Here is a 71,119-nt window from a genome sequence, read left to right as displayed (position 1 = left end):
CTGCCCTGGACCCTTAGCTTTCTATAGCTGTTACTTTGCTATTGGTGACCCCTGCTAAGACACTTCCTTTGAACCCATAATCTTCCAGATATGCTCATCTGTACCTCCCCCAGACACTGGGGGCCTGCTCTGAGACTTTCTCTGCAGTGGCTGATTTCCACACAACTCTCAGCACCAGCCTTTCTGGCCACTACAGTGACACTTACTGGGGCCCTGGACTTGGCTGTGGGTGAAAGTGCCCCTCCCTGAGATGGCATCTGCTCTCCTGATGACCCCTAAAACCAACTTCCTCCTGTCATCGTTTCTTCCCGGTCCAGACCCTGCCATTTCTTCTTTGGTATATGAAGGTCTTAGGGATGCTGTGCTTTCTATTTTTGGTACATGCTGACTTTCTAAGTTGACATTTATAAGAGTCCCCCTAAAGACACATGCATGCACACATGCGCACATACACATGCATGCAAATGCATACACATAGGTGTACACGCATGTACACTGTTGGAAACCTGGGGAGCTGGGACGTGAAAACAAGCCTCTGGTGAGAGCTTTTGCTTTTGTTTATTTGCTTAGGGCCTTGTGTGGCATAATCTGCTCTCAGTTCAGGCCTGCAGTCTGGTTTTTCAAGACAGACATCCAATCAGCTGGAGAGAGGGATGCACATAACAGCTCAGGGGTAGTGGTAAAAACCCGCTAGTCAATTTTTTTCAGTCACTAATTAGCAAAGTTCATGCCAGTGCCTGCAGTCCCTTCCAGCAGGAGCTGCACACACAGCATATAGCAGGGCAGGATCTTGAAGGAGTATGCTGTTTTCAGTTGGCTCTATGGTATCATTTCTTACTGACATGTCTGTGGCTAAAATAGCTAAATGCCAGCATGTGTTGAGTCTGGGTTGAGACATGGTTGCCTACATTTTAATCTCGATTTTTCTAAGCTGAGAGTTTTTATACGATCATATAAAAATGAATAACTGCTCCTGGGATGTAGCTCACTTAGTTTGATCCCCAGCCCTACATAAATCAGGCATGCTGGTGAATCCTGTAATCTCTCTTGGGAGCAGAGGCCTCTGGGTGGGAATGGGCTGGCAGGGCCTTGGGGGCCAGCCCATACCCGGGCATAGCAGTGGGCAAGAGGCAGATACAGCACCATGGGAGCCAATGTCACTCCAGGGCATGTGTCATAGGGCACCGTAAGCTGCAGGTCCCAGCTGGGCACTGAGATTCCTGACAGTGGGGTGTTGGCTCTTAAATTGTGAATGTGCTCATTCCCAGGGAGGGAAGCTCCCAGGGCTACTGGCATGTTGGCGGGGGTGTGGGGTGGAGTGGTTCACTGATGGCTTCGTTCTGATGCTGCAGTGAGCTGCAGCTCCTTTCAGAGTGCTGCTGGACAGTGAGGCATGGGAGAACTGCAGTGAGGCAGGCTCCAGTCAGCTAAGATGGAGGGATGTGTCTGGTGGCGGGCCTGGACAGGGAAACTGAGGGTGAGGTCATCATGGCATAAGCTCAGGTTACTGTGGAGACCAAATGCCCCCCCATATGAGATTCATATGCACCCTGACTTTCTGAACCCCAATACCCTACCATAGACAGTGAATACCCCTCCCCCGCCCATGTCTTTCAGAGGGTGGAGACAGGAAAAGCGAGGGTGGGTCAGTTAGCACCAGATAAGAAGCTGAGGGACCCTTCCCCTCCTTGGGTGAGGCTTCAGCTCACAGAGGTGAATGGTCACCGGAGGCCATGACTAGGAAAGACTGTGAGTGGAGCATGGTTTTCCAAGTGCAACTGAGATTCTAAAAGGGTCCACTCTAGGCTTGGGTATAGGTTTCCCCAGTCAGAAGGGTTGACTCTTATTTCTGGAAAGGCTGTCTCCAGGCTGAGGGGGAGCTGCTCAGCTCCTTGGCCATTCTGGGCCCTGTGACGTGACCTGGGGTGACTGGGTTACAAAGTATGGGTTAGAAATGGGTTAGCTATGGGCAGAGCTGCGGCTGTTGCTCCAATGGGACATGATGGTTCAGTCAGGGCAGGCTCTCAGGGCCTGACACTTGCCAAAGCAGGGTTTGGCAGACAGAGAGGGCATGCTGGGGTCTTCAGGCAGGACTGGGGCAATCCAACTCTTCTACCATCCCATGTCTCCACTAAGCAGAGGCAGGAAGTCACAGGAATAAAACCCACATGCCAATGTTCTCTAATTCATTTTCATTATAAAAGTCACAGATATTTGTTCTCTAATAAACAGGTGAGCTGAAACTTATCCAGGTGTAATGGCCACCAACCGTCACTGTATGCTTCAGTGATTATAGATAGTCTGTGTTTCCTCTGTGTTTCACAAAGCTGAGGTAACTAGGGTCCATGAACCAAAGGAAGCCTCTCACTCACTGCTGAGCTGTACCTGTGTGTGCACTGCAGCCTTGTGGACATGCCCTCAGGGGCTGCTTTCCCTCAGCTCACACATCACCCCACTGGGCCATCAGTCACCCAGGCAGGATCTGGGTGATCTGTGAGAAAGAAAGCCACATCCACCCCAGAATTCATCTCTGGTTTCCCATCCAAAACCTTGGCATCTGAGGGGCCAGCTTGGTGTGTGTCACGGGAATGTCTCTATCTCCCACACATGTGGGCCCCATCTGGGGCCTGCCGGAGTTATCCCGTGAGTGTCCCAGGAGGCAAAGTTGTTGGAAGGCATACTGGGCACATGTTGCAGGAGGCATGTGACGGTTAGTGCTCACGGTCAACTTGACAGAATCTGCAATCCCTTGAGAGACAGGCCTCTGGGCCTGTGAGATTATCTTGATTGCATTAACTGAGCTGAGAAGCGCACCCCACCCCAATCATTGGTAACACCACTCTCTGGGCGGCAGACCCCGGGCAGTGGAAGTGGAGGGCAGAGCTGAGCATCAGCGTGCAGACACCATTCTCTCTCCCTGAGGGTGGGCGTGACAGGACTGATGCTTTGGCACCTGCCGCCATGACTCCCCTGTTATGATGGACTGTAACCTGAACTGTGAATCAGAACAAACTCTCTCCCACCCCCTGTTTTGCTTGTTTTTTGAGACAGGGTTTCTCTGTGTAGAGCCTTAGCTGACCTGGAACTAGCTTGTAGACCAGGCTGGCCACGAACTCACAGAGATCACACTGCCTCTGCCTCCTGAGTGCTGGGATTAAAGACGGGTGGCACCACCATCCCGCCTCTTTTTCCTTTTAACTCCTTTCGTCAGAGTGTTTTATCACAGTGATAGGAAAAGATACTGAGGAAGGTAGATAGTGTCCTAGCTTTCCATCAATGTGATAAACGCCATGACCAAAAGCAACTTGGGAGGATAGCATTGATTTCAGCTTATGCTTCTAGTCCATCATCCAGGAAAGTCAGAACTCAAGGCAGGAACTGATGCAGAGGTTGTGAAGGAACACTATTTACCAGCTTGCTCCCCATGGCTTGCTCAGCCTGCTTTCTTATAGCACCCAGGACCACCCAGCCCAGGGATGGCACTGCCCACAGTGAACTGGGCCCTCCCCCATCAATCAGGAAGATGTACCACAAATGTGCCCACATGACAAATTGGAAGGGGTGTTTTCTTAATTGAGGTTCCCTCTTCTAAAATGACTCCAGCTTACATCGAGTTGACATAAAACTGGCCAGCACAGGCAGTGACCAAGAGGTGTTTCCAGGGTGGTTTCTGGCATAGGAATCTGGAGATGGTACTCTGTGCCCTGGGCAGGGCAAGAACATCGACTAACTTTCAAGAGAGCAGCTGGCTAACATGGGAGGTTGGGTCAAGTTCATTTCAACTTCACACTTGAGGGGGTGATGGTATCTGGAAGGTGAAAAATCTCTCTAGGGTCCTGAGGATGATTCTAACATCTTAAAAACCTAGATGGACATAAAATAAGTCAGATGTAGCAAGTGTCTAATGTATTCCTCCTCCTCTTCTTCTTGAGACATTGTCTCAAAGTAGCCCAGGCTAGTCTTGAACTTGCTATATAGCATTGAACTTCTGATCTTCCTGCCTCCACCCCGGAAACCTTTACTAAAGGGAAGAGATGTTTCTATTTTTACCAGGATGCTATGACTAGAAATCAGGGCTGACTCCGAATGACCACCTCAGGCCCCAGACACCTAGAGCACACATAGGAAGCACCCTGTCACCTGACAGACAGAAACAAACACAAAAACAAGGTCCAGACAGGCCAGAACCAAGCTCATTGCAAGAGTCACTTTTAGGGCTCTGATTCTATTCACCACAGTTCACCGAAGGCCTAGTTTCCAAGCAGTGAGAGCAGAGCTCTCCTAGGACACTGTGGCCCAAGCCCACACTTTCCAGGGCCTAGCCCAGCCGGCTCGGCCATAGAACCTACTTCTGAGGTTTATAGCTTTTTGGAGTCTTGACTGGTAATATACAAGACTTAAGCAGAATCAGACGTGGGGTTGTCAGAGAGGCAACAGTACCAGCCTGCCATTTACTCATGAAGATTTATGGGTGATGATTGAAGGCCAGGCTGTAGATTGTAATGAGTAAATGTACTTCCTCTCCGCCCAGCACCCACACTTCACACATTTATTTTTATAAGCTGCAGGTAGGAATTGCTAAGGGTGAGAGAATCGGCTCCTGACTCCTCAAGGCAATAATCTCCAGACACAGGGAGAAACCTAACATTTGAAAATGGCTGACACACACACTCCCAGTGATCTCATCATGGTGAAAGGCAGAACTTCTCCAGGGGAAAGGGTGTACATCTTTTATGAACACAGAGTGGGGTGGGAGGCATGAGCAGCCGGCCATAAGCTGGTCATCCCTGGAGGCAGCAGCGGTGTGGAGGAGCTGGCTGACAGCTTATTACATCTGCATTTACTTTGCAGAGAAAGAATGAATTCCTGTGTTTCTCACCCTTCCCTTGGAAGGGCAGTGGTGATATGCCCCACTTTCCATGGAAGAGGCAAAACAATCAAACAAACAAAGAAAACCAAACAAAAACCAAAACAAACCAGTTAATCTCTCTGTCAAACTACAAGCTGAAAGAAACATTTCTCTATATAAAGTTCACCTTGTTAGGTATGCTGTCACAGCAAGGAATGAAGTAACTGGACACCCAGATGGCCTCCTCAGGATCCCCTTCCTCCTCCCCGCTCCTGGCTTAGGATGTCTCACACAGCAGGAAAAGGCTTTTGAGTCTTCCTGGTCTAGATTCACCTATCCACTTACTGAGCTCCCACTGTGCCCCAAAGCAGATAGACAGAGAGACAGAGGGTGGTGAGGTGTGTGCAGCAAAGCTGACAGTTGGCAGCAGCCCAGGGAGTTTTTGGACCACAGAGAAGGGAATAGAAATTTTCATGGAGCAAAAGACCAGCTAGACAAAGGTTGAGCATGCTGGGCAAAAGAGGAGGAAGAAGAGAAAAAGGAAGGAGACCCCAGAGAGTTTCCAGTTTTGTTAAGTTGTTTGTTTTCACAACAGTTAATATGGAGGCCCCACCAGTGAGAGCATCGTTATAGCACGCTTGAGAGTGAGTGTACTAGATAGATAGAGATCTGGGAAGGAATCAGATCACAGCACAGGAAGCCAAGGCTCACAGCCCTTTCTAGGTCATTTCTGTAGCATCTGCTTCTCCCTTGTTTGTAAATTCCGGGCTTTCCCACACGAGAGCTGTTACGCAGGGCACAGGGGAGGAGCATTTCAAGCCTGTGCCAACCAGATTCATCCATGTGTTAATGTTATGCTGCCTTCTCTGGTTCCTGTCTTCCTGCCAGGGTCCTTTATAAGGTGGGCATGTCCCTTGGTGGCAAGTTGGGAAACTCATTAATAACTCGTGCGTCAAAGAATGTAAGAGGAACACTAGAAAATATCTTGAACTGATGAGAAAATACAATTTATAATATAAACATCTCTATTAGAAAAAAAAAAACAAATAAATCAAATCACTGATCTCAGCTTCCACCCTGAGAAACTAGAAAATAGCAGTAAGTCAACCCAACGCAAACAGAGTAAATAGAAAAGATCAGAAATCGGTAAAACAAAACATAAATATTAGAGATTAATGGAACCATGGGAGGTTCTCTCAGAACAAAATTAATAAACTCCCCCACCAGACAGACCAAGCAAACAACCAGTCACATATGAAAGAACATGAATCACCTTTCACAGGAAGGCGGGGTCACTTTGGATGCTGAGGAAATTAATGTCCCCAACAAGTCAATGTCAACAATTCAGCTGTCAGACAGAAGAAACGAACTACTTAAAGTGCATCACGCCCAGACACACAGGTGGAAACATAAGCTGTGACCAGGTGTCCACCTAAAGGAGAGGGCAAAGGCAAGTGTCAAAACCCCTTCCCACAAGGCAGCCTTCAGGGCTATGTGCCTCCATCAGCAGATTAACACAGTGTGAGAAGGTGAAATAACCCTTGAAAACGGGGAGGAAAGTGGGGAGGAAGCTCTCCCACTTATTCAGGGAGGCATCGTGAACCCACAAGCAACCGAAAGATCATTTCACGTGCTCAGTTTCCTCATGAAGCAAAAAATACCCAGCAAAATTGTAGCAAATATACCTAGCTATATCTTGTCTATTTATATTTGCATATGTATAGAAAGCACACGAGGAGTACTTACAATTTACATATTAAGTATATAATATATAAGTGTATACAACATTTACTATAATATATGGATAAATCTGCAAGACAATTATCTATGAATTCACCCAGGTGTCTTGCTGCACGTGCACAGCCAGTCCGCATATTACTGACCCTGAGTGAACCACTCGCTAATGCAAAAGTGAAATGTCTCCAAGGAGAGATTGCACACAGTGGCTTTGCTTTGAAATGGAACACCCTACTATCAACACTACCTCAAAGACGAGCTGTCTCTAACTTGCCTTTTATCAGAGATGGGAAATATATTTTGGCTTTTGAAAAGAATACCAATTCAGACACTTAGGAAATTCTTCCCCTTAAGAGTAGATTTTCCAGTACATCTTTAGATATGTTTCCAGCTTAATTCATGGCCTTCAGTTTGATATCTCTATTTTTTTTAATTTTTCAAGAATTTTTAATTTTTCAGAGTTTCTCCGTGTAATGGTCCTGCCTGTCTTGGCACTCACTCTGAAGACCAGGCTGGCCTTGAACTCACAGAGATCTGCCTGCCTCTGCCTCCTGAGTGCTGGGATTAAAGGCATGCGACACCACCGCCTGGCTTGGTAGTTCTGTTTTTAAGTGTAAGATTTATAGACTATGCCCAAAATATCTAGGTTAAATTTATACAAAATTATGAACATTATACATTCATATGTGTAGTATTTACATATAAATAAAATATGCTTATAGTTTATCTTGTACATAAAAGAATATATACAATATTGTCATATAGATAGAAATGTACATTTGAAAAGCAGCCTGCAAATATCAGCAAGTCCTCCACAGATATAACATATATATATATATGCATATGTGAACACACAGCTCTTACATGTGTTTCATTTGTGTGTATAACACAATGATCAAGTTCAACAGTAGAAATCAATCAACTCTACTTCAGAATAAACCAAATGTCTCAGTAGCTGTTGAGAGAACACTTTAGGGGCTAGGGAGATGTTGTTGAAGTGTCCCGTGCATGTGTGAGGTCCAGAGCCTGAACCCTCAGCTTCTGCATAAAAGTCAAACATAGTGATGCTCACTCACCTGCAATCTCAGCCCTGGGGAGGCACAGAGACAACACAGGTACCTGGGGCTTACTGCCATGTGTATGCCCATACAAGCACACCACACACACACACACACACACACACACACACACACACACACACACACATCATATATTTTAAAGGGGAAAACGTTTCATGTTTTAGTTCAGTTTAGCTGTCCTAGGGCACACGTTACCCACAGGCAGGATAGACAAACCTAGAATATACAAAGAAGCTTAGGAGCATTGCTGTAGGGTTGGGTGTAGAGCTCAATACTACAGCACTTGATTAGCTGAGTGAAGCCATGTGTTCAATTCCCAGTGTGCTTTGCACATACCCCCCACCCCCAATACAGACAATTACTATAAAGAGGGAGTCATTGTGAGAGTGACATAGTCAGGGTTCCTATCGCTACAATAAAACACCATGACCAAAAGCAACTTGGGGAAGAAAGGGTTTATTCAGCTTATACTTCTAGTATTAACAGTTCCCTACTGAGGGAAGTCAGAGCAGGAACTCAAGCAGGACAGGGACCTGGAGGCAGGAACTGAAGCAAAACGGCCCACTCCTCTTAGATAGCTCAGTTTGCTTTCTTATACACCCCAGGACCACCTGATCATGGGGCGGGCACCCACAATGGGCTGGGCCTCCCTGCATCAATAATCAATCAAGAAAATGCCCCACAGCGGTGCCCACCAGCCAGCCTGGTTGGGGCATTAGGGCATTTTCTCAATTAAGATGTCCTCTTTCAAATGACTAGCTTGAGTCAAACTGACATAAAACTAGTCAGTGTAGAGTAATATTAACACAAGAATGAATGAAACACATGGCTGGACAGGATGAAAACCCAGAAATTGTGTCTACATTTTGTGGGCACTTGGTTTTGACAGATCAAGACGGAAATTTGACAGAGAAATCTGCTGGACAAACAGTGATGGGATAAGTCATGGGAGAAGTGTAACAGATCAGAGCCTTGGTCAGGCAAACTCAGGCCTGACCAGGGGTTTGGCTCATAGCTATGTGACTATCTGGGCTACAGGTGTAAGGGGCAGAGAGTATTTAGTCAATTAATCCAGAGAGACCTGGCCCTCAATGGCCTGGCTGGATGGGGTGACTGACACTGACTATTTAGGACAGGACTGTGAGCTCTTGGTAAAGGCCTAGCTCATTAGGATTTTAGCCTTTGAGGAAGGGGGTACAGTATCCCTGCTGTTGGTTCTCAAATGTCTCTGTAGTCCGCAAGTGTCCTGGACAGTGTGGGTGTGAGTGGGCCTGTCTGTCTTGATGATTTCAGCTCACAGGAAGCAGTGGGCCATATGGACCCCGTGGCATCATTTTGGGAGGTGGATTGGGCTGGCTGTGGTGGGAGAAACTCTCTCTACGGTGACTCAGCCAGCAGGTAGCTCCTCATGTTTCCCATCTGACTGCTAGCCGCCCATCTTGTTCTAGAACAGCTGGAGATTCAAGTCAGCCCTGTGAGGTCCTCCAAGTCCCTGCTGAGGGCATGCCACTCTGGCATAACTATACGCTGTTGGGCTTTGTGGAGGGACCCTGCCTGCAGAGGCAGAGGAGTTAGCTGTGTCATACAGAGTACAAAGACAAGCCGTGTCCCATCCCTTCCCATCTCTTTCTGCTTAGTCATCAGCAAAGCTTCCAGGAAAACAATCACAGTTGTGCTGGAGGCTGGGGCGCAGACAGACACAGCTGTTACTTACTCAGTGCTGTGTGGGTAGGCCAGGGCAGTGACGGGTGCCAGCCTGTCAGGGATGCTTCAGGCAGAGGCAGGTGCACAATCTTCTCGGAGTCAGTCCTGAGCCCATCTTACGCGGCCAGGCAGATAACCGGTCTGGAGCTGGAACTAGCCCCTTCTCAGGCTGGGAGAACCAGTACGCACAATCTTTAGCTCCTCTTTTGAGGCCTGGCTGGAGCCTACCTAAGCAAAGACAAAGAGAAGTGGTCAGAGAGAAAGACAACCCAGCAGGACCAGGGCCATATTGTCCAAAGCCCAGATGTCTGCTGTGTTAATAGAGGGCCCAGCATCCTTGGGGGGGTAGCCTTGACCATCTCAGAGTCCTTGTATGATACAATTGCAACAGCCATTTGCCATCTGAGGCCTGGAGTCTTTGATACGAAGCGAGGATGAGGCTGCAACCTGGCCAGGAGACGTCACTATACTATACTTCCTCAAGGGCTCTTATTCCTCTCCAGAGCAGTGGAACCACTTATGAGCTGAGGAGGAGAAATGGGCTCAGCTTGAGGGTCACCAAGCCCTGGTTCTGGGCTGTCTGCTTCTCGAATTCCTTATGAAGGTGGGTGCTGCTTCGTTAGGAATTCCTTAGTAAGGTGCTGCTGAAGCACCTAGATTGGAGGCATGGAAGAAAACCCAGAAAGATGATTTACCACAAGGGGTAGAAAGGCTGTGCCAAGGCCAAGACAAGGGTGTCAGCAGGTCCCTGGCTAAGGCTGCAGATTCCTGGGGTACAGCAGCAGACAGGGGGGCCTCCTCTGTCATGAAATTTAAGTTCTTCTGTGGGACACAGGTACATGATCAGGGAAGCAAACATTCCCCAGAGTCACAGTGCATTAGACGCGCACGGATGAACTCCAGGCTCTTGCCATAAGTCTGCGAGTTTTCTAATGGTCTCCTTTGCTGAGAGTGTCCCTTAATGTGGGAATTACCAATACGGAGTCAGGTAAAAATACAAGGGTATTTATTACTTACAGAGCGACCTAGCCAGCTGGCAGGGCAGGAGTAAGTACAGCAAGCCCAGGATGAAAAGGAAGGAGAGACCTTCCACTCTTAACCCTTCCCCACGTCACACTGACCACGCCCTCGCAGGCGTGGTCAGGCATACCTGTAGCCAGCCCCCAGCAGGCATGGTTACCGTGTCTCCTACAGTCCCTCCCCCATCCTGGAGACCATGCATCTACTCTGTCAATCACCAGGAGCTGAGTACCCTTGCCAGTGGGGACTTCACTGAGGGCTCGGACTGCCTACTTGCTGAATGAACACATTCTACCAAGGCTAGGGTTGGAGGTTGGGTTGCCCAGTTGGCACTGACTTGGGGGATAAATTCCCTTCCTGGACTTGGCACATGTCCATCTCCCAGTTTCCTGAACTTGATGGAACTCGGAGACTCAGACCGCCTCACCACAGGGCAGAATAGGTCTCTGCCTGATGGGGGTGAAGATGCAGCTAGTGGGGTTGTCACAGGCCCAGGGGCACTTGTGGGGGAAGGTCCGTGGGGGATGCACAAGGCTCTGGCAGAATGAGGTCAGTGGGCAGGACTTGTCTACCACATGCAAATCAAGTTGCACCCCAAATGAATGGCAGGAAGAATGGAGTGTGACTATAGGGCTGGGGAGTGGTGGTGGCCTGCTCATGTCCTGCCAGGACAGTAAAATCAAAGGACAGAGGGACAAGGGAGATGCATCCTGACCAATGGCTTAAATTAGGGAACAAATTTTATGATGCCTTTTCTCCCAACTCAGTGGGTTTCTGTTGATCAAAACTTGTCCTACATTTTGGGGAAGGCGTTTGCTCAATGAGCTTCCCAACCCTGCAGCCATGAGAACTACTGTGGAGTAGAAGATACAAGCTTCTTCTTGGCACTCAGGCCAGACTGGAGGCCAGGATGAAGCTGAGGGCTGGGACTGTGGGCTGTCAGAGGTCCCGGGTGGAAAACATAGGTTCTATCTCATGCTACAGACACCGCTGGCCAAGTTGAGTACAGTGGCGAATGCAGAACACGGCAGCCTACCCAAAGACCTTGCAGGTGACCACAACAACCTTGCTGGGTACCCTGCCAGGTTGCACCTAGTCTCCCAGCACTTTCCCAGAGACAGGGAAGGGGCCATCCTTCCTGAGAGGAGGGAACAGGAATCTCACTGGAACCCGGATAGCACGCGGCAGTCTCTGCCAGCCATTACCATTCGTAAGGTCGTGTCCATGGGAGATGGTTGACGGAGCTGGCCTCTGCCCAGGAGATCCAGTGGAGTGTGGCAGCTGCCCACGTGGTAGGGGTGGGATAGTTGGTTGTCAGTCTCTGTTGTTGTTCGGGGAAGCCTCCTGTAATCTTGTATTGTCAGGGAGTAAATTCAGATGAAAAGCAGCCACATTCAGAGTGTGATGGTTCCGCCTTGGGGAGGACAGCGGCAAGATGATGGATCTGAGTTTCAGTGGTTGCATGCTAATGAGCTCCAGCCTGAGTGGTGCTTATGGGCAGCAGCTGCAGGTGTCCCCCACCCTGCCAGAGCTGGCCTCACCCACTGCTGTCTCCAGCTTCCATCTATCCTTCACATTCCGGTTAGGCTAGTGAAGGCACAGGGTCCATCGACGTCTCTGGGCTGAGGGGACATGCAGCTTCTGGAGGATTCTGAATGGAAATGCCCAGGCAGAAACTATTTTTAGATAGTGATGCTGGGGCCCAAGGGGACTCACAGCTGCAGCCCCTTTGCTGGAAATGGGGTAACTTGGGGGGCACAAGATACCTGTGGAGCACTCACCCAGCTGGGATCCAGGGACAAGAACTCATTTGGGGCTCAAGGCAGCACTCTGTGAAATAACTGCTTTAGAGCCAAGAAGAGGCCGGGAAATTGATTACCTATCTAAACTGTGCCTGAAATTGGTCACAGATCAAACTGTTCCTGCTTCCCTTACAGGAGTGAGGTTTTGGATTCCCGTTGGGCAATCCTATATACAAGTTCTCCACTTTCTCCCAGCTGGTGATGACGTGGAGAGCTCAGGTCTGGGGGTGGGGGCTCAGGAGAAGCCTGCTCAGGCAGGGTGATATTCCTAGGGGCAATTATGCATTGTGGGATACATTTGGAGGTCAGAAGTGAAAAGGTCTTTGAAGAACGGAATGGGGCCTCTCTGCTCTTAGTGGGCAAGCACTGTGCCATGAGCCATGTGGGGCCCAGTGAAGGCAGGACCAGAAAGACAGGGGTATCATGGCACCAGACCCGGAATACATATCTGAGGGTACCAGGGACTGGTGGACCCCCACACCATCTCCTTCTTCCTCTGGGCTCAGAAGGGCTTGGACCTAGGGTTTGAAGCCTAGCAGGAATGGCTATCTCCTGCTTGTTCAGATGAAACAGTAAGAAGATGTATCACTCTCACCTTGGATGGATGCTCTTCACAATGAAGCCTTGAAGATGGTGCAGAGACCATTCTGGACTGACTTCAGAATGAGGGGAGAGCACCCCCATCCTCCTTGAGAGAGTGATGCCCTGCCCAGTGGCAGTGATCCCTGGGAGTGTAACCCACAGCACTCTGAGGGAGCCTGGGGTCTCTCAGGAAGGAAGGCAGATTTTAGCATGGGGGCTGGGGTGGGGAACAATCGGTATAATAGCATGTGCTGCCTCCCTTGAACACTCGGGCTGTTGAGACCTGAGATACACAAGGGACAAGCTCACATGCATGCTTATAAATTATAGATGTAAATTACATCTTGTGTTATGTATCAATTGTTTGTGAACTATACATACATAATTTATTCATAAATTATGCATCATATTTATATAAATACATAAAATACTTTATTCATATTTATGTCTCATGTATTTAGATATTAATATGCTCCTGCCTCTCTGCTTTCTATTTTCATTTAATAATTAATGTTGAAATTCTTCCCATGCAGGATACACAGGTCTATCTAACTGTTTCAGATGGCTGCATAACAGGCCATCCTGGGTCCTGTCTCTCACTAATTCATCCACTCCATCCACTTTGATGTGTGTTTGGTTCACGGACAGCTTTCAATTGGCTGTAACAAGCGCTGCAATGTATTCATCGTTTCCTCCTTTATCCTTTAATATAGGGATTTCGTAGATTTCTTAACATTGAACCATCCTTGCATTCTCCCTGTGAGTAATTCAGGACTTAGTTTTTCAAACATACTGGTAAATCTCAGCAACTAATGCTCCCTTTAAGACACAGTCATCAAAAGCCTGTGGTTCTTTTTTTCTTTCCTAGAAGTTGCTTGATAGATTTAAGTAGAAAGTTAAACTTATCTCAGCTGCAGAAAGAAGTCTGTCTGTATTTGAGGGAGGCATGTGTGTTTAGCAGGTGTGCAGATGGGAAGGGTCAAAACTCACAAACCAGTGCTGTTGTCACAGCTACAGTGGGCATGCTCTGTTCCACATCCGTGTCGTATTCTGATTAATAATTTATAGATAGATCAGTAGATATCCATATACCAGGCCTCAAGAAAGCGTTGAGGCCCCACTTACTTGGCATGTGGTCTGTATTTGTAAATATTTCCTCGATGTGTACTGAATATACTTTTTGAACACAAGATGCACACCTAAATGATAATGAATTTTAAAATGCCCATAGACTGAATTCTGAATTGCTCTTAAATCTACTTGCTCCATGAAGGACTGAGGAACACCTTCCACTCTATTGGGATTGTATTGGGTTTTCTGTGGATAGCTTCTAGATGTTCACGGAGATGAACACAGGAACCTGTTACCTCCCAGGGGGCTGGAGAAACCTCAGCGCAGGTGAACTTGTTGAAGGAAGTGGGGGTACACATGGGGTCCAAGCCCAGAGCCACTGAGAAGGAGCTTACTTAGGAAAGCAGAGGGAGGGGGCAAGCGCAGAGGCACGGAGGAAGGAGCTTTCCAGTGGACTGGCTGTGAGCCAGGATCCAGACATCACCCCAGAGCCCAGTCAGAAGGCATACTGAGTCTTGGGCAGGATAGGGCCTGACCACACCTACATTTAGCTTCCCAGAGCTAAGTATAAAGAAATGAGGCTTCTGGACTTTGCCTTGGTTCCAGAAGCTGCTGAATTATTAAAGGCAGTTCCATTATCCATAATCAAATTATTTTGTACACCCAGAAGAGATCATCACATAGCCTTGTGGCTTAGGTTTCTAAAGTAGCACGCGGTGGTACATGGGAGGGAAGGAGCACCCTCAGATGGAGGAGGAGCACATTATCGGAGGCAAGGGGGTCTGGTCTGGTCATCCCTTGCAGTCCTTTCTCCAAGGAGCAGTGCAGTGGCGGGGGCGGGGGTGGAGTCGAAGAACAGTGCATTGAATTAGCTGTGCCTGTGTGGATGGGAGGGGCAGGGCTTGCCAGCTGAGCCCCACTGACTGCAGCTCTGGAACCTGCAGAACAGATTTTTCCAAGTCCCAGATAGGCTCTTCATTGAATGTGGACCACAGGCTCACCCTTGGCAGCCAGCGGCAGGCAGCAGGGCAGGGGCTTCCCTCCCTGGCACATGGTGCAGAGGACATTACAGGAGCCACAGGCTCTCCATTGCGCAGGCCACAGTGTGGAACACCTCCCTGTCAGAACTCACCCCTGACCACTATGAACTGAACTTCCTCCTCTGCCCGGGCTCCCTCCTTCCACCTTCTGGGATTGCCAGTTGGGATTGGACTCTGAATCAGGGCTGTGAGAGCTGACCCAGGAACCAAAGCAATGGGCTAGGGAGCAGGAGAGCAAAGGACTGGATTCTCCTGCTAATTAAGATTATGCTGTCTCTGTAGCAAGGGATGAGAGAGGTGTCAAATTGGAGGTTTCTGCTTGAGTTATCGCCAATTTAATTTTTATGTAATTAACAGCTGTGCGCTGTGTGGTTAATAAGATTCCCTGATGAAGTCTCTGGCTGACGCCTCCTCCTTCCACAACTCCCTTCAATATTTTTTTTTTCCCTGCTGGTGCATGCATCCTTAAATATTTGTGCATAGCATTGGCTAGCAGGACCAACAGCTGTCCTTGAGCTCTGCCACCTTGCAGAGGCCACACACGTGAACCACGGAGGGGAACATTCTGCACTACACTCCAGGCTTATATGTCCAGATACTCCACGTGTCTGCAGCCCTCACTGGTTACCAAGGTGTTGGTTTACTGCCCTCCTCTGCTGTCAGTGCAGGATCCCAAGGGCCTGGGGAATCCTTCTCTGTTGTCTGAGGTTCCCAGCATTTAGTGCTAGCTCAGTACACAGTGGGGCTCAGTGAGTGTGCTCACAGAGGTGCAGCTCAGCTGTGGGGATAGTTGGGCATGCCTGCCAGCCAGCCGTGAGTCCTCACATGTTGTGGGTTTTGGTCTCTGTCCACTCTTTATCACATGGGCCTCTCCATAGGGTGCAAGGTGACAGGTGACATCTGAGGTTTAGAACAAGGGATGACAGATGGGAGAGGCGAGAACTGCCCAAGACCAATGCTAAGTCTTTTTGCATTCTTCCTGGGAGTCTTGGTCCCTCAGCTGTCACTTCTGCTGCTGCATGCTTCTGTGAGAAGCTGGCCTCTGGGCCCAGACATGTTCAGGGGGACAGGATGCAACTCCCCTTGTTGGAAAGTACCTCCAAGATTGTCGAATTCATTCCAAAACACCCCACAGCTTCTGCTGACCCCACTTCCTGAGAAAAGAAGGACTTGAGAGGATCATTCTCAACAGTCTGGATCCCACACTACACTATTAGTTGCTTTTCTCATGGCTACTGACCAAAGTATGGGGCAGAAGACCACTTATTAGAGGAAGAAAGCTCCTTTCCAGACACATCTGGAGGTGTGTCTCCTAGGTGATCCCAAATCGAGGCAAGCTGACAACGAAGATTTCCACCACACATACTACTAGGAACCACCAGCAGCAAAGCCACACCAAATGCATGCTGGGAGTGTGTGGCAGCACAGTGTGAAACTGAAGTCACACAACAAATCACATTAGCATGGTGCACATGGCTACTGGCAGACATCAAAGTAGACTCTGGCAGGGATGACTTCTTAAGATGACAGACCATTTCTGTTCTGGAGAAGCCCCTGTATTCATGGTGCCCCTGATGGTGAGGGATGGGACCTCCAGTTACTCCTCTGCAAAACCACCCAAGATATCTGGGAAGACTTGGGAAGTGGTTGTTAGGACCAAGAGCCTCTGCCAGGAACTGGTCCCAGTGGCCCTGCTTTCCTGTGTGTCTGCTGGCTGCAGAAGGGGAAGCATGGTGGGTGACGGGCCTCCACTGTGGGGAGAGCAGGGTTGGCTAGGGGAGAAGGCCTTGATGGCTGGAGGCAAAGACTTGGGCATTAGTGAATTTGACCAGCTGTGCACCCAGTCACAGCAGGAGGCACAGGGTCGTGGGAGCCCTGCCCATACATCTGGGACTAGGCAGGGCCAATATAGCTACCCACAGAGGTCCCTGGAAGATTTACCTAGGATCCCAAGATGCTGAGGCTGAAGAGAGACTGATCACCGTGGGGCTGCATAGTGTCTATGTGGGACAGGGCAGTCCAGGCGGGCATCAGTGTTCTATATGCATGACTGTTAAAGGTTTGCACCGACCTCAGCTCAACTGTCCCACGAGACACTGGACATCAAAATGGGCAGTGGTGGAGGATGGGGTATAGCCTTAGATCTAAGTCACGGCATGTCACTAGCCATGCATGGTCCCTTCCAAGTAAACTACCCAGAAAACTTTGCAGAGGTATGAGACAAACAGGAAGGACAGTGACAATGAGACAGGAGTGGGGTGAGGGCAGCAAGGGCATCAGCGGGGGGTCTTCAGGCAGGAAGGCTGGGTTATGTAATGAAGCTCCCGTATTTACCCCAAGGACATCCTGGATGGACTTCTCATGGGAGGCCCATGTGGCTGGGGACAAAGACCTGAGCAACAATGGATGTGAGCTGACCCTTGGGGCCCGGTAAGGGGCTGTCCATGTCACTCTGTAAGAGGTATAGGGGCATGACAGCTCTGCTTAGGTGCCTGGGAGAAGCCAAGATTTGCAGAGATCCTAACAGACAGTCCAATTTGTAGTAGGGGCTGTTCTAGATGCTCCTGGTCTAGAACACACAGCAATTAGATCACCTCCCACAGTGTGACAACCAAAGCATCCAAGTGCTGTCAGATACTGAAAGCTATTTCTTCAACTGAGCTCAGTCACTCTGACTCGTAGTCATGGCTTACAGCTAAATCCCTCCAGTGGCTGGGGATGAGCGAGTGGTCCCCGGACTACTGGGCAGTGAGTAAATGGCTGCATTCAGCAGACGACTCGGGCTGTGCTAGGAAGAGGTTAGTCTTCACTCATAGTGAACATCCAACCATGGCAGGCACCTAGACATGGTAGACACAGAACAGAAAAAGGCCCAGGAGCAGAAAGCAGGCCAGGTCTCAAGAAGCTGAACAGAGCAAGATGTAATATCCACCCACAGTGAGGCTGTGGGCATGAGGCTACAGCAAGGGTCCATGTCTGGGGCCCCCATCAGGCCTTGGCTGTGGTTGTGACAGGCTGGCTTGGCCTGTTCTAGAGCAGCCTGTTAATAACCACCTGACATCCTGGGACCCACTCAGGACTCAGGGGTGTGGAGAGCTCAGGAATAGATCCCAGTTCTGTCCTTCCACGGTTTGGGGACTCTGATTCTGAAATCCAGGGGCTAACAGCATTGCCTCTCCCAGCCTCCGGGCCCCTGGCGTCCTTGGCATGAGGCGCATTAGGCCAGCTTGCCTCTATCGCCACATGGTCTTCCCTCCAGATCTTTGTCTCCCTCTCCCTGTTATAAGGATGCTTGCCCTGAATTCAGAGCAGGCGCTAAACTCAAGATGATTTCATCCTAACACCCTCAATAACTCCATTTGCTAAGCAAGGCCTTGTTTCTGAGCCAGGACACCATCTGCTCTCAGGGCTCCTGATGTACACTGCTCTTCCAGCCACAGAAGACAGCATCCTGCCAGTGGAGAAGCTAGGCAGGGGTCACAGGCTGGCAGTAGTGACAGCGCTGGTCCCACATGGCTTTCTTGTTCTGCTCAACGGAACGGCTTGTAGCAGCCATTCCTTCCTCCATCTGAGACATTTACAATATAGAAAGCCAGAGGGGAAGTAAGCAATTTCCAGAATTCGTCAAATCCGAGCAGTAAGTCACCTAAAGGCCTTAGAAAGGACTTACCTGAAACATTTCATCTTCACTGCGGCCATCTGAGAGCTTCTGGACCAAATGCTGAGCACTAATCTCATTCCCAGCACTCAGAATCCAATCTTAATTGAATCCACACCACACAGAATCACTTTAACTATGATTTTCCAGCAGAAGGTGTTGAAAGGAACACATTCCTTTCTTCGTTTTAATCAAATTTCTTAGGTTTCAGTGAATGGGCTAGTAGAGAGGACTGCCGAGAAAGGAGGAAGGAACCACCTCCAAACCCCTCCCCTGGCCTGATAAAGGGGTGGGATGCACAGGAGGACAGATTCCTCCGGTGGTTAAGGGGGCATCATAGTTAAACTGCAAGGAATCGGCAAGTCCTGTGAAGCTAATGGCTGCAGAAAGAGCAGCTCAAAACCCAAAGCCAGAAAAGCAGGCAGTATGTAGATGCTCTACACAGACATGTCCCCAGAGAACAGGTAAGTCGCAGGATGATAGGCAGTCCTATGGGCAACCAGGGACCTGCAGGCAGCATCGCCACAGTTGTGCTTAGCTCAGAGCTACTCTGCTGCCTGCTGTACATACCCTTGTCCTATGTATGGTTTTTCTCCCTTCTCCTTTGCCCACTTCTAGCTGGGCCATTGCTTCTTGAAAGCCATTCCATGCTTTCCCAAAACCTGGCCTGTGGATATTCATTGCAGCACCCGGGCAGCATGAATGCAGTTTCTACCCCATATAGTAGCTATGCTGTGATTGCATTGCTCTGAGACCCAGAAGCCAAAACACCAGCCAGCAAGACTGTTGTCCCAGCACTAAGCCACACTCAGCAGGATGGGCCATGCGAGTGAGCAGGAGCAAGCTTCAGTGAGTAAGAGTCCTAGCTGGGGTTGGGCCACCCAAGGAGTCCACCACCCCAAAGCCTCTGCTGTGGGTGAGATGAACCTGGGGACTACCCCATGTACATCAAGCACCCTTGACCACTGCAGGAATAGTATATAAGGGCTCAGTCAATGTTTCCAGTCAAAGTTTATCAGATTTTCTTAGACGTGGCTGTTCTCATCTGCATCATAAAGAATGTCTGATATGAAATGTTTAGAACAGCGGTCTCCTAAGACCATCTGCACATCAGCATCTGTTTTGCAATTCCTAACAGTAGACAAATTGCAGTTGTGAAGTAGCAACAAAAATAATGTTATATCTGGGGGGTCACCTGTGGAACTGTATTAAGGGTGGCAGCATTTGAAGGTTGAGAACCGCTAATTTAGAGGTTGATAGTCAACCCCAGAATGACAGAGTCTTGATACACGTCTCCGTGACTCCATGCCTCTTGCACTCTGTATGTCTGTAAAGTGAGTATCACACAGACATTACTGACTTCTGCTACCAGTCTGAGAAACAGCTAGGCTCCCTTGTGCCACCTTTGCCAAAGCAATCTCTGTTAACTTTTTGTTTAAATTAAAGATAAAGAAGAAGAAGAGAGGCGGATGAGACATGTTAACCAATTTATTATAAGGCCAGGCAGGGTAAAGAGACTAAGAGAGAAGAAGAACAGGGTAAATGGCTGAAATAGTTAAGAGAGAGAGAGAGAGAGGAGAAGAGCAGAGCAGAGCAGAGAGAAGAGTAGAGAGAGAGTAAAAGAGAGAGAAGTATAGAGAGAGCATACATGGGCAGAGATCCGTCTTTTAAAGGGTCCTTTGCACCTGCGTGCAGACTCAGTTCCCATGGAACCCTGGGCTGACCAGGGTATTGCCTGAGTGGATTCCGCCAGGTAACGGGGGCAGGCCAGCATAATGCCTGAACCTTTCAATCTCCGTCTATATGTCTGAGTGTGAGGAACACGAGGGTGGGCAGTGGCATTCTCTTTTCAAATGGAAGTCTTAGTTTTATACCCTGGAGCCTTCCATAGGTGAAATGTTACCCTCTTGATGCCTTTGCTATGATCCCGGTACAAAGCTCTAGCTTAGCATCTCTTTAAGGGTTCCAATCTTCTGACAGCCACTTTGTCCACAACTTCTAACACCTTCACACTCCTTTCCCAGCCACGCAACACACGGCTTCCTTCTGCTCTTCTTCTGGTTCTTGTTCTTCGCTGTAAACATCGATAACCATGTCATCGCCCGGATGCTATGCCATCTTGAAAATGCCAGATTAAGTAGTCCATTGCTTTTGAATTCAGCTTCATTCAAATGTTTGAAACACATAGGCAAAATGAAGCCAGATTCTTTACCAAATATACCACGTGTAACCTCGAACTCAACTCCTCTTAGCTGTTCTCATCCAAAACTACATGAGCACGTACTTAAATGTCTGCCTTTCTGTCAGCACCCTGGCCTTCCAAATTCCTGTCAGAACCATCCAGTAGTCTTGGGTTACAGCATGCTAGGGCTTCCCCGATCCCATACCTCCAAACTCTTCCACACACCAGTTCCCAAAAGCCCAAGTATCACACGGTGAGGCTAACTCACAGCCGCAGCCTCTCTTGTCTGGAACTAATTCTCTGTACTGGTTTTTGTCCAATTTCTGTGACAAAATACCTAGCAGGAACAATTTGAGGGAGGGAGAATTGAGTTTTTCCTTATGATTTCTGGAGGTCTCTGTTCAGGGCCTAGATCTCTGTAAGCAGAAAGAAAAATGTCCTATGGTGAAATAGTTAAGTTGCTCACATACATTGCAGTGAGAACAGAAGCTGGGATTAAAGGAAAAGTAGGGGTTAAAATGTAAACAATTGGATCATGGAGGAATTACAGGGGTTTAGCTGGGTGTGAGATAACTAAGCTAATTAGATAAGGGGATGGACCAGGCTATGGGCAGTGAAGACAGTCTCCTGCCCAGCCCCTACCCCCACCCTGCCACCACCCTTAGGAACACACACAGTATACCATTGTCCTTTCATGTATCCTGCACCAGGTGCAGCTTATGGTAAGTAACTGTAATACAAGTATGGATGGTTTCTGAGACAAAATCTCCATTTATTTCAGGAAATAGATGGCGCACCATCTCATAGACAAGGAGGTAACCAAGAAAGATTACTGCTACATCTTGTTAGAGATGACAGGGTTAACTCTGGCACAGTGAAACTGCAAATTGATCAAGTAGCTATGAGAACAGTCTAATTAACATATACCCAGATACCTGCAAAACTGGTGTTGGCAATGCTGGCCAGGGCTAACAGCTAGCAGACAATCAAGGCTGGAGATGGGCTGGGGAGGATGGGGGCTTCAACCACCCTTCATTTGTGGGCATTGCCAGAACAGTGCCCACTCATCACTGTGGTTGGGCTTGGGGCATTTGCAGAGTGTGTGGGCCAAGCCAGTGTCTGCTTCACAGTCCCCAGAGAACCAGCCTCAGTGTAGATTACCTTAGCTGCTGCCTGGTTTCATTCCACAACTCCTAGACAAAGGGATCTGATGGCTTTTCCTTTCCTGGAAACCTCCCCCAGTCCGGAGTTTCTCTCACTTCTCCTTTTCAGTTTCTCGATCTTCTGTAATAATTCTTGTATTGGTTCCTTTCCTGTTGCTGTGCAAAAACACCAAGACCAAGGCAACTTGCAGAGAAAGGGTTTATTTGACTGTATGGTTCCGGAGGGTTCGAGTCCATTGTGGTGGGGAAGCAGCAGCACTGGCAGTTAGAGCAGCAAGTTGAAAGCTCACAACACGTACTACAAGCAGGGAGGCAGATAGAGCAAACTGGGAAGTGCACGGGTTTCAGGCCCTCACAGCCCATCCCTCAGTGAAGTCCTTCCCCTTAGACATCTCTCAGACTTCTCCTAACAACACCACCTCCTGGGAACTAAGTCTTCAAATAACAAAGCCAATGTGGACATTTTCATCCTAACCACGGTTCTCAAAAATTTCTCGCTTCTCCTTCACATGCTCCCATGAAATTCAGTGTCCTTAATCTTCAATGGTGTGAGACAATAAACTCTGAGCCACTGGTTGGTCTTTGGTGACTGTGACAGTTCAGCATCTTAGATCTCTGAGCCATGCACAGGTGGGCTGTGAAGGGTATCATCATTCTGAAGATCCCTTATCAACATGGCATAGTTCATGGCAGCAGGAGCAAAAGCCAATGGGTCTTTCCAGTTAGGCCGAGCAGGAAGGACAGACTGCTCCACATGTGGGGAGCAGGGCAAATGACACCTTCAAAGGCCTCCCCTACTGACCTCCACCAGCCAGGCCCATCTTCTGAAGGCGCTCCAACCAGTGTCACCCAATGGGGACCAAGCCCTGAAGATGTGGACCTGTGAGAGACATTTTAGATTTAAACCATAACACACATGTTCCCCAGTCACTGCATGCTTGGGTAGCCCTGGGGGACTTGTTGGTAGGGCACAGGTTTCTGGATCAGTCCAGGCCAGGACTTTGTGGAAGTTATACTGGCTCTCCAACCATGCTGCTGGTCAGGACTGTGTTCTCATCTGAAGGCTCATGGGAAGGGATTCATTCCCAAGCTCACTCCTGGGGTCACTGGTGTGGCTGTTGCCAGGACCACTTTAGGTCCCAGAAGCCTGCGTTTCTCCACAGGGTAGCTCATAACACAGCAACATGGTTGCAGATTTGCATCAGAAAAAAATCACAGGACTAAGGAGGACAAGACAGCCACAAAACTAGGCTTAGAAGTGACAGTCACCTCCTTACCACTTTGTCATAGCTTTAGTGATAAAATGTGAAAGATGACAGACTAAAAATAGAACCACTCTGCCACATGAGCAAAAAGCAAGTGCTCATGTTTATCACAGCACTAACACATACACACACACACACACACATACACACACACATACACAGTCACACACACACAGTTACACACACACACACACACACAGTCACACACATACACAGTCACACACACACAGTCACACACACACAGTCACACACATACACATACACAGTCATACACATACACTGTCACACACACAGTCACACACACAGTCACACACACAGTCAGTCATACACACACAGTCACACACACACAGTCACATACACACACAGTCACACATACACACACAGTCACACACACACAGTCACACATACACACACAGTCACACACAGATAGTCACACACACACAGTCACACACACACACAGTCACACATACACACACAGTCACACACAGATAGTCACACACACACACAGTCACACACATACAGTCACACACACACACACAGTCACACACACACAGTCACACACACACACACAGCCACACACCTACACAGTCACACACACAGTCACACACACACACAGTCACACACACACACACAGTCACACACACACAGTCACACATACACACACAGTCACACACAGATAGTCACACACACACACAGCCACACACCTACACAGTCACACACACAGTCACACACACACACAGTCACACACACACACACAGTCACACACATACACACACACACAGTCGCACACAGTCGCACACAGTCACACACACACACACACACACACACACACACACACACACACACTTCAACCATGAAGAAGAATGAAGTTATTTCATTTTCAGGAAAAAGGGTGTGGCAGAGATTGTCATGTGACAGATCAAAATAAGACAAACTTGGGAAATAAGTGTCACGTTTTTCTACCATAAAACTAAAAGTGATGCTATTGCAGATGTCAAGGGGGAACGGAGTGTGCAGTGGGCTGTGGAAGGGCAGCAGAGGAAACAGCATGATCTAAGTATATAATATTTATGGATAGAACTGGCTCTGGAAAGCCTAGCGCTTTGTAGAGTTAATTTTGGCCAATGAAAGCTGGGAGGTTGTGAAGGGTGTTGCTCCTAGAATCGCTCAGTAGCGACCTTCACAAACACTCTGCCAAAAGCATTTTACCCACAAGGCCACTGTGATGGTTACAATGAGAATGGCCCAGAGGTTCATGTTTGAATGCTTGGTCCCTGGTTGGTGGAACTGTTTGGGAAGGCTTAGGGGGTGTGGCCTTGTTGAAGGAGGTGTGTCACTGGGGGTGGGCTTTGAGGTTTCCAAAGCCCAGGCCATTTCTAGTCAGCTTTCTCTCACCCTTATGCCTGTGGATCAGATGGAAGCTCCAGTGCCACGCCCCTGCCACCATGCTGCCTGACACTGGTCATGGACTCACCCTCTGTCACTGTAAGCCCCAATAAACTTGTGATGGGGAATGTACTACTGTGTATGTTTATCTTATTGATTGTTAAATAAAATACTGTTTGGCCAATGAGACAGCAAGTTAGACGGGGCTGGAAGTCAAAGAGGATTCTGGGAAATGTAGTAGAGAAGTGATGATCCAGGCAGGAAGTGACATAGCAAGGAGACTCATATTTAAGGAAGGACCCCTCTTTCCCGTTCGCCTCCTTCAGCAGTACAATGTGATCCACCGACAAGGAGGGACGCCAATAAGGTGTCTGATATGATAAATCTTATAAAATATATAGGTTTATGATAATTAAGACTGAACTAACAGATGAGAATCCTAGTCATTGGCCAAGCAGCATTGAACCTAATACAAGTCTTTCTGTGTATTCATTTGGTCCTAACTCGGGCGGGCGGCTGGCGTAAAGCGCACACATGGCGGTGGGGCTTGGCGGCTATGGCGGAAAGACTTATTGTAACAAACTTGTTCTTCTATAAGTTGCCTTCGTCATGATGTCTCTTTGCAACAACAGGAAAGTAACTAAGACAGCCAATGCAGCCCTATGGAAGAAGCCATTCTGTGAGGACATTTGTCCACCTAGCAAATGTCTGCTTGGTGGCAGACTAGTGGCACCCTGGCTCTTGATCATTGGGAAATTATTGAAGAACATCTCGTTTTGCTATTAAAAGCATCTCTTCCTCTCCACCTTTGAATGCCTTCAGTCCACTGAGGCACACTGCAATGTGCTACAGTGCCCACATCAACACGATTTTTCTTTGATTTTAGCACCTAGTCCTTGATCGGCTGACAGAGCAAGCCATGTCCTGAGCACACTGAGAGCTGGAACACTATGGTGACTATTGGAACATGTCCTAACCTGGCCTTTGAGTAGCTCACCTCCAGTTAACTGCTTCCTCCAAGAGTGGTGAGCTCCTAATACTAGAATATTCCTGAGACCACTTGCACAGAGGGGTGTAGACATCATGGGCTTAATGTCTTTCCCTTGGTAGTAGCTCTTTCCCTCAAAATAGCCTCCTTGCTATCTTCACTCTCTCTCAGAATGCCTGTGGGCCCTACTTGATGAGGGGCTGTATGACGGTGACTTGGTGGTATTTGAACAGGAAGATCTTCCAGTTTTCCATTCCTCATTATCATGAGGCAAAAGGTGTGAAGATTTTCAATTTTCTTTTTAATCAAGATGGTGTCCTCTGAGGAATACCTGCCAGGTCATTCTGAAGAATGCTTGAAAAGTCCCAAGTCCTGGGAAGACTTAATTAAACCTGTGAAAACACAATGGGGACCACACTAGCACAGAACATGCGCAAGGCCCTTGGACCACCCACGGCAGCTCTGCCTGGTAGCAGAACAATTTGGTCTCCAGCTGCCATGAACCCAATCTGTGGTTCCTGTCCTTCAGACCTCTTACCCAACTTGGCTCTTCCTCTTACTCCCTGCCCCAGCAGACCCCATGACCCTCCACCCCAGGGTGTGCCTCCCTGGTCTAGCCACTCCTTCCTGGCTGCATGTCTTCTCTCAAGGCTGGAAATTACCCCCACTAGGGCCACCTCTGAACCCAAGAACACTGCCTAGGGCTCTCATGGGGGCCAAGAAAGAGCTCAGACTGAGCACAGACCAGGGTATAGAGGGAGACATGATACTAAAGTAAATATCTGTGAGATTAATGGAGCCCAGATGCCCACTGGCAGGAAGTTCTGGGGTAGTGTAATGGGAAGGATACCAAGACAGGACTGGACATCAGCCCGGGTGAAGACAGAGTGATGATGGGAGCTACAGTTTCTCTACTGCATCCTCACTACCACATGTGGGGTCTTTGGACATGAAGCAAGAGCTCACGGCTACCCAGGGAGATCACACATCCTTGACAATCAGGAGAGGAAAAACCGTATCTAGCATGTGTCTAGAGCTTGGTTGCTTGGCAAGTAGGAGCCAAATCCCTGCCCTCTGGGTGACTGAAGTGTTCAGCCCCAGAAACTGATGGTGAGGGGACATGAAGGCCAGACTTGATATTTCCAGGACATTCTAGGTCAGCATTGTGGCCAACCAGCTCTGCTCCATCAAAGAGGGAAGAATGTTCCAGGCCCCACCATGCAGCTGTCTCCCTCAGTCTTTTCAGCGTCACCTACACAGCCCGCAGGTCCTGATGTGGTCTCAGCCCCAACCAGAGCTCCCACTGGCTCCTTGTTGGCACTGTGCTAAAAAACAAAACAAAACAGTTGAGTGTAGTCCAGAGTCAGCACTGATCCCAGAGGCCAGAGCAAACTTGAGAACCACAGGCAAAGCCCCAGCACCCCAGGGCTCCTCAGGGGTGACTTTGGGTTCCAGCTAGACCCTTCCCTCTTGGAGTCTGTTCTCAAAGACGATGTGTCTTCCATGGCATTTGAGGCATGGTCTCAGGGGCACAGTGACAGATGTACTCGGGACTCTTGGTGTGGGTTTTTCTGGGCTGCAGAGTGCTATAGGCTGAGCCTCCTAAGCATTTTCACAGACCCTTCATCAGAAACCTAAGAGAGACGTAAGGCATTTGATCATTTTCCCATCATAGTCCAGAAAATCGAGGCTCAGAGAGATAGGGGACTTCCCAAGCACTCAGAAAAGCAGGCATATGGGACCTTGTTATGATAAATCTTTCTGCCAAAAGCTGCTGAGCCCCACTGCCACGTGTGTGCTTTACGCCAGCCGCCCGCCTGAGTTAGGGCCCAAATGAATACACAGAAACTTGTATTAGGTTCAAAGCTGCTTGGCCAATGACTAGGACTTGTCATCTGCTAGCTCAGTCTTAATTATCATAAATCTATATATGTTATAAGACTTATCGGATGCCTTATTGGTGTCCCTCCTTGCCAGTGGCTCACATCCTGCCGCTGGAGGAGGCGAACAGGAAAAAGGGCCCTTCCTGTTTCTCCTTCGCTTAAATATGAGTCTCCTTGCTATGTTACTTCCTGCCTGGATCACCACTTCTCTACTACATTTCCCAGAATCCTCTTTGACTCCTAGTCCCGTCTAACTTGCTGTCTCATTGGCCAAACAGTATTTTATTTAACAATCAATAAGATAAACATACACAAAAGTACTTCCCCCATCAGGACCTTGTCCTTGAAACTAAAAAGTCCCTCTTGCTGGCTGTGTTTCCCTCAGTGTCCCCCTTCCCAACCCAGCCCATGCTCTCTGGGTTCCATCAGGCTCAGTCCTCAGATCACCTCTGGCTGTATTCACTTCCTCCATGGTGGGTGCCTCAGATAGAGATGACAAGAGTCCAAATGTCATAACCGTAGCTGGTACTTTGAGTGCAAAGCTTGGGGATGTGGAGAGGACATTCAGACCTCATCAGAGTGCAGTGACAAGCTAAGAAGAGCCTGGTGCTGGGAAGGAGGCTCACCTTTGAAAGACAACACTATGTAGCAAGGGGTCCTCAAGGGGCAGGTTTTCTCCACTGGGGGCCTTCTTATAGCACGTGGAGAGACGGGGCAGCTGAAGATACGGGAGCCCTAGGGTGTCTCTGAGCACTCTATCTGGCTGAGTAGTGCCACCTGCCATTCTTGTCTCACCTATAAGACCTGTGAGCATGACATGATCTGGAAATAGCATCACTGTAGATATCATCACCTGGGAAGAGGTCACTGGATGAGGGTGACCCTTAGATCCTTTTGAGAGGAAGCAAACTGGTCCACAGATATACACAGACAGAAGTTGGAGTGATGCTGTCACAAGCAAAGAACACCAAGGATTCTGGTAAAGACCTAGCATCACTCTTCCCTGGATCCCTCTGATGCGTCTCTCAGACTTTTGGCCTCCAGGACTGTGAAAGAATAAATTTAAGTTGTTTTAAGTCATCCAGTCTCTGATGTGTTGTGGCAACCCCCCCAAACAAATACAAATATCAATGGTGGGTTCCACCCACAAGTACAGAGAGCATAAGTAAGTCTGCAGGGCATTGTTAGCCTAAAGGTCCCCCAAGAGCCATGTCAGGAGGATCTGGCCAGGTGGAAGATGGCCAAGGAGAGTAGACACAGAGAAATCAAGGCAAAAACAAAAAAAAACCAAAAAAACCCTGTACACCCCTGAAGAATGCAGATGTAAGACAGATGGAAATAAGAGCAAGTGGAAGTAGTAACTGTTTATGTATCAGTCATCTACAGCTGTGTAACAAATGATCATCAACTTAGCATCATGAAACACACACGCTTACACTCTGTGCAGGTGAAGGTTCCAAGCACAGCTTAGCTTGGTACCCTAACTCAGGCTCAGTGGAGTCTAGAATCCAGGCATCTCGTAAGGCTGGAGTCAACAGAGGCTCTATGGGGAACAATCCACTTTCAAGCTCACCCACATGTCTGCTGTTAGGATTTAGGCTCTTGCTGGCCACTGGATAGGCCATCAGGTCCTTATACACAGATCTTTATATAGGGTGGCTCACTACACAGCCAATGGAGAGTGCTCAGAGGAGGTGTGGGGCAGCAGGGGGGCATGAGGGCCAGAGGGAGGGGACGAGCAAAGAAGAGTGGGAGAGCAAGGCTAAGAGAACCCCCAGGGCGGAGTCAGTCTTCACATGCAGGTTATACAAGTGGAATACCACAGGCAGGGGCAGAGGCAGGCTCTGGGAAAGAGGAACCACATGGGGACCCTTCCAAGAGCAAGGGACATTCAGCTTCTTTACAGGAAGGGGAGAAATGAGGCCATGAACAGAGAAACAACAATCAATGCAGGTCTGTCTGCAAGCCTATTTTTTTTCAGTCAATATGTTATGGATCCTGTTTTGTGTGGTTCTCACTGGTGAAAACAGTTCCATAAATCTTTGTCTGGGCTTCCCACAAGACTGTCAGCATTTCCAGTCCCAGGCTCAGCAGGGACGGGCCATCACCCCTCAGGTGGGCTGCATGTGTTGTCCACTACACCGTGAGAATGCACATTCAAGGTGACAAGCTCACCCCTGTCTTGGGACATAAAAGAGCCATTCCTACCATCTTTCAGGACTCCCCCAGACCTGCAGGTGGCGCTAGAGAAGGCTGGGCAGACACTTCCCTTTCCATTGTGAGCCCCTTGTTGCTTATGTGCTCCCCCCTGCCCCCCCTCCCCCGCCCCCGCAAAGTCCTTCTGTTTCCTGTGCTGTCTAATTGGCACACTCCTACACCCTACCCTGTGTACACCAACATCAGCAGCCCACACCTAGGTCCCACCCTGTAGTCTGGAGCTTGTTAAAGTTGCAGGGAGACCACTTGGGCAACAGCTTTGGCTAGTCCCTGACTCAGTCTAAACCTTGACTAAACCTTGGCCACAGCCTTGGAAGATGGGATGTGTCTGTATTCCCCAGCTGCCTAGAGTCATTGGGTGAGTGCCCCAAGATGTTCGCTGCTGCGTTGTTTATGCCAACAGAGCTGGGAACACCTTGTCAGCATTTCAATTATCCTTTTGTTTTTTCTAAAATAACAAAATCAGGAAGCCAAATGGACAAAGTATACTTGAATGCTACGATCAGAAAATATGATGTTATAACATACGTAGATTACTCAGCCCAAAAGCCACATGGTAAGTATTCCTTTTGAGTGAACATTTGATCCAAGACAGGCCATATGCTGAACCTTAAAGCAAAGCACCGACTTTTAACGATATAAGCCACAAAAACATGCACCCCGACAAAAATGGAGTTAAAATCAAATTCATCATCAGAGGGATATACAAGTATTTGGGAATTAAATAGCACACTCAAATATCCCATAATGTAAAGAAGAAATTAAAGGGGAAATGAAAAATGAAATGGAACGATTATGGAAACCCAATCTGTCTGCACGCACAAACACTGCTAAGTAAGGCTTTGGAGCACCGAATGCCAACACAGGAGGAAAGAGCAATCGAAAACTGATGGCCCGTCCCTTACATTAAGAGACTAGAAAAAGATTAAGTGAGCCCAGTGTGAACAGAAAAGGGGGAAAAATCAGGATTGCAATGGAAATCAATGAGCTAGAAAACAAAAAAAAATTAGAGGGAAAAATCTATAAAGGCAAACACTGGTTCTTAAAGGAGATCAATAAAAGTGATAAATCTTCCCGTCAGATGTATCAGGAAAAAGGGGAGAAGACACAAATTACCAGTGTGAGGAATGGGGAGGTGACATCGTGACAGATTCCACAGATATCAGAGGATAATAAGGGACCACTGTGGCTAACTTTATGCTAATGGATCTGACACCTTAGATGACATAGACAAATTCTTTGCAATTACCAAAGCTCACTCATGGCAAAAAATGCATTTGAGTGACCATTCCTTCATTAAATAGATTGAACATACAGGGAAAAGCTTTTTATTTTTTATTTTTTTTTAAGACTCAAGTCCAATAGCTTCATAAAGGAACTTAGCCAAGCGTGTAGAAGAGACATAATATCTTTCTTTTTTCTTTTTTCTTTTTATTTTTGGTTTTTTAAGACATGGTTTCTCTGTGGCTTTGGAGGCTGTCCTGGAACTCACTCTTGTTGACCAAGCTGGTCTCGAACTCACTGAGATCCGCCTGCCTCTGCCTCCCGAGTGCTGGGATTGGGCGTGTGCCACCACCACCCTGCTCATAATATCTTTCTACAAAACTTTTGCAGAAGACTAGGGGGAGGGACCACTCACAGCTCATCCTGTAAAGGCAATATCATCCCAATACCAAATCTGAGGTCACACTAAAGGAACCACCAACTAATGTCTCTCAAACGTTGGTTTAACATTTGAAAATTTAACTGCAAAGGAAAGAAATGAGCAAATCATATCTTTATGACAACAAATGCTAACGAGTTATTTAGTAAAATCCAGTTTTTGTGCTCGATAAAAATTCTGAGGTGGTACACACCTTCGATCCTAGCAGATCGAAGGCAGATCTCCGAGTTCAAAGCCAACCTGGTTTACAGGGTGAATTCCAGGACAGCCAGGACTACACAGTGAAACGCTGTCTTGAAAACCAAAACCAAACCCAAAAAGCTGAGAAAGCTAGTAGTAAGACCTGACCGTACTGAGGGTATTTAGTTAAAAGAAACTCCGCAGTTCCCATCAGGCTTCACGTGGAAACCAAATGCTTCCCCACTAACAGCAGTGTGCACACGTATCCTGGCCTAGTCTGTGTTGCTTTATTTTTCTCCACAGTACCCACATGCAGTCACTTCAGCCGTCCCTGACACCTTAAAGCCAAGGGGGGGGGGCACCTTTGTGCCTTCTTTGACAGCTTGCAGCTGTCTCTACCTAAGCCCCAGTCTGTGCTCATGGTCTGAGCTCTACTGATGTTACCCCAGTGTCTGAACTCAAAGTGGGGCTCAAGAAGGGCTTCTCTAGTATGAAACTAAGAGGCAGAGGCTGGCCTGCAGCCTTCCCCAGTGCTCAGTCTAGAAGCAAAAGCCTTCTTCCCACCCTGTCCTACTCCCCACAAGATAACAGATGGGGGGGCAGTAAATGTGGAAAGGGGTGGGTTTATCATCATTTTAGGGTCCACTGATCTTTTAAGAAAAACAAGAAGAAGAGTTTAATAAATCAGTTTAATAAATGGCTTAACTTTCAAACCCCAAGCATTCGTAAGGAACAAACAAAGTTAAGCAAAAAACTGTCCACAATCAGGGTAAAATCTATCCCCTGCCTCTTAGTAGTACTGGGTATTGAACCCAGGGCCTCACACGAGCAGGCAGGACCTCTGCTTCTCAGCTGCACCCCAGCCCCCATTTCTTTGATTGTTGTTGTTGTTGTTATTATTATTATTTTAGAAGCACTTTTATTTTACATATCAATTCCCCCATTCCCTTGCCCTCCCATCCTCCGATACCCCCTACCGGTCCCTCACCTCACCCCCACCCATCCCCCAAGGATGGTGAGGCCCTCCATGGGGGACCATCAAATCCTTCACATCATTTGGAGGAGGGCCTAGGCCCTCCTTACTGTATCTGGGCTGCGATAGTATCCCTCCGTAGGGAATGGGCCCCCAAAGTCCATTTGTGCTCTAGGGATAAACACTGGCTCCACTGTTAGAGGCCCCGTAGACTGCCCAAGCACACAACTTCAGAGGGCTTGGTTCAGTCTGAAGCTGGTTCCCCAGCTTTACAACTTGGGTCTCCGTGCTCTCACTAGGTCAGGCCAATTGTTTCTGTGGTCATTTCTCTAGTTTTTAAAGATTTATTTTATTTAAATTCTGTGTATGTGCGTAGGAGCGTGCACATGACTGCAGGTGCCCATAGAGTCCAAGGGCATCGGGTTCCCTGAGGCTGGAGTTACAGACACTTGCAAACTGCCTAATGCCGGTGCTTGGACTGAACTCAGGTCCTCTGCATGAGCCGTAAGTGATCTTAACTGCCATCTGCTGAGCCGTCTTTCCAGCTGCTATTTCCTTAATTTTTATTTCAACTCTTAGTTAATGCCTAAAGAGGATCTTAAATATTTTTTACATTTCTTTCATGTGTGAGCATTTGCATATGTGAATTCTTTGGAGCACTTGAGGGAGGCAGAGGGTAACTGGTAGGAGTTGGTTCTTGGCTTGAACCATGTGGATACCTGGGATTGAACTCAGGTCATCAGCCTTAGTGGCAAGCACCCTCACCCCCTGAGCCATCCTGCAGGCCCCCAGATAGGCTCTTAAAGCACTGTCTAAAGTTACAAATATGGAGAGCAGGAATTCGGTTACATAAAATAAATTATACATGCACAAAGAATACTTTGGCAAGTGTTCATGTCATTGCCCAGACACAGATGGGGTTTAAGAGGACTCCCCCCCCTTTTTTTTATTACACACTCCCATAAAGTTTGAACATCTCAAATGAGGCACGTGCTACGCTTACAGTCGCTGGGTAATCGATTTTCCCCGTAAAGAGAAAACTCCCCAGAAGCTAAGTGAGAGAACAAAACAAGTATAATTATTCTGGACCTCTCAAACAGCCTGAGGATGCAACCCTATGAATGATGTAAACAGCAGGGGACTGGGGACTGGATCAATGGTTCAGTGGTTAAGGTTAGTGGCTGCTCTGCTGGAGGACCTGGGTTTGATTCCTGCCATCTACATGGTGACTTGTAATTTCCTGTTCTAAGACATCCAATGCCCTCTTCTATTTTTTTTTTTAAGTAGAAGACTTCTCGTACATCAAGCCTCTTCATTAGTTTAATGGTGTTTGAAATACACATATTGAAACCCTCACTTCAGTATGCCTGACTTGCCCTTGGTAAACAGTCACAGGGAGCCAGGCAAAAGTGACAAATAAGGAAGAAAGCCCAACCCCTTCCAAGGAGGGAAACTACAGTGACCTCACCCAACGATGTCTTTCCTCCCCATCTGTTGATGGAGGTTGTTCTTGACGGGAGGCTGGTCCAGGAAGCAGTGAATGGCCACCAGCTGAGGATGGTGTCTGAAGACTCTGGCAGGTCTGCTGGCCCGAGCACATCCACCAGAGGATATGAGATTGGAGGCCTTTGGGACCAGCAGCTGACCATTATTCCAAAGGGTCAGGATCTAGATAAGGTTGTGTCTTACTACTAGCTTTCTCTGAGGTTTTTGGTTTGGATTTTTATTTTTAAGACAGCATTTCACTGTGTAGTCCTGGCTGTCCTGGAACTCACTCTGTAGACCACGCTAGTCTTGAACTCAGAGATCTGCCTGCCTCTGCCTCTGTCTCCTGAGTGTTGGGATCAAAGTGAACCACCACTGCCTAGCCCTCAGAATTTTTATTCGGCATCAAAACTGGATTTTATTAAATAAATCATTAACATTTATTGTCATAAACATATGATTTGTTCATTTCTTTCTTTTGCATTTAAATTTTCAAATGTTAAACCAACATTTGAGAGACACTAGTTGGTGGCTTCCTTAGTGTGACCTCAGATTTGGTTTGCCACAGACACAGTTTTAAAAAACAATTAACTTAGTTATATAAACAACTGCTTCCTTGGCTCTCAAAACCAAATTCTCAACTGACTCAATACTGTTGACATAATAAAATGGCAAAATGTATCTCATCTTAATAAACAGTCTTGAAATCACATTCTAACCACTCTCCACTGAAGACTGAAGAAAATCAAACATTTGGCATTTTCAGAAAAATCTCTGATCTCACTGTAGTTCTGTTCAGAGCAAAAGGAAAAAAGATATATGACCAACCAGTGACACACTCACACCAGAGATTGTCCCTCAGGCCATTTGTCCTGGCGTTGCACCTGTGGGCTGAGTAGCCCTGATAAGAACTTAGACACTGGCTTGGGAAGCACGGCTCTTATCTTGCCCAAGGGCTTCACGAGGAGAGATGATAGCTCAGTTGAATTCTGGGCCCTTATCTGGCCATCACATCCAAATTCTACATTCCTGGGCCTCAGAGATACTATACAACTTCTCACCCAACTGACCAGGACACCTTTGAAAGTGAGGGGTGACTCTTAGTAAACAGGCTAGCTTACAGCCTGCAGGTATGCCCACGGCGGCAGAGATATGCCCACTTTTCCATTGTTGGAGTCTCTGCTTCATCCCTATGTCCCTGCTACAGCTGTCTTTGGAGCCGCCCTGCGCAGGTACTGGTCTTGCTACTGGGGCACAGGTAGGATTGAGCATATTGAACATGAGTGCCCCCTCTTGTAGGTCCCCAGGACCTCCCCATCCCAGTCTGCCACAGTGGAGCATAAAACACACCAGCAAAGGGCTGGAAGCTGGCTCCTCTCAGATGGGGCTCTGTTCCCAGGCCTTTCGGTCTCAAGGTGTGACTAAACGTAGAGAGAAGTAGAGGCCAGAGAGAGCCGATGGGCCCATGAATAGCTGTGTCCTCTATTCTGCTGAAGTTCTCACCCCAAGGTGATGGTCAGGAAACAGGGACTCTGGGGAGTAATTAGGTTGCGAGGGGGGCCTCGGGTGGCATCTGGCCCTTACAGAAATAACTCCAAAGCTCTGCCTTGCCACCACATGAAGAAGCAATGAGGAGATACTGTGTCCGAACCAGATTGAGTATGCAGTGAGCACAACCACCTGAGAATCAAGGTGAATACCCAGTCTCAGGTCAGTAAAGAGATGCTGGCCTCAGTAAAGAGAACCAGGAAGCCGGGCCTCACCTCTTCTGGGTCTTGTACTTTCTAGGATCCAGCACACTGTGAGAATGGACTTCTACTGTTTTTACCCCTTTTTTTCTATTTATGTGACTACCCTGAACTATGACCCCTCCTGGGTGAGGGAAAGAGAGCAGCTGCCTTTGACACTGCAATCCCAAATGACTCCCGAGAGGCTGAGAGTCCGACTGTGTCCCTGCAGGCTGTCCTTTGTGCTCGTGGTCCTCTTAAATGGTCTCTTGTGACACCAGTACTCAGAGAGAGAGCCCTAATTTCTCTTGTATCCTGTTGCAGATGTCAGGAAGTTGCTCATGTACTGGTTACCAAGTTCCAGGGCTCCTCATGCCTTCCCACACCCACACTGGCCCTGCAGTGTGCTTACAGGCCTGACTCCAAGAGGTGAGGTAAGAGGCCCAAGGTTGTATCACCAGTGGCTCACTCAATAGACTTAGTTCCTGTGTATCCCACTGTGCCAGGGAGTCTGGGTCCCATGTCCACCTGAGATCCTATCATAGGAGGTAGCCTGGGCTATGCCTACATCCTCATCCTGGGAGCTGCCTAAGGGTGGACTGGACCTGCCGGTTAGGAATGCCCTCATTATTGTGATTTGTATGCCCCAAGGGGTGGTCCCTGCTGTGTTGAGTCTCCACTCCTTGGAAGAACAGAAGCATCGTCTGTGCTGTGCTCTGAGCACACAGCCCAGATGGGACCGGGGAGAACATCTGGGGTGGGGCTAGCCCAGCTGCTCCCTCTGACCCAGTACCCCAGAGCTCCTGGTGCTTCTCAGTCTACTTCAGTCTCTTTCTCCTGCTGCACTTGATGCTAAAAGAGGTCTGGCATTTTCTCATTTGAAGAGGTAGAGTTTCTCATGCCTCAAGTGTGACTGGCACCTGCTGAATTAAGGTGCCATGAGGACACCCTGGAGTGTATGCGCAAAACTCAGTATGCGTGTGTATGAGTAAAGCCTGGGCTGTTTTCTGGGGACCCCAGGCTAGTGTGCTCCATCTCAGTGTCTTGCATAGGACAAGAGTGACCCTAGAGAAGTTAAAGACATGACCCTGAGGCTCAGCATGCTATAGGTACTTGGAAGTGGCAGACTGTCACCTCATTACCCAGGTGACAGAAGAAAGTGACCTTCAGTCCCTGACTTGGTATGAGGTCACTCACCACTCTGAGATTGAACCAGTTTTGCTACCAAGTCTGTGCCTGGCCAGATGCCTGGGGACAGCTGTACTAAGATGGCTCTGCCGGCTCCTCCTAGGCCACTGTGGCCAGCCTCATCCTTGTGCTGTGGGTCCCTGTGGACAGACCTGCATTGGAATCTTTTCAGATCTCAGGAGGTCATAACTGGCCCCTGGGTGTCACAGTGTGTGGTGGAAATCCTCACCAGTATAATTGCTTGAGAAACAAAGTCACCACAGAGAGTACTGCTGTGTGGTCCCTGCCGGCCAGCCCTTCATTAATCACCAATTGGGCTTGACACTGATCTCTCGCCCCAGGCCCCTCAATCACGAGGGGGCTGGAGTGACACGTGGCACAGGATTGAATGTGCCATTAGCAGAGAACTGTCCTCATCCTCCTATAGCGGTCTCCACCTGGGATTTATGGCTCTCCTCCCTCTGTTGGCCCCAGGCCACAAGAGCAATTTCACCGTGACTGCATTTGTCAAGGCTGGTGGCAGCTTGGAAGAGAGAAGGCTGCTGTCATTAACTCACTTCTGCTCCAGGGCCATCCTCGGAGCTGGTAAACTCAGGGGGTTCTGCTAGAAAGTTCTCCAATGATAGGATGGGGAGTGGAGAGCCCGGGCAACTGAGGCTTATGGAGAATGGCCTGCCCTGGACATGTTGGAACAGGAGGCCAGGAGGTTTCCTCCACATGTGATGTCCACCGGCTCCTTTCTGGCCATTTATCTGAGGCTTTAGAAAGGCCTGCCTCTGCGTGCATGCTGTGGGCTGCCACCACACTATGGGGCTGGCCCCTTTTTCCCGCTTGTCCAGCAGGTGGCTTCCCTGTTTATCCTACCATGGGGCCTGCAGCAAAGATTCTGGGTTCAAAGATCAGACAGGTCCTCCACTCCTGATCTGTCAGAACAGCATTAATGGAAGAGTGACCTCACCATGGGGAGTCACTGAATTGGGGCCTAGTTGTTGACACATTGCTCCCATCTGAACCTCGGAGTCATGAAGTTTTGCAGATGTCCCTGTGCCATTTACTTAGCACTGTGACCAAAGGCCTGACAGGAAGTAACTTGAGAGAGGAAGGAATTACTGGAGCTCATGACTTGAGGATTCAGCCCTCCCGGGTGTAGGAATGGCTCGTGGTTGGAGCTGCAGAGATCGATCATTTGGGCAGATCAGGGAGCAGAGAGAGATTGGACAGGAAGTACTGATGGGTGGGGTTGGTCTTTTGGGGGGCACAATTTAATCCACAGAGAGGAGGCACTGTCTTCCCAACTCAGGTGTAACCTGTCCAGGGTCTCCAGGACACCTAGGTTCAGGAAAGTTCTTGGTCTGGATAACATGAAGCTCACAACCTCATTACCCCCTTTCCCTCAGTGTCACTTTGAGGCCATCACCCACTAAGGTTTCTACTGAGGATTACAGAAAGGCAGGCTCTGTCTCAGGAAGCTGGGCTCTTCAAAGCCCAGACTTTCCTCCACCATCCCTTTCCAACCTATGTCTAGAAGGTTCCAGCTGGTGTCTCTAATTCTGGAGGCCCCGTCTGTAACCTTGCTGTAACACCTTTACCACTTTGCTCTCTCCAGTTTCCCTCAGGCCTTGGCTTCCACCCTCATGGCCTCAACGGGCCTGTAGCCTCATCTCTTACTTGCTACCATCAGCCTGGATTCGTTAGTGACTCTCTCTAAAACAAGTGCACAGAATTCTTGGTGTGGGCTGGGCATGAGGGCTCCTGTGGCATCCAGGACATGGGAGCCCTGTCTGCACGAATGCCATGGCACCGCCCACTTCTCACTGCTGCCTGGCCTCATATTTCAAGTGGAATGAGCCCATCAGTCACCATACAGAGCATCAAGTCAAGACAAATTGGCCAAAAATCCATTTTCTAAAAGACACCTTGCTGATGGTCAAATGAGTGATGAGCTGGACCGCCGTCCTGGGAGCCCACTCTGTTGCACTGCACAGTGTGGGTGGACCAACTAGGGAGGATGGGAAAGAAGGAAGGTGATTCCACCCCACAGCAGAAGCCACAGCAAGGGCCTGCCATGGGCACAGGATTTCCACCTGGGAGAGGTTGCTGGGAGCCTGGAAATAGCACCAAGAAAAGCCTTTGGTGTCAGATACCAGACTTCAGGGAGGCCGCCAGGTAGACAAGACCCCGACCTTCACATTGTTCTGCCTTTTTGGTCAGAACCTGTCACAGACCAGTCTATTCTCTGTCCCCTTTTCTCCCGGGGGCTCTTCCATCATCGTGAGCCACGCATCTCAAAACACACAGCACTCCTTTCCTGGATTTTGTGTCTATTTGTCCAAACTCACACGGAGTCCCTGATGGACTCTGCAGGAAGCCAGCCAGCTTCTATCTTTCCAAGGAAAGGTGTGCCTGCACCAACAGTCCAGTTTCTCCTAAATCTGGGGCCTCCATCCAAGCTCTTCTGCATCAAGCTAGCCTCCGGCAGTAGCAGCTCCCAGCTGGGGCTCAGAGCATGGTCTCATTCTGTGAGCCTTCACGAGAGGAGAATTTGGATAGCTCCATTCTCTCCTCCCACACAGGCCAGGCCCAAACGCAGCTACAGCACAGGAGGCTTCCGTGATGACCTTTCAGCTCAGCCATGGAGCCCAGACCAGCATTTCATAGACAGACCAGCATTCCACAGACAGACCAGCATTCCATAGACAGACCAGCATTCCGTAGGCAGACCAGCATTCCATAGACAGACCAGCATTCCACAGACAGACCAGCATTCCACAGACAGACCAGCATTCCACAGACAGAGCAGCATTCCGTAGACAGACCAGCATTCCGTAGACAGACTAGTATTCCATAGACAGACGAGCATTCCATAGACAGACAGACCAGCATTCCATAGACAGACAGACTAGCATTCCATAGACAGACCAGCATTCCATAGACAGACCAGCATTCCACAGACAGACCAGCATTCCGTAGACAGACCAGCATTCCACAGACAGACCAGCATTCCACAGACAGACCAGCATTCTATAGACAGACCAGCATTCCACAGACAGACCAGCATTCCATAGACAGACCAGCATTCCGTAGACAGACCAGCTTTCCGTAGACAGACTAGTATTCCATAGACAGACGAGCATTCCATAGACAGACAGAGCAGCATTCCACAGACAGACCAGCATTCCGTAGACAGACCAGCATTCCATAGACAGACCAGCATTCCATAGGCAGACTAGCATCCCATAGGCAGACCAGCATTCCCATAGGCAGACTAGCATTCCCATAGGCAGACTAGCATTCCCATAGGCAGACTAGCATTCCCATAGGCAGACTAGCATTCCCATAGGCGGGGCTGCACACAAAGCCTCAGCACTCTCTCCCAAGCTGCCTCAAGCATGGCATCAAGTGTGGGGTGGGGAGTGGGGGACAAAACCCAAAGCAGAGTGTCTGGGCTGTTAGAGAGGAGTTTCTGGGCTGTTTGGGGGTGCTAGCATGACAAATGACATTGAACCTGGTCCCCCCCACCCCTGTTCTGTGGCATCCCACCTCTGACGTGTGTTTGAGGTCCCAGGCCCGCATCAGCAGATCATCTGCACTCTGCAGGGATGTGACCCTCTGACACAGACAGGGTCAAGTCCTCAGCTGGAATTTGCCCCATAACTTGGAGACAGCCTTTGATTCCAACTTCCGTCTGTCCTCTGCTCTGGGGACCCCAGGTCATCCATCTGTTCATGGAACCAAAGCTGAGGGAGTCTCTCAGTACCTGTGCGGGGAAAATGCTCACTCCAACTATCCCGCATGGTTGCACTCATTCTGGGTGGGTTTGCTCATGCGGGGGACTGTGGCTGGACACTGTCCCACTGTACAGAAGAGCCAAGAATGATGGGTAAACATCACAGGATCACTAATGGGTGGATCAATATGGCAGAAAAAATGTCCAGCTCTCCTTGAAGATTTATACAGCACAGTGAGTGTGCACGTGTGTAGCGGGTAAATGTATGTATGTGCGTGTGCGTGTGCGTGTGCGTGTGTGTGTGTGTGTGTGTGTGTGTGCGTGCGCGCGCGCGCGTGTGTGTGCACATATGTGTGCCTGTTGAAGGCCACATTGGAGCAAGCTGCTTCCTTGTGGCAGAGATGTCCCAGTCACGTGGGGTCAGTGCGCTGATCATGTCAAGTTCCATGGTTATGCTGGAAGCTCAGCTTGCTAAAGACTAGGAAGAAATGGCCTGGCTGGCTTGGCAGCTGTGGTGCTGCTGTGCCACATTCCTGTGGCTTTCCTTCCTGGACACTGCTCAGAGTCAGAAGGGCTCTGAAAGAGCCTGCAAGATCAAAGCCAGCAGGAAGCATGTATGCAGACAAGCCAAGTAGAGTGGGGGTGGGAACCCTGCACCCTAAGCTTTGAACTTTGTATCTGGAGCCTAGAATGGGACTGTGAGAGCCAGGATGGTGGTGAGGCGGGGTGGTGGTGGTGGGACTTGGGTCTCCTGTGCCCTGCACTAAGTGATGTGACTCCAACTCCTGTGGTCCCTGAAGCAAACACAGTCCTTTGTGGTTGTGCTGTGCCAGGTTCTTGAGGAGCATGTCCTCAATCCCTGTGAAACTGCTCATTTGATCCTGAACTCGGAGGTCTCCTGGCCCTGAGTGACTTCCCCACGACCTCAGAGCCACTCCCAGGCTCATCTTGTGCTAGTCAGTCTCCCCACTGGCTTGGCTATGCTGAGCAGGACATGCCAGGCATGTTGGTCCCCTTGGGTGTAAATGTGAGGGGTGGGGCAGGGCTGTGGAGGAGGACATCAGGAATGATGAATTCTCAGCACCTTCATGGCACCAGAGAAGGCTCTGCTGCCCCCAGGGCTGTGGGGTCTTAACAGTAGAGGTCAACTGTCCTAAAACTGCCACCATTTGCCTGGCTGTGGGGTCACAATCTTGGCAACTCAACCAGCATACACAAAACACTTCTTGCAGGACACACGTGTCCCACAATCCCTCATCGTGGGAAGGAGAGTGGACCATTGAACTGAAGTGCCATCTAGGCCTGTGGTTGTCCGTGTTCCACAGAGGGACAACAAAGGCCTAAGAGAACAAGGCTATCCAAAGACTCTCCAGATGCCATGTTGGGTCACATCTGAGAACCACAGGCTCAGAAGATGCCCAGTGGCCTCCATTCCACACCCCTCTGTGGTGCTGGGGCAAAAACAAACAAACAAACAAACAAACAAAAAAACAGCAGGCATCTCATTCAGGGTGAGGGTCCTATTTTCATACTGTTGACATTTATTATTAACCACAGTTATACCCTTGTTCTGAGCTCTCTGAGACTGGGGTTCTCACAGCTCTTTGGAGTCTGGGAGTGTTAGAGCGTGATGTATCAGTGACTCAGAGGCATGACACGCTAGTGGGGAGACACCAGACATCAACTTTCACACACAACCTTTGCCTTTGGAGGAACTCTTCCCTTGTTATGAGGCTGTCTCCAAACAGGAATCCTACATTTCCATGTCCCGTGTTGCCCATCACTTACAAAGTGAAAGACTTTTAGTCACACGCTGGCCCATGGCACGCAGACATAGTTGCTTTTGTGGACATGTTAATGACAACTACATCAATTTTCAACTATTTTCCAGCGTTCTCATAGTCCTGCCCCTTCCTATGCAAGTCTTTATGAAGGCAAGAGCTATTGCTTGTCTTTGCAAAGTGAAGTAACTTCAGGCCCTGCTGCTCCACAGCACAGGGCTCAACCAGGACCAATGGAGGCTCACTCCCATCCCAGCTAGCTAGCCCCTCACCCCGCCCCTCAAGCCAGCTCTGTCAGGTATGGACACAAACCTGTAAACGAGTTCCCCAAATCCACACTAAAGGTCCCACACACCCACCCCCAGATGTCCATGCTAGCTACAATGGACAAGATGGGACAGGACAGTACAGAGATAAAGGGCTTAACTGGTTCCCCTTAAATATCAGGGCTTGGCCTTGCCCAGACTTTTTGGTTTTGTTTAGAAAATTTCACAAAACCACGTGACTCGTGAGCACACTGCATGACTCTTTGGTGCATCAGGCGGGTTCCCACAAGGCCAGGGTGAAACTCCTGTCTCTAGTCATCCATTTCAGGAAACCGACCACACAAAGGAAAAGCAAGAACTTAAGACACACTTTATGCTGTTCATGGCATCTTGCTCAGAGCAAGTGAACTGGTGGAAACATCCAATGCCCATCCACAGGGGACAGCTAAGGAAGTGTGGGGGGCAAATGGTGGGGTAGTGTCCCCAATCTCAGTGTGTCCCCGGTGGTGTGGACAACAGCTAAGGTATCTAGGTTTGTGATTGAGTGGAGCCCCTGGCATCCAGCGCCTGGAGGCCAGGGACAGCAATACAGGGCAGTGTACAAGGCGATTCCTCCCCAGAGGACCTGTCTACCAAGGGGATCCACGAGCCACCGGGACACTGCAGTGAAGTACCATCACCATCAGGAAAAGTGAGTGAACCTAAAAGGATATGAACCCGTCAGACAAGCAAAATGGATCATCCAGGGACAAATGCTATCCTGACTGCAGATGAGCCTGGCCATGCACAGAGCATACAGCCCAGAGTAACGGAGGAGTCCAGCCAGGTCAATACCAGAGTGTTTGCTCACAGGGAACATGGGACATGGAAGGCAATGGACTTCATTTCTCCTTTTCATTTTATAAAGATTTCTCCATTTGCAGTGTGCACACCCCCCTCAGCCTGCCTCTGGGGCCAGGGCCTGACGTTGATGTCTCCCTGGGAAATGCGTTCTGCTTTCAAGGCCGTGGGCTGGACAGGAGCCTCCCGGCCCTCCGCAGAGACAGATTTAGCAAACGCTTCAAAGCACATCCAGACCTTTAATTCTCAGACACGGTTCTTGGCTTAGCAGGGCTCTGCCCAGAGTGAGCCTCCTGATGCCCCGTGCTGAGGGCTCATAATACCTGCTTCTTGGATGAATCAACGGATCGCAAATCTAGGACAGTCAGCCAAGTGAGACAGGAGACCTGCTCTTTCATCTCCCTGTTTCCACCGGTATCAGGGAAGGAGAGCCAAAAAGTCAGCGAAGAACGCAGTGGGTGGTCAGCAGGAAGCGTGGAGGAGACTGGTGCCAACGCCAGCCTAGACCTGCAGAGGCTGAGCCTAGGGGTCCCCAAGGGCAACAGGACTGACCACGCTGCCCATATGCCTCAGCCAGGCTGAGAAACACGCTGAGCCCTGGTTCCCATAAATCCGGCTTTCATGTGGTGTTGAATAGGACAAACAATGGATCTATTTCAGGCCACAGAGAACTGGCCCAGCCTGGGGCTCCTCTTGAAGTTGGGAGGCTCAGCTTAGTGGCTCTGGAACCCTAGCCCTGCTGAGAGCCCCAGGAAGCCAAATGCCACTGAGTTTTAGGTACTGAGAGTCCTGGAGTCTGTTGCTGGGCGGGCTCCATCTTAACCACAGGAGTATGTGGCCAAGGTTGGTTGCTGTATATTTGCTCCATCATGTGGGCATCATTGGCCCTTAGTCTGGGGTCATATCTCCTAAGGAGAGAAACCCTCCATGCTCCAAAGCAAACCATGCCATGCCTGTTTTTCCTTCTATACAGCCACCACCCACAAGATGTCTCATGCCCAGGTAGGGACCGAAAAGGGCCAAATCTTGAGTCTCCTAGTTCTGTTGTCAGATGCTTGGGTCCTTACCCCAGAAGGTCACATACTGGAAGACTTAGGCCTGGCAGCCCTTTCCCTAAGGGAGATGAAGAAAGGGAAGTGTCCCCTAATCAAGCATTCTCTCTGAAGTCAGACACAAAGAAAATCCCACCTGAGAGCAAGTGTGGCTAGGTGGGGGGCTGGTTAAAAGCTGTGCACTGGTCCAGGAATACGCAGTACCAGGAAGGGTCCCTGGAGAGGTAACAAGGCCTATTTGTGAGAAAACCAGTGACTTGTGGGCCAGAGACTGGTACCTTGCACTTCAGCTGGGTAATGGCCCATCAGTCCATGTCACCCCTTGTGACAGGAAGGTCTTTTCCCCAGAAACAGTCTCTGTCCACTTACATTCCCACTTACATTCTGAGCTTGCAAGTCCTTTCCAGGACCCCTCCAGCCCATTCCACAGGGCCTGGCTGCTTCTGGGACTCCTGTAGCCTATCCTAGCAAGCCCTGGGGACATTCTTAACCAAGTCCTAGAAAGTATTTAACTTTCCCTATTGTATTAGAAACATGACAGGTAAGTCATGTTTCTGGTGGAAGGGCTGGTGGAAGGGCTGGGTTATAACAAGTAGATGGGTATTTCTCAGTAGTCTGGGGTGGGAGAGTCAGATCTGCAGAAGGGCTTCTCGGTAAACGGGCAGCATAGCACTGGGTTGGTGTCACTTCTACTGCTTTCTGAGTCTCAGAGATCCTAGGCCCTGACTGGGGTCTGTGTCAGCATGTCCGTTTTGGTGATGCCCCTGGAGGAAATGCCTTAGGCTTTATCCTTGACAGTCCAGAGTCAACACCAGCCCTCCCTGAGTCCCTGGGAATCTTTTCCCATGAGGCAGAGAAACGCAGAGGACAAAGAGTCCTGTGGGCAAAAACATACAGGTTATGTGAGGCCGGTCTCTCTGTTGGGGGTCACAAGTGCCCGCCCACATGTTAAATATCCATTGCTGGGAATCCCATCATTCTGGGGGTGGGGGCAGCTGACAGCTGTGTTAAACTGGATAACTTTCTAGTGAGATGTCTGGCTCAGTTAACCCTTTGGGTCATCCCAAAGCCACCAGTTAAAGCCTTTGGAGCTTCCTGTGTGCAAGGCAGAGCCCACAGCAACGCCTGGATCTGGGCTTCAGCATGATCTAACAGTTCTGGCTGGGCTGGTATCTGGATCCATTAGCCATCAGCAACCCAGATGCTCTTGGGGATTCTGGGGGTCCAGTATTGATTCTGGACTCTGGCCTCAGGCAGCTCCATACCACCTTGCTCTAGATGCCCCCTGACTCCAATCTCAACCTCTACTGCAGCCCACCTCTTCCCTTACTCTATGGGGCATCAGAGACGGCTGCTTGCCTGTGTACACTGTAAGCGTGTACATACCTGTGCATGCGTGTGCTTGGAAGACAGTTTCAGCTAAACTGAATATTTGAGACACAAGCAGATCCCTGGAGATGCTTGAGACCTAAAACGTAACACTAGGGAAGTACTCACTGACTGCTTGAAACTCAAATGTAACCATGCATCCTGCATTTCTCCCAGCCACCCTGCTGTACCCAGGACACCCACCCCCAAATCCTGCCTCATCCCACCCCAGGTCAGGTCCCATTTGTTTCTGGAGACTGTGGTTGACCTTTTCAGAGATTACATGGTCAGTTCAGGAAAGGAGTGAGGTGTTTTAAAAGAAGATGGTCACATGCTTGCACATTACAGATCTGTAACTCAGTCTTATGACAGGGAAGGAGGCTTTGATCCTTGGAGGACACAACCCTGTCTTGGGGGCCAGCCACACGGTATCCTGTGAGCATAGTGCCCCCTGGAGGTTGTCTCAGAAGCATGAAACTCAGAGTCCCTTTTTGGGTTCTTCTGAGCCCCTGCTCCAAGCAGCCTGGGTCCTTCCAGATTCCTACCGTGTTTCTGTCATATCCGCATCAACTGTGATGGTGTGTAGGGACTTCCACCTCTACGGGCTTTTTCAAGTCAGCTCAACACTCACCTGGAGTCTCCCCTTTGATGCCCATAAGGGATCCTGTTTAATTACACTTTTTCATTAAAACAGCAAATCCTATAGGACACTGGATTTGAGAACAAACGTAGGTGACATTAGAAGGTTGTCTCTCCCTTTGTGGGAGCAAGTTTGCCAGTGCATGTTTAGAGGGACAAGGGACAGCATGAATTACAGCTCTGTGTAGTCGGGTGATGTAAAACCACTCTCTTGGGCTGTGTATTCAGTCAGAAGTTTCCCCCACCCTGCCTGTGAGTCGGACACTATTCTACCAGTCTCTGGGACACCCAGGGATTCTCAGATTCCCAACAACACTGCACAAGCAGGAAGGCAATGTTCCTGATGGAGGACTTGGGGCAGTGACAGGCTGGGAGACTGTAGAAGAGGGAGGCAACATTCCCAGCTGGGGAAGGGCAAGCTATGAGCCACCCCTACCCCCAGTACTGACACTAGCCGCAGTCCAGGAAGCAGGGAACTGCCCTGGGATCAGTTACAGCCTGAGGCTTGGGAGCATGTGTAAATAATGTGGAAGTGTTCAGAACATATTAAACCAGGCTGACCATTCAGCGGGGAGGAGAATGGAGGAGGCAGAGTGACACGATGAACTGTGGCCTCGGGACTCTAAATTATGAGCAAGTGTCTATGCCCAAGTTGGGACAGCTCAAAGTTGATGGCCAGCTGTTCTGGGCTCTGCCTTCTAGGAGACAGACGTGGGTTGGGCTGGCACTTTTGAGTACAGGCTCTGGGACTAGGCAACAGTCGATTGTAGTGTCCCAGCATGGACAGCAGGGGGTGCCAGATACTTCTTAATCATTACCAATGCTGTCATTCCTGGTAGCCACAGGCCCCTTCCAGGTTGACAGCCACGGAATGGAAAAGGGTGGCTGCTGTCCAAAAAGACTGCCTTATACAGCCTAAGCATCTCCTGACCCCAAGCATGCAGAGACTCCTGAGGTCTTGGATGTCTCTGAAGGAGGTCCTGTGTGGGGCAGGGGAGCAGGGACTCGGAAGCTTTCAACTTGCCAACCTGATATGGTCCATCCTTCTGGAGCTTGTGAGGATACCAACCCCTCCCCCTGCCCAGAGTTAAATTTTAGAAGGAATCCTAGCTGTTATCAAAGAATGAGACTCATTGTTTTGGGATTCCCACCAAATGTGGATATACACACCCCTGGGAGGCATTTAACATTTTGTTGTTGTTGCCTTTTTTGACACTTTCATTGATTAGTCAATGCATCTTTATTTGTAAGTGTTCATTGCAATGAGTCATCGGTCTCGTTCGAAGCCCAGAACCAGGGCTATGAGTTGGCCCACCCCAACATCCACCCCATCTATGAACTGCTGGAGCACGTGAAGGGGCTGGACTGGCATCTAACATTTTTAAAAATGAAATGTACTTATTGTACATGTGTTTGCAAGTGTGTCATGGGTGTGGAGGAAATGAATTCTCTCCTTCCACATTGTGGTGGGGGTGGGAATCGAACTCAGATCATCGGGTTTAGCTGCAAGCACTTCTACCTGTTGAGCCAATTTTTGTTTTTGTTTTTGTTTTTGTTTTTGCAGACAGGGTTTCTCTGTGTAGCTTTGGAGCCTATCCTGGCACTCACTCTGGAGACCAGGCTAGCCTTGAATTCACAGAGATCCGCCTGCCTTTGCCTCTCCAGTGCTGGGATTAAACGAGTGCGCCAACGCCCAGCTTGTTGAGCCATTTTAATGGTCCCCCTTGAACTTACTTTGAGTGAGAAAGGGAGAGAGAAAGAGATGGATGGTGCAGTTCGAATGAGGAGGGTCTCCATCCAGGCCAGTGAGATAAGGAGTTTGAAAGACTCATGTAGAGAGAAAGTGTCTGGGGCAGAGATGTGAAGTGGGGAAGGAGGTGTGTCCCGGGAGGTGAGGGGACCTGGAGATCAACTGACCCCCTGTAAGCCAGCGTAAGTGACAGGGAGCTGCCGCTGGTGGGGCTGTTCCATTTAAGGTTTTCTTTCGTAGCAGTAATAAACTGAGAACAATACACACCCAGAAAGGGAGAAGGCAGACAGACATCCAGTTTCCTTTCCCAGACCCATCACTGCTTACTAGCAGTGGACTCTTCTAAGCTCAGTCTTGTATTAGGAAACCACATATTTCCTTCTATTCCCTATTTCTACCATGAGTGACTTTCCATGTCAGCTTCAGATATGGGCTCATCAGGGGTGGACAGTTGACTGCCACACCTTGGTGGCCGTCTGATGGCCAGATGCTTATGCTCAGGCTCAGGGTGTCTGCTCCTTTGGGTTCTGACTAGACCCTCTTCTCTTTGCCAGGTCGCCTGTGCCCATGCTGCAAACCACAGCTGTGAGCACAGTTGTGCTGTCCTGGTTGTCCTTGTGAATCATATACTTGGAGACAGTTCATGGATCCTGACACGTCTGCCTGACGGCAGCCTCACCTTTGCAGCATGGAGGCCAGGGTTCTGGAAATGAAACCCAGAGGCTCTCTGCTGCATGGCTGCATGCCAGTATGACCAGACTATACTCCTCTCTGGGTTTCTGGTTGGATTTAAGCTGCTACTTGGGAAAGTATAAGTCATGGGTTATTTGGATGAGGGGCCATTACAAAGAACCTGGGATCCTTGGGCCACACAACTCCAAAACAGGGTACCAGGATCCTTGAGAGTTCCAAGGTGTTAAAGAGCAATAGAGATCATTACCTTGGAAACAGGCCTTGATTCCAGCAGGGTGCTAGGACCCCCAGGGGGCACAATGGAGACCTTTAATGTGGACATAGGCTCTGCATCCAGCAAGATGTTGAGACCTCGGGGGTGGGGTCACAGGGCTACACTTACTTGGACATGTGGGCACAGGTTCTAGCAAGAGATAATCACAGTAGCCTGAGTTAAAGGGCCCCTGTTGGCTGCTAATATCCCCTTGGCTGGGACAGTGCCTTCCCATTAGAGTCTTGGAGGAAAACTCTGGTATGGGGAAGGGGTCCAGCTTGGCTTCACAATTCCTGTCCCTGGCTGCTCTGCCGATGTCCTGGGTGAGGGAGTGTTTGCAGGATTACTGGGGAGGCTATGGGATCACAGGGGAGCCATAGCACAGGACAGGGATCTCAGCAGCTCCCTGTCAGATTTAGAGTGGCTTTCTCTGTGGAGAGGAGGGGTATTAGATGCACCCACACTGAACTCAGCTTTGAAAACTGTTGGATTTGCTCTGTGGTCCTGTTCCCCCAGCTGCTCCCCCAGCCAGCATGGAAACAGAGACCCACAGTCCTCTGCCTGGGATGAAATATTCAGTTTGATGGCTCAGGCAGTTGGCACTTCCTTCCTTGTCCCCAGCCCTCCTATAAAGAGGAGCCTGAGCATTGGCAGTGACCCCACAAGGCTGCAGATCGGGCCGAATAGACCAACAACAAGGTACTCTCCAGGAGGGTTTGGACTGCTCTCTCTGTAGACAGGGTGAATCTGGTGTGTGTGGTGGGAGTGGGGATTGGGATGGGGGAGTCATCTCTTAAATGTCAAAATTATTAAGATTTCACCCCAGAATGGTTTAGGGAAGCAGAAACAGAGTGGTTATGAAGATTCTAGTGCTCCCAAGGGCAGTCCACTTGGGGGTGGCAGGATGGGCTATTCCTGGGGGATAATGGCATCATCCCTGGCTTCTGCTTGCTGCAGGTGGTCCTGAGTATATTGACTGCACCTTGGTGAGGATGCAGGCCCGTGTGCTGTGGTGGCTGGCCCTTGGCATCGTACTGGGGATTCCTGCAGGTGAGGGTCCACTCTGGGACTGGACAGCCATAGCTTTCCTACCCCCCCCAGCCCCGCTCTCCTTCACACTGTCCTTGTCCTGGTCTGCAGTGGTTAATGGACGGCTGCCCTAGGTGACCGCTCTCCTTTTCTTTTTGCAGGAGCCAAGCCGATGCCAGAGGAAGCAGGTACATTTTTTCCAGTCTCTTTCCTTTCACTGGTATAAGTTACTGGTACACACAGGTGGGTGGGGAGCAGAGGTAGCCTCCTGGCAGACAGACTCCTGGGAGTATGACAATGCAGACGTTACTGCCAGCAGGGAGCAGTGCACGCTGAGGGATCCAGGGCAGCATCAGGTTGGCCTTGTCTTCTGCCGCTCGGGAGCAGCCAGGCAGAAAGGAGATGAATGGGCCCCCAGTGTCCCACCCTCAGCCTGAGCTTAGACCCTGGCGCCCCTCATGAGTCCCAACTCGGCCCAGTCCCACCAAGGTGGTCTGTCCTGTGCTCTAGCACTCGGGTGCTGTGTTCTTTGAAGCCTCATCCGGTATGCTGCCCAAGTTCCTCCCCTGTCACCCAGCTGCCTCCCTGCCCAGCATCTTCCCCGGACAAGAACAGGTACCCACTTCTGTCCCCACTTCTCCTCTGTCTACCAGACCAGGTGCCCGAATGGGCAAACGGTAGAATCAGAGTGCAGACCCCACTCCTGGCTGGGAAGGTGTCATCACAGTGGCAGGCTCTGGGGACATCATCCACTTGCCTTGGCTGTCTAGGGGGTGTTCTGGCAGGGATGATGGGACAGGCCCTGAGGTGGTTACCTGTGTCTTTCAGACCCCTACACCCAGCCGCCAGCCATGCCCTACTGGCCATTCTCCACCTCTGACTTCTGGAACTACGTGCAATATTTCCAGACCCAGGGTGCCTATCCACAGATTGAGGACATGGCCAGAACCTTCTTTGCACACTTCCCTCTGGGGAGCACCCTGGGCTTCCACGTTCCCTACCAGGAGGACTGAGCAGTGTCCTCCAGTCTGCTGCCTGCCTGGCTGCACCGGCTGGGGCCTACGGTGGTCCAGAGACACAGTGATGGGCAAGGGATGGCACTCGTGCTCAATAAACTGCCTGTGACGATGCTCAACACCCTGTGGGTTTCTTTCAAGGAGCTGATGCGTGCTGTGCCACTCTGTGAATTAGCCGGGCTTTATTCTGATGGCCACCTGGGCATCCTTTGATAAAAACATGCATGATTTCTACTCATAGGAGTGCCAATCAGGGCTTCCATCCTTAGGTCTCACCTTGCCATTCTATCCTCATAATGACCTGGGTATGGGCTATGGTGGCCCCAGATTGTAGGTAAGGAGTCTGAAACAAAGACACCAGTTCAGCCTGACCTGTTAAGGCCATGTGCCTAGTCAGGCAAGCCAGACATCGTCCCAGGCAGCTCCTCCCCTTGGCTGCCTATGAACAGCAACCGTGTCAGGGCCAGGCATCCATACTTAGTACACAGCATGTTCCTGGGAGAAGCAGGAATCAAGACGTCATATCCCTGCCTGCGAGGGAAGAGTCATAGCTCACGCTTGGTCTCTGAGGGTAACATTCAGGCCAAGGCTGCTGGGGGAGGGGATTTCCCCCTGGGTAGTCCTGTGGTGGGAGAGGGTGTGCAGATAGTGTGGCATAGTGCAGCCTATGCACAGTTGGTAGGCCTCCCCGACACACACAAGGCATGCAAGCCAAGAACACCCTGGCTAATGTTCCCCACACACACTAGTTGGGAGAGAAACTGAATAGGAGGTTCCTCTTGGCGGCCATGCTGTCTCTGCTTCCTTGGTTTGACCTTCACTTGGGCATCTCAGGACAACACTGACCTGGCATCTGAGACTCTCCAGTCTTTGTTTGTTTCTCTTGGATCCTGAACAGTCTACTTAGGCTTTCGGGGGTGGGGTGGGGGGCAGTGACTGCCCAGGACACAATTCCCATTATATCTTAGCTAAGTCAGTTTCCCTGGAGCTGGCGTTTCCCTTGACCCCCATTCTCACTCTAGCAGCCCAGACCCTAAGCCCTTGACTTCTCAAAGCTGTTAAAGGAAAAACACCACTGTCACCAACTCCACCCCCCCCAAAAAAAAACCCAGTCCCTGAACACTATAAAATCAGAGTAAGGGAGACCATCCACAGCCATGTGACAGGTATAAGAGTCACAGCCTTGAACTGCATGGAGAGACTTGGCTCAAAAACATCAGCAAATAGGGCCTGGCAGTCGAGGAGTGGGTTTGAGGTAGATAGGAAATGGCTCAGGAGTAACAGGGGTTTTGCTGAAGGCAGGGTCTGATGACACGGTCTAGGAATAGTACAGGGTGATGGGCCTTACATGGCATGGAGGGCAGGCAGGTGGCAGTTGGTTTCAGGCTTCTTGCTGCATCGACTTCACAGGGATATTTGTTAAACCTGGATCTTACAAGGAGGTGCACAGAGGGTCCTAGGGGAACATCCAGAAGCCTCACTAGAATCTTCTAGACTGTCAGAGTATCTCAGGCTTGCTCTCCCGGTAATCCCCCTCCATCCCTTCCTCATCTTTACCCTAAAACATACCAAACTCTCAGTGAACAGTCCGGGGATATAATGCCTCCCCCCACACACTTCACTTTGCAGATCTGAAGCTGTCCGCTGAACACCTGCCTCTCCTAAGCCACCACACCGCAGCATTTCTAGGAGTTTCACTGCCCTGGGGATCTCGCATGAGTGGGATCACAGCGTTTGTTTTATTTCACTTAACAACATCCTCAAGGCTCACCCGTGCCCATGGGTTAGAAATCCCTTCTTAAGGAAGACCCCATACTATCGTACCACGTGGATAACTCCTGTTGTGGTTTCGTCTGCGTTCACCTCTTGCTTCCTCCTCTTGGCTGAGGTGATCCTGAGCGATTTCCAAGTGAACCTAGGCTGGGATTCTGGGTCGCTGCCACTGTGCACAGCTTTTAGATTTCTGCTAACCCTAGCAGCCTGGGGGTCCAATCACCCCGGGACCTTCTCGCTACCGCATCACGGGCTGCGGCTTCTGTATAGTAGCCAATCTGATGGTTTAGAACTGCATCCCTGTTGGAAAACAGTCTCCTTTCTCCACCGGCCACTGGTGCTCGCGGGGTGCTTGCTGCTGGTCCTAAACCGGTAACCTGCTGCCCTTCCCTGCTCAGGAGCCGGGTCGGCGGGGCACCACCGAGGCGCGGTCCTCCGGCGTCTAGACCTGTTCGGAGGCACGCCGGAAGTGGACGGGGCTGGCCGGAAGTGAGCGCAACGCCGCAGCTCGGAGATGAAGCCGGCGGTGGATGAGATGTTCCCCGAGGGAGCGGGTCCCTACGTGGACCTGGACGAGGTGGGGCTGCGGCAGTGCGCGGCGGGGCGTGGGGGCGGGAGCGCGACCCGCAAACACGCGCCCCGGGGGAGCCTAACGCCGCCGGCGGCTGGGGAGGCGGAGCTGGCGGTGACAGTCGCCGGGCCCGAGGCTGTGCGGCCGACGGGACTGCAGCGAGCTAGTCGGGGTTGCTGGTGGACAGTTCTCCGACCCGGGCTCCTGGCAGATCTTCCCAGCAGAGACTTAGGGGCTGACGGGGGGAGGGGCAGGGCCGATGTGTGGCCTTGGTGTGCTTTGCGCTGGGTCTCGGGTGTAGACACAGTTTTGGAGCGGCCTTGTGTCTGTGGCCTCCGTCGTGGCCACAGAGCGATTTTATCCGGGGCAGGCGCTCCAGTGAGGTGGTTGTGATCAGGAGTGCCAGTCAGCTCTTGTGTATCAAGCCTCTTGCTCCCCCCAAAACTCAGCGAGCAGACAGATGCTCGGATGCAGTCCCTGTCCACGGGATTTTGGTTGGCTCAGCTTTCCCTGAGCCGAATGGAGAAGGACTTGCCCTGGTTTCATGTGGACATGTATGAAAAGAGCCATAGGAGCAGAGCTCTGGAAGAGTTGATGCTCCCTGGACACAAACAGGAGGGGACACCATCTAATTGGGCACAGAGGGGAGGGAACAGGCAGGGCCACATGATGAAGCCTGCAGAACGAGTATGGGCTCCGTGATCCACTGCCGAGGCCGTTGCGGTCATACTAAGGAGAGACAGGCCGATTTCCTGTGGAGGTTGGTCCACAGGAGGGTTTGGAATTTGTAGGGAGACAGTAGAGAAATGGAAACAGGAAGAATTAAGACTTGAAGAGCTTCTGAGTGAGGCAGTGAAGGTAGGGGGAGCTTGGTCAGGGTTTCAGAAGCAGAGTCTGTGCGGCTTACTGTGGCGATGGGACTGGGGAGGGAGGCCAAGCGTCCAGAGAGCAGATTTGAAAGGGAACAGAGGAGGTGTTCAGCCTTTTGAGAACCAGGAGGGGGTTGAGCAAGCAGCCTTGGGGCGTTAGGGCCCAGGCAGGAAGGGGCCTGGGGCTAGCTGTCCCGAGTGCTGCTGCCTGAATGCTCCCACCTTCTGGGTGACTAAATGGCACAGAGTCCCAAGAGTATAATTGTATCTCATAAATCAGGTGGCTGTCCTGGAGGGTCCTCAGAGAGCAGCATCCCAGACCTCAGGGCTGGGGTGGTCACCGTCCCAAGGGGAATGGCTGCATTCTCAGAGGGGAGGGTCTAGAGTAGTTACTTGGCTTGCTGCTGCACTGTGTCCTGTGGTGTCTTGAGGGAAGGGACTGAAGACTCCAGCAAGAGAGCACTACACACGGCAATGCCAAAGAAGACTCAAGGAACACGGGACCTCAAGAGACCTTTAAAATAATTTGCTTGGCTTCCCCATTCACACTGCTTCCTTTGTCTGGAAAATTCTGGCTCCAGTCTGAGCATTCTTCCCGTCACTCACTGTTCCGTTCCAGGGAGGAGGGATGGATATGGTAATGAACCTACCACCTGCTTTTAGAAAACAAACACACGGAATGACCTTACCTTTCATTCTCCAGGCCGGAGGGAGCACCGGGCTCTTGATGGACTTGGCAGCCAACGAAAAAGCAGTTCATGCAGACTTTTTTAATGGTGAGTGTGGCAGGATTGGGTGCCAGGCTTAATCTGAGTTTCCCCTGCAGTGGGCAGCTTTGTGTCATGGATAATTTGGATCATGGAGCAGAGTAGCCAAGATCTTATTCTCTTCTCGGTACTGTGCCAAGTGTATGGAGTCACCTGGCTGTTAGCTCTGGCTGTCAGCCCTATTTGAGGGGAAAAACATGAACTAAATCCCTCCCCAGCTCACTACCCAAGGTAGCATATGCAAATGGACACAGTGATTTATGGTCTGTATCCCAGACCTGGGTGCAGGGACCTGCATGGCTCTGTCTTCCCTCTACTGTCTCCTATTGGTGGCTTGTTTCCCTGGGTCACACCTGTTTGCCCACCTGGATTCTCATGTCCTGTGCTGCCTTTGCAGAGAAACAGCTGAGCTCTGCTTGAGCTTGCCCTGTGTCTGAAGTCATGATGGAGGGCATGCCTCCATCGCATAACAGAGCTGTCTTGGTTACAGTATTTTACCAAACAAACAGTGAAAGCCGACTGAAGAGTCTCCAGGCATGTGGCAGGGCATGTTTGGTACCTCCCATTCCTCTGACTTCTGAAGGCCTCCTTCCTACTGGTTAACCCGTACATAGGGTTCAGATGGCAGCTGGGAATTTAGGATAAGTTTCCCACAGGGAGGGTAGTAGCGTTTCTCCGTTTCATCTCACCTGAACTCTGTGGTGCATGGTTCTCCAAAGAACCAGACTCATCCTGCCATGTGCATTTCTAGCTTACTTGTGGCCCAGATGGGTTTGGGGGCTCATTGGCTTGTGGTTGCTGCTTGTGTGGGGATGCCACCTGTCAGATGGGTGCTTTCCTCACTGGGGACATTGCTTCTTCCCAGCTGCTGTCAGAAGCGGGGAGGGGGATAAGTAGAGGGAGAGGTATGACACATAACACCGGAACCTTCGAAGACATTCTCTAAATTCTGTTCAGGGAGTAGATGGTGCAGGGCTACTGAGTGTTCCCAGCGCAGCCTTGTGGCACCTTGGTCTGTGGCAGCTCATGGTACTTGAAGGACCAGCTGTGCACTGTGTCCACTGCATGGGATTCTGTAGGCAGTGAGGGGCCTGGCCTGCACTGTCAGGGAGCATCTGCTAACATGGGCAGTAGATACCTGGCTCCTGGTGAGCCTGCCAGACAGGGACGGAACATGAAGGGTCCCTGTCTCCGCTCCTGCCTACTCACTGCCTGGGCTCAGGAAAGTGTGTGCTGTTTTACAGTTTGTGCCAAACCCCAGTGCTTAGGTAGCCGTTTATTTTGGGAGGCCTATGAGACTTGTGGCTAGGGCTTCTACCAAGGCCTTCCCAAACAGACTGGCTTTAGAGCTGTTGTCTGGTGGGCAGCGGGTCCTAACTGTGAATCTGACACACTCTTTTCCCTTACTGTGGTTCATAAGTAGTGAAGGATCTACACAAGGCTGCAGACAGGCAGATGAGTGCCCTAACAAGCTGGGCAGTGTTGTGTGTAGCGCACTGTCATAGGAAGTTTCTCCGGGTGACAGCAATGGTGTCAGGCAGTAATCACCGAGAGAAACAGCAGTTCATACCGAGGTCAGGAGGTGGGAGAGTGGAGCAGCCCTGCCCTGCCAGAGCTGCACTGTGGACACTGCCTTTGCCTAGAAGGTCTAGTGTGGGAATACAGGAGGCTTCCTTCCTGTCAGCTTTGGCCACTCAGGAGACGAACTCTGCACACTTGCACTTTCCTGGTGCCGGGGTGGCACTGTTGTCTTCATGCTCAGTATGGTCGCCAAGCTTCAAAATTGTGCGTGTGTCTACAGCACCCCTGTGTTGTTTATTTTAAAAAGCACCTTCTAAATTAAATTGTGATTAAGAATACACTGTAGACCGTACTGTCCCTCGAGTTCCATCTGCTCCCCCTGGCTGGATAACCTTGAGAACCTGTCTTGGGGAGTCATTTACTGTCTACCACTGTTGTCAAGTTATTTTGAAGCAGTTTCCCAACTTGCTTGCTTGTGTGTTATTTTTTATTTGTTTTCACAGATTTTGAAGATCTCTTTGATGACGATGATGTCCAGTGAGGCCGTCCAGTCATACATGCTCCACATTTGTGACGTGTCTCAAATTTCTCAGGACAGAAGCAGATGACTGTAGAGGCCTTGAAGAGATCGCTAGAAGTCAGGACCTGGTCAGCCACAGGAGGAGGACTGTCTAAACCAACTGGGTGCTGCTGTCTCTGAGAATGCCAGCCCCTTGTCCTTGTTTAAATTAAAAACAGCACCGTACCATGCAGGGTAGTTTTAATTGCTTGCTTTGGGTTCACAGTCTCTGTGAACACAGGAGTAAACTGCATCTATCCTCATAGCAAGTACACCATGCCACTTGCCACGCGCAACGGCTGGGCATGTGCTGTCTGTCAGCACGGGCATGCCTTCAGAGACCTGACTAAAGGTGCCCTTGCCCTGTGGACGGATGGAGGCCCACTGTGCACCCTCCTTTTTAGGGCTGCTGCTATTGCAAGACCCCATAGCAAAAGGTTCAGGATGCCTCAGGTAGTGACTTTGAAGGAGGTGCCTTCTCCGTGAGAAATGCCATGCTGGCTCTGAAGGCACGGGCATGCCTTCAGAGACCTGACTAAAGGTGCCCTTGCCCTGTGGACGGATGGAGGCCCATTTGTGTGCACCCTCCTTTTTAGGGCTGCTGCTATTGCAAGACCCCATAGCAAAAGGTTCAGGATGCCTCAGGTAGTGACTTTGAAGGAGGTGCCTTCTCCGTGAGAAATGCCATGCTGGCTCCTCTCAGAGGAGGGTGCAATCTGTGGGGACAGTTGTAAAAAGACCTGTTAGACAAAGTCACAGATGGCTGAGACAAGTAAGATCACTGTTTTATAGTAGTCTCACAGTGAAGGCTTGAGTCCTTTACCTGGTTACATGTTTACCACGTTCAGAGCAGGAATTGCCAATGCCCTATTACTGGTGGAGGGTGCTGGTGTCTGAGGTGTCTTCTGGGTTGGAGATCCCCAGTCTTCAGCAGGTAGGAAAGACCAGAGGTAAAGGAGAGCTATGTAGTAACTACTCAGTGTGCAGAGAGCCTCGTACAGACACGATGTGGCCCAGAGACCAGTGCAGTTGGAGCTGCATCAAGGCAGTGGTCTGCACGTGTGAGTTTGTGTGTGCTCTGTCGTGTCCACTTTCCCTTCACAGACGGCCTGTGGCTCCTTCAGTACTGAGGAGAAGAGGGAGCGCCCTCCCCTCTGACCAGTCAGGGTCAACTCCAACTGAAAGGAACTTGAGCGTCTGTCCTGCTGCTGGTATCTGCCTTTTCCAGTGACACACTTTCAGGAAGGTTGTGCCACAGGGGGACACTTGGGGACATTTCACTTGGCCTGCCTTCTATCAGGTCTCACACAGTCTCACAGCTAGCCAACAGTCTCACAGCTGGCCATGCTTCTGCTGTGGGAGATGGAAGTGCAAACATTCCATTTTCTTACCCAGGGCAGGAGAGCAGCAGGTGACCTCACACAGTGGCAGCCATGATTTCTTCGGAGAGTGTTTGCTGCTAACAGAGTTTTGTGGTCCTTGTCTAGCCCCCAACTGAGGCGAGGGTGCTAGAGAAGTCCTGTGTGGGTCACGTGGCCTTTGAGACAGTAGTAGAGAAGAAGACTTGTTTGGTTTCACAGTCTGTCTGTGCCATAGGTAAGGACTTTGGAGGGAGTCCTTCTCTGCCTTCAGGCTTCGTCCTGGATTGGGTAAAGCAACCATCTCTCTGTGGACATTGCACTGGGATCAACACCAGCTGTGTGAGTGGGAAGACACTGGTGTGTTACCAACATATGGGAAAGTGCAAGGGAGAGGAGACGAACCTCAGAGTTTGTTTTTGTTTGTTTGTTTCGTTTTTTGAGACAGGATTCATTAAATATGCCTGGTTGCCCTGGAACTTGCTGTATAGACCAGGCTGGTCTCTCACAGTGATATGCATCCTGATACTGGTACTAAAGTTATATGCACCACGTACAGCGAGCATCCAAGTCTGTGACAAACTAAAGCAGCTGAGCCAGTTGCTCTACTAAATAAGCCGTGTTTTTAGAAGAGGGCCCTTCCTGGATTTAGAAATTCCACTGCTGTGATTACTGCTGGGAGCCTAGAAGAGGTGCTGAGAAGTCTCAAAAGGCCTTTTGTCCCTCCAGAGCCCAAAGTTGGGCATTCAGGACCTGTTTTGTCCTTTATCCACCATGACTTACAGGCCCCAGATGGGGTGCCAGCCACGGTCAATGGAGCTTCCTGTTTCAGCCACACCCCTCTCCAGGGAGCAGGATCAGGACCATGAGGCACCATGGGCCCTGTGTCCTAACTGTCCATCTCTGGATCAGCTAGTGCAGGTTTGGGGTGGCACTGAATTGTCTAAGCTACACTCCAGGTTCTGAGTAATGGTTCTCTGATGAACAGAATACACTTGTAACAGCTGCTAGGTGAATTTTGAGGAGTCAATGTTGTGTGTGGTCAGGTGGCTGTCACCTCAAGGGCAGCAGCAGGGAAGTCTAGGGACAGTCACTGTATTTGAGGGATGACCTTGCCTCCTTGTCCCCAGCATCAGGCCAACCATCTGACATATGGTAGGGTCTCAGCAAATGTCTGTTAAATGTAACCACACAAAGCATGCCTGATGTGCATGAGATTTGCAGACCATGCCCTAGGTCCTAAGGAGGAGAGAGATGCCAAGCCTTGTCCCAGAAAGAACAGATTCCATCTGTGGTGCCTCTTAAGTCACCTCTCAAAGGCTCTGCCTCCTAACACTTCCTGGGGTGGGGTCTCAGTGTAAGTGGGGTGGATGGAGATGGAACACAGTAACAGACAGTTCACCTTGGAATTGGAGAATGTGCAAGCATGGACAGCCTGACACCAGCCTAAAGGGGACAAGGAATCTAAACACATCTGCAGTGTGCTGCCTGGTCCAGGCTGTGTGTGAGAGGGGCTGGTTAACAGGATCCTGAAGCTCAATGCCTGGGTCAAAGCCCATCACTGTCTCTGTGATTGAAACTGGCCTGTCCCCCGAGCTGTAAGGTAGCAATACTATTTTCCTTGTGGCTACAAGGAGAGTTGGCAAATAACCCAGGTAACATTCAGCAGTGCCGTACACGTGGCAGCCAAGCACTGTGTAATAGCTGCTGTTAGCACGTTTATGTTTATGGGTTGCCAGAACTCCATGCTTACCCTTGGCTTCCCTGTAAACTGAACCCCATGAAATTCCTGTCCTTTCACGGGACAGTGACTTGCCATTTGACCCAGGTAGTCCAGGATTCTGAGGTGCCCGGCCCCATACTGTGTTCTCTCTCCTCAGAGGCCATCAGCAAGGAGAGATGGTGGTTGGTTTGGAAGTCACCCTGGAAACAGGTCACAGAGCCAACGGACAATATTCTTTAGAAAAGTAGAGTTAAAGCGGCACAGAAAACAGTAAAAAGGGGTGTGTAGAACAGCCTGTCCATATGGCAAAGACTCAAAAACGCTGTTAAGTTTCATCTGAGAAGATGAAACACCGTCCATTGTTGTTGTTGCTGCACCTAGGAAGCTCAGGGAGAAATGGACAGCAATACTATAACGGCCAGACTATCAGGATAAAAATGACAAGGAAAGCCAACCTAGGCCGGATACACCTGAGAGGCATGCACGGAGCATCCCATACAACAGCAGCATGGACACTCCTTCCCCCATGCTGAGAGAAGTGTCTTCTGTTGGTCTGTGTGGAAGCCTTGGGCAACAGTGATACACACCCAAGGTGTGGTGCAGTTGACACAGCATTGCAGGAAAGGGACATTCCTTCCAGAGTTTTACATAACAAAGTTGTGGGACCACAATGAATGCTCAGCTGCTGGGGAAGTGATATGTGGCCACCTTGCTAGACTGCTCACCTTATCACAGAGGGGACTCCTCGGGGCCTATGGGTGGCAAAGGTGGGATACAGAGGGAAAGGCATTAAATGACATTTTTACCTGTTTGCATGTACTAAAGTACACACTGTGAATAAAGGTATATGGTTTTTGGGTGAGTATATATGATGTATACATGTACACAAAATTCATCACTTGTACAGCCCATGTTAGTCCATGGGCTGTGATCACAACTACCTACACATGTGCGTCTATGTGTAAATGTGTACTAGTGTGTTGTTGAAGTTGTTTTCTCTTTTGGGGGCCCACCATCCAGCTCCCAAATGAATCACACAGTGAGGCTTGTTCTTAGTTACGAATGCCCGGAGCTTGGCTTGTTTCTTGCCAGCTTTTCTTAAATTATCCCGTCTACCTTTCCCTCTGGAATTTTATCTTTCTTACTTCTGTATATCTTTCTTTCTTTCCTACTCCATGGCTGGCTGGGTGGCCCCTGAGGTCCTCCTCTCCTGTTTTGTCTTGCTCCTCTCTCCTTGTGCTCTTGCTGCTCCATTTCCTCGGCCTCCTGTCCTAGCTCCTGCCTCACTATTGGCCATTCAGCTCTTTGTTAGGACCTCCAGGTGTTTCAGACAGGCACAGTAACCCAGCTTCATGGAGTTAAACATCTGCAGCAGAAACAAAAGTCACACTCCTTAAATTAATATTCTACCACACTAATGTTCCTAAAAGGTCATGCTTTTAGCCCCAGGAACTACATGTAAACCCAATGTGTCAGGTGTGAGGGCTGGAGCTCAGAGAGCAGGGGCAGGTGCTCCCACCTGGATGGAGCTCTTGCAGGTGGCCCCATGCAAGCAAGAGAGGAGCCTTAGGAGAAGATGCTTAGTCCAGAGGGAGGAGGGGGATGGAAAGCCAAGGTGGGTGGCCACCTGTGGTGGGCCGGGCAGTCCTAGGTAGAGGCCGGCACCCAGGCTGGGTCTATGTTTTCTTTGGTTCCATTTATAGCTAAAATGGAAGGGAAGGTTGACCATCAGGGACAGGTTCTGGTATGTGCTGTGAAAGAGCGAGTGACTTCTTGGCTCAGGACTCACCGGGACTTGAAGAGGTTCATTTGGACAGGCACATTTTGTCTGCAGGCATGCAAGTCCTCTTTCCTAGCCAGTTTTGTCTGGATGATCGGGCTGTTGCTCTGGAAGGGACTTGCAGGTGTTAGACCCCCGGAAAACTCAGGTATCCGGGGTCCCAGGCCACGACCTCGGTCACCCCAATCACCAGGCAGATTCGAGAGCTTGCCGCAAACTGCATGAGGCTTTATTGTAATTTAACGAGCTAACCCCATGTTAGCTCGGGTCTTTTGTCCACACACCATGGCAGTTGGCTACAAAAGACAGCTCGAACCGGTGCAGCGTAAGGGGAGTATCTAGGGGTACGCACAGGCTCACGATTGGTGTGCCTCCAGGCTTGGAGGGCTTGTCCTGTGTCGATAGGTCAACTGGTTGTTATGGCCCATAGGCCCTCCCAGGGTGGTTGCTATGCTCTGCGCGTCATTGCTGTGCGCTTGTCCGTAAAGTACACCCAGGGTCATAAAGCATAGCGCCACCAGCTAACTTCTGATTGGTTCCTTGTCACCAGGCAGACATCTGACCTCCTAGTGACTAAGACAAGGTCAGACAAGCATGTGTTCGGCTGTTATGGCTGCCGAAATGGGGGGCTGGTCGCTTCCCAGGGGGAGGAGTTGTTCTGAAAAGTGGGTGCACCAGGCTCTCCTGCAGGCTCTCCTGTGCTTCATGTCGTCTTCTCTGCTCACATTGTGGCAATACAGAAACCACTTTCTAAACTGCAGGCCCACAGGTTAGGGCTTTTGGTATGTAGGACCTGGGATATTTGTTCTGGTCAGCAGTCTCTTGCTGAGTGTTTTGTTTTGCTTAGATTTCTATTGTCTATTTTAACTTCAAATTATTTTGCTGAGACTTAATTTATACTGTTACTTGGGAAGCTCAATCTTGTGTCCCCAACTGTTCCCAGTGCAGTTGCATAAATGTTGGAAAAGCCTGTAAAAACTCTTGCCGAGACAGGAAAACCACAAGACCCACCACGAAAGTAACAATTTGGGGGCAATTATGGATTTATTTACTTATTTAACATCTTACTGATGAACATGGTTTCCAAAAGATGTCATTCGTTGCAAGCCAGTGTGGAGTCTAGCATTTATCCTCAGAACACTCTGAGGAAGGGCACCATGGACTCACTTTGCAGATGAGCAAGCCAGAACTCACAGGGTAGGATGGGCACCTAGCCTCGTGCTGAGGCGAGCAGCAGGATAGATTGTCTTTGGCTGCAATGTCTATCTCCATAAGAGAATCAGGGTCTGCTCTCAGTCAGTGACCTGAGGCAGGGTGTCTGCCTCCCCTACTTGTGCTCTCGTCTTCACTGAGGATGACTGCAATACTGACTTCAAAACACCAACGATGTCTGCTCAGCTCTATCCTCTCGAGGAAATGGAGAAGCGAAGACTCAGAAGAGATGTTCACATTTCATATATTTGACATGCTTTGTTAAGAACAGTTTGCCTGTGTCAGAAACTATAAGTCAAGAGTAAGCATGTGCCAGCTAATGAAAAAGTGGCAAAAGATGTTTGTATATAACTCATTTATACTTATAACTCCATATAAATGTCCAGAGAGCTCCTACATGATGCCCAGACCCATCAACCACCAGCAAAATGCAAAATAAATTGACAGTGAAGGTCCAGTCCACATTGATTTCAACAACCTAAGTATGAAGTTAAAAAGATGGCACCAAGCATGATGCTGGAGTCGCCCTTGAGCTTCCACAGCTGCTAAGAGTCTCATGGCTATGATAACATCGAGAAGTTTCTGTTGCTTATGTGACCACTTTCCCCAAAATTCCACATTGCAGTATTTCCCCAAGAGAAATGAGGAATGTGCACGCACTACAGAGATTTCCCAAGGTGTTCCCCAGGATAAATGTGGGGCCCTGAACAAACCTGGACCTTCATGACAGTGGCCTCTGATGGAGACGTTAAGGATATTCAACAGCCTTTCAGCAGATGTGCTTGACCCAAACATTTACTTGGAGGTATTATCTCCAGCTCTTTTCTCACATAGAACATAAAAGTTAATTGGAAGTGGATCATTGATGGGAACCTACTTTACTAAAACAAGCAAAAAAAAAAAAAAAAAAAACAACCAACCAAAAACAAACAAAAAATAAAGCTTCGTGGCTGTCTTAGCAGTGGACAAGAATTCAGGACTAAAAGTGAAAAACAATGGACAAACTAGTTACCTCAACCTAAAAGTTAATACTCCTTGAAGAACACATGTGTTTGGCACAGGGCTGTGCCCTGTGCTGGAGTCCCTATGTAATGTGCCTTAGCTGAGCTTGGTAGTGAATGAGCCCAGACCTTACATAGCCTATAGCCTGGTAGCAGTCTGTCACAGGTGGCCAGCCACACCACTTTTAGATGAGGGTGCCCGTCAGACTGCAGGTGGGTCCTCGAAACTCTCCTGCTCTCTGAGTGTCGGAGCATAGTGACAGTTGGAGCTCTTGAGCCTGTTCTGGGTTTTCAAGTGTTCCCTGTGCAAATACTCAGTTAATCTCAGTTCATTTGAAGATTTTCTAATTTAAGGAAGTAGAAAAGCAAAAATATATTCACTACACTATAAAATCTCAGTAAGAAGATAAACACCTCCATCCCATAGGCTCAGTACCAAATAAACACCAGAGAAAGCATATTTTACATATAATACACAGGATAGCCAAAATTTTAAGTGTGGCAGTTATAAATGTCAGGTCACCCCCACCCAGGAATAGGATTTATCAGGTTATTATAAAGCCAGACATACCCTTCAATAGGGAGCACTTTTCCTCATAAACATTTATTAAGGAAAAGTGGAAATACTGTCACAAAAGGCTTATGTATAATAGTCACTATTTCATTAATGTTCAAAACTGAAAAGATGCCCACCACAGATAAGAGAATTCACAGAACTACACAAGTACTTGGAGCTGGAACAACACACTCTGGAATGACCAGTGTACTTTGGAAGAAATTGGGGAATAAATCTGAAAGCTTCTATAATAAGAAATAAGAAAGCCCAGCTTTCTAGAATCTTTGGGGTACAGAATAGGCAGCAGTAAGAAGAAAGTTCATAGCATGAGTGTTTACATTAAAACAAATCAGAGAGATCTCAAACAATTAACTTAAGGACAAGCCAAACCCCAAAGCAGTAAATGGCAAGAAATAATGATGACCCAGAGAAGAAAGAAGCCTAGAAGAAATGAGGAATAGAAGGACACACCCCAACACCAGAAAGGCCACCTATGACAATGCTATAGCAAGCATTTTACTAAATGGAGAAAACCGAAAAGCCCATTCTCTATCCTTTTGTTAAACACCACTTGAAATCTTAGCCAGAGCAATAAGAGAAGAGAAAGGAAGAAACAAAAAGGATACAAATAGGAAAAGAAGTCAAATTATCCCTATTTGCAGAAGACATGCTCCTATAGATAAAAAGACTCTAAAGGGTCCAGAAGAAAATTCTTAAAACTTTCAGCAAAATAGCAAGTGTAAAGTCAACATAAAGTAATCAATAGCTTTTCTACATAACAGTAAAAAAAAACTTATTAAAAAAGAAATCAAGGAAAACCTATCCATAGCAGCTTTAAAAAAAAATCACCAAAGCTAACTAAAGGGGTGAAAAATCTACAATGAAAATGCTAAAACAACAAAGTAAAGAATTGAGGATGACACTGGGAGATCGAAATCCTCCCATGCCCACAACTTGTCAGTATTAAAGATATAAAAATAACTATGTATTAACATATTAACATTTCATTAGAAAGCTACATAATCCCGATCAAATTCCAATGATGCTCTTTTCAGAACTAGAAAAAGCACCTAAAATTTGGATGGAACCACAAAAGACCTTGACTAGTGCAAGCCACCCTAAACCGAGAGCAATGCTGGGGTCACCATAGTTTCTGATTTCAAAGTATACAACAAGCCACAGTGACGAACCCAGTGTGGCGTTGGCACAAAAGCAGACAGATAAGCCAACGGAATAGAGTACAGGGCTGGGAAATCAACCCAGTCAGCTGCTTTCCACCGGATCTTGGCAAAGGCACCTACACATAGTATCTGTCAAAAGACAGCCTCTTCAACAAACGCTACCAGGAAAACTGGACGCTCCACATAGAATGACAAAATCTCTCATATTGTACCCAACTCAAATAAAAAAATAACCAAAGACCTTAATGTAAGAAACTTCAAAACAGCTAGAGAAAAGCCTGGGGAGACACTTCAAGATGTAGGCATAGGTAAGAACATTTAAAAATAATTCCAGCAGCACAGGAAATAACCCCAGTGAATGGCAAATGGGATTTGATGAAATTCAGCAGACTGGAGATGGCCTGAGGAATGGGGGAAGAATCCGTGGCAACTGCACATCCTACCGAGGGTTAATATCTACACCCACAAAGAACTCCAAAAATCATCCAGTCAACAGATACACACATAAATGGAGCAGACAGTTCTCACAGGAAAAGATTCAACTGGCCAACGAATATTAGCAAAAGTGTGCAAGTCCTTTATCCAGCAAGGAAAGGGACATTAAAACTATGTTGAGAGTTCATCTCACCCCGTCAGAATTAGTGTAATCAAGAAAACAAACAAAGGTGGGGGAAAGGGGAGAGAAGGGGAGGGAATGGGAGGGGAAACTGCAGCCAGGATGTAAACTAAATGAAACAATTTAATAATAGAAAAAGAAAAACAAATTCCGGGAAGCTGGTGGGGGGGGGGAACACTTGCACGCTGACGGTGGAATAAAATGGATCCATGCAGCCGTTATAGGAACCAGCATGGGGCTTCCTGAAAAACTAAACAGAAACACCGCATGACCAGATAGATCACTCTTGGGTAAATAAGCATCAGGCCCTAAGTCAGTGTACCAATGAGGTACTTGAACATCCATGTTTATTGCTGAGCTATTCACAGTAACCAAGGTCTGGAATGTCTATCAAGAGACGAATAAATGAAGCAAGTTGGGTACATGCACAGTGGAATTTTATTCAGCTGTAAAGAAAAATAAAGTTATGACATTTGTAGAAAACTTCATGGAACTGAAGATCATTCTGTTAAGAGGTATAAGCCAAGCTTGGTTATTACAATCTTTCTCTGGTTTGCAGAAGACATAATGCATGCATACATACATACATACATACATACATACATACATACATACATACATACATGTGTGTTTATACATACACACGAATACATACATGTACATGAAAGGAGAGAAGGATGTCTGAGGGTGGAGAGGGAGAACATGTGAAGATAACAGGATGTGTGTGTCAGGAAAGCATAGTGCGGACAATTTAAGGGGCCAAGGATGAAAGGACCAGCTGGGGGACTGGGGGTGGCATGGGAGAATTGAGTGTGATGGTATGCATATGTGTGTATGTGTGTAGATATTTGTTTTTATATATAGGCCACCTTTCTATTTTCATACATATGTAATATATATGAATATATGTGTTATGTGTAAGAAAATATCACAATGAAATCCTTTTCTTTGTATACTAATTAAAATTTAAAAAGACATAAAGCTAAACAAGAATCATCTTCAAAATTGACAAGTGGAAGCAAATTAAATGTTCATGGCAGTTGGATGAACAAATAAAATTATGATGTTAATACCATATCAGATGCTCTCCAGAGCTTACAAAGGTCCAGGGTCAACTTACTCTCAACTTTACGACTGTGCATGGACTCTCTCCTACAACTGATATACTTCCCATAGTTAGTACAGTGTTGAAGCACACGACACACTGAGCCTTCTCCTGTAAAGCAGGCATTGTATTACAGTCAGATAGTTTGGCTCAACTGAAACCTTATAAGGTAGGTCATCAATAGGAGCTGGAATATTAGCCAAGTTAGAAGTATTAAATGCATTTTTAATTTGGGACATTAAAAATTTGGGATGGTTTACTAAGGATGAAAACTTTTGTTAAACTGGGGAGTTATCTGTGATAGAATCAACATAATAATATAATCTTTTACAGAAAAAAAACCAATCTGGTGTTATAGGCCATTACATGCATTGACCTTAGAAAGGTATTGTCGCTAAACAAGAACCAGCCACAGAGGAAGAGAGCTGTGCGCTTCTAGTCACAGCTAGCCGTGTGACATGAGGTATGCAAAGATGAGTCGTGTGTTGGATTCGGGGTTGGGGGCGTTCACCTTGCAGGGCTATGTCAGGAAGTAGTGTAGCACACTGTAAGATCTGAGCACATACTTTCTCTTGATCTGGTTGTATTGACCTTGCTGAGCTACAACGGATATGATACAAGTGTGTTTTTATATACTGCAAATATATATATATATATAGTTTAAAATGCATTTACATGTGATGTGGATGTCTACACTTCCTAACACAAATCTAAGAAGCTGGGAGCTCTGTCTGTAGATTTATCTCTGAGAGCCGAGATGGAGCAGGAGCCTGAGGAGGGATCTAGCTTAAGAGGAACCACCCCCAAACCCACAGACTTCTAGCTAGAATCCTTCTTTAAAATTTTTAATTACTTTTAATTATGTGCACATATGTGTGTTCATGGGTATGTGCACGTGAGTGCAGGTGCCCAAGCAGGCCAGAGGTCAGACACCCTGGAGTTAGAGTTTCATACTCAACACCCCTGTCACACTCAGTTGTGAGCTGCCTGGCATGGTTTCTGGGAACTGAACTCAGGTCCTCTGAAAGAGCAGCAAGTTCTCTTAACCACTGAGCCATCATCTCTCGAGACCTTTCTTAAAAGAGGTGTCATTTGTTAGCTATGAGACAAACCCTAGCTGATCTAATCCTTCTTGACACCAGCCTCGCTAGCCACAACGACTTGGCCATTGACTAAGCTATTGTTTTGAAAGATCGCTTGGCAGTTTTGTGTTAAATGGGCTGAAAAGTAGCAGAAGAAGAGAGGCAGTTTGAGTTACCTGTCATAAAATGGCCAGCAGAACAGGCATGTGTTGGAAACTTAATTGGGTAGTAAACATTTTGTTTACTGACAAACTTAATCAAGATAAAAAAAATACATTTCTTCTCCTATGGAAGAAGCCAGGACATGGCCCAGAGAAGCTGAGAAGCAGTGTAGAAGCGCTAGCTAGCCCTTGGGGATGGTAAAAGTTCTCACTAGGTCTTCATGTGATTGACGGCCTCACTCCTTTCAACCCTTAGGGTTCTGCATACAGAGGAAACTGTCTTGTAGCTCACAGTAGGTCAATGTTGTGTCCATGAAACAGTTTAAAAGCAGACTGAATGTTAATGGTAAATAGGTCTCACACACATATTCATTTCCATTTTGGAGACAGGAAGGGGGTGTTTTTTTTACTGCTCAGTGATCCCCACAGAACCCTTCCCCCCCGGCTTCAGGACAGTCCCTCACTGCCCACCCTCCCTCACGAGGTTGTGTCTTTTTCCCAGCCGCCACAGGGCGTCCTTCACATCCTTGTTGCGAAGACTGTAGATGAGGGGGTTGAGCATGGGGATGACCAGGGTGTAGAAGACAGAGATCACCTTGCCCTGCTCCATGGATGTCACAGCTCCTGGCTGTGCATACATGACAAAAAGAGTCCCATAAAACAAAGACACCGCTGTCAAGTGAGAGCCACAGGTAGAGAAGACCTTGTGCCTCCCAGATCCTGAGTGCATCCTGAGGATGGTCACGGTGATGTAGCCATAGGAAACCAAGACAGCTAAGGTGGTGCTCACAATGATGAACCCACAGAGACCAAAGAGAAAGAGCTCATTGAGAGCTGTGCTGCCACAGGCCAGCTGGAGCAGCGGGGGCACGTCACAGTAGAAGTGGTCAATACGGTTGGAGCTGCAGAAGGGCAGCTGGAATGTGAGGCTGGTCTGCACAATAGAGTTCAGGCAGCCCACACAGTAGGTACCCAGAACCAAGAGGGCACAGGTCATAGGGCACATGGTCACAGGGTACTGCAGAGGACTGCAGATGGCCATGAAACGGTCATAGGCCATCACCGCTAAGAGGAAAGTCTCAGTGGTAGCCAACAAGGAGAAAAAGAAGAACTGAGTGGCACACGCTGCAAAGCTGATGACTTTGGAGGAGGAAAGGAAGTTGACCAGGGCATTAGGGGCAATGACAGAGGAATAGCAGAGGTCGACAAAGGACAGGTTCTTGAGGAAGAAGTACATGGGGGAGTGCAGGCGGGCATCCAGGGTGATGAGCACGATCATGGTGAGGTTGCCCAGGACAGTCACCACGTACAGGGCCAGGAAGACAGCGAAGAGCAGGGCCTGGGTCTCTGCACCTCCCCCAAATCCCACCAGCACGAACACCCGCAAAGACACTGCTGAGAGACTTCCATTCCTGTGGACGGGTGTGGCCATGAGTGGGGACCGAAGCAGAGAGGTAGAGGGCAGCAGCGAGAGGGAGCAGATCTTACTGGTGCTGCTGGATGTTCCACAAGCTGCAGGAATCTTGCTAGTCCACTGTGCAAAAGTTCACTAGCTGCTCTGGTCTCCTACCAGATGGACTCGTGCGGCCTGAAAGAGGGGCATTTCCTCTAGTTTACTTAATTTGTGTCAAGCCCTGTCTGTGAGTGGGCCTGAGCTATGTTCTATGGACTCAAAAAGGCATCTAGATCCTAGCAACCCTCAGGGTACAAACAGCCTTTTAGCATCCCAGGGTTGCATCTGAGTTGCTCATTCTCTGAGCTTATGCTTTGAGCAGAGCTTTTGGTACACTCAGCTTTCAGGACCCACCCTACACTTTCCACATTTCATCTTACTGATGAAAGAACGTTGATGAGGGCCTCCTGCCCTTCAACCCTTGTGCTGGTTGACCCTTCCATCTGTAGGTTGAACCTGGAGCAGGGATCAGTCATCCCTACACTGAAGCTGTGCATCTTTGTGGCTTGCAGAATGCTGGCCACATCTCAGTAGCTCTGGCTCCAAGACTGATCCAGAGTGGCAATCCATGTGCA

General features: G+C 49.1%; 3 protein-coding genes across 3 annotated transcripts; 2 read left to right on the top strand and 1 right to left on the bottom strand.

Moving 5' to 3' along the window:
* Positions 1-50,203: 50,203 nt before the first annotated feature.
* Otos (otospiralin) lies at positions 50,204-51,320 on the top strand. The gene is made up of 3 exons (XM_027397626.2): positions 50,204-50,261; positions 50,402-50,428; positions 51,069-51,320. The coding sequence occupies exons 1-3, from the start codon at positions 50,204-50,206 to the stop codon at positions 51,251-51,253; spliced, it is 270 nt and encodes an 89-aa protein (XP_027253427.1). The 3' UTR covers positions 51,254-51,320.
* Positions 51,321-53,473: 2,153 nt separating this feature from the next.
* Positions 53,474-57,507, top strand: Cops9 (COP9 signalosome subunit 9). The gene is made up of 3 exons (XM_027397627.2): positions 53,474-53,606; positions 55,173-55,245; positions 57,261-57,507. The coding sequence occupies exons 1-3, from the start codon at positions 53,544-53,546 to the stop codon at positions 57,296-57,298; spliced, it is 174 nt and encodes a 57-aa protein (XP_027253428.1). The 5' UTR covers positions 53,474-53,543; the 3' UTR covers positions 57,299-57,507.
* Positions 57,508-69,551: 12,044 nt separating this feature from the next.
* Positions 69,552-70,523, bottom strand: LOC100750847 (olfactory receptor 12). The gene has a single exon (XM_027396094.1). The coding sequence runs from the start codon at positions 70,521-70,523 to the stop codon at positions 69,552-69,554; it is 972 nt and encodes a 323-aa protein (XP_027251895.1).
* Between the last annotated feature and the right edge of the window lie 596 nt (positions 70,524-71,119).

The sequence above is a fragment of the Cricetulus griseus genome, chromosome 2 (assembly GCF_003668045.3).
Source record: "Cricetulus griseus strain 17A/GY chromosome 2, alternate assembly CriGri-PICRH-1.0, whole genome shotgun sequence".
In the NCBI taxonomy this organism is placed as follows: Eukaryota; Metazoa; Chordata; class Mammalia; order Rodentia; family Cricetidae; genus Cricetulus; species Cricetulus griseus.
The sequence above is the reverse complement of the archived record's forward strand: the minus strand, read 5'-3'. Positions and strand labels throughout refer to the sequence as shown.

Bases quoted from the DNA above. Each gene is read 5' to 3' on its own strand.
- LOC100750847 (XM_027396094.1), bottom strand. From the start codon at position 70,523: ATGGCCACACCCGTCCACAGGAATGGAAGTCTCTCAGCAGTGTCTTTG.
- Otos (XM_027397626.2), top strand. From the start codon at position 50,204: ATGCAGGCCCGTGTGCTGTGGTGGCTGGCCCTTGGCATCGTACTGGGG. The intron at 50,262-50,401 runs GTGAGGGTCCAC...TTCTTTTTGCAG, and splicing joins CGTACTGGGGATTCCTGCAG to GAGCCAAGCCGATGCCAGAG. The intron at 50,429-51,068 runs GTACATTTTTTC...TGTGTCTTTCAG, and splicing joins GCCGATGCCAGAGGAAGCAG to ACCCCTACACCCAGCCGCCA.
- Cops9 (XM_027397627.2), top strand. From the start codon at position 53,544: ATGAAGCCGGCGGTGGATGAGATGTTCCCCGAGGGAGCGGGTCCCTAC. The intron at 53,607-55,172 runs GTGGGGCTGCGG...TTCATTCTCCAG, and splicing joins CCTACGTGGACCTGGACGAG to GCCGGAGGGAGCACCGGGCT. The intron at 55,246-57,260 runs GTGAGTGTGGCA...TTGTTTTCACAG, and splicing joins TCATGCAGACTTTTTTAATG to ATTTTGAAGATCTCTTTGAT.